Source organism: Suncus etruscus, chromosome 1, assembly GCF_024139225.1.
Source record: "Suncus etruscus isolate mSunEtr1 chromosome 1, mSunEtr1.pri.cur, whole genome shotgun sequence".
Taxonomy (NCBI): Eukaryota; Metazoa; Chordata; class Mammalia; order Eulipotyphla; family Soricidae; genus Suncus; species Suncus etruscus.
Window position 1 is genome coordinate 159,761 of NC_064848.1, and position 72,089 is coordinate 231,849.

Below are 72,089 nucleotides of genomic sequence, written 5' to 3' on the forward strand. Positions count from 1 at the left end.
TCCAGAGTGCAGATCCAGTGTCAGGGGAAGAACCAGAAATCTCTGTGATTTACCAAGTTTCCATAGATCTCTAAGTTTTGGAAGCACTAAGGAAATACAATGTATTTATTTTGAACATGGTTGCCTCAGAACAAAGCAAACTTAAACTACTTAATTACCTCCTTTTCCTTCATCCCCTTTCCTATCCTTATTTCTGGCCTTTTCAACTGCATTTGATGAATTGAAAAGAGCTGAACAAACTACCATCACAGCCATAATTAACCCTCTCAACCTTTTTCATTTAAACCCCTGGCAGCCTGTACCTTATCCTCTGCATGTGCATCTCACTGAGATCTTCTGCCCCAACTCTGCGATCTGCAGCTCCTCAGACCCTCTTGTTTTCTTAATATACATTAAAGAGTCCTACTGTTGGTGTGGGGGATGATGATGCCTTTCTGGGCTTGTCGGGACTCCCACTGCCCCTATGGTCTGGTAGGTCTGAAGGTTGCAGGGTGAGGGTGGAGAGATTCACAAAGCAGTCATATAAAGTTCCAGGAGTCTGTCAATTTTATTTCACAGTCCCTATCGCCATGCACACTCCTCACATGGCCTCTATACTAAGCCTTTCCCTAGCAGCTACCTCTCCACTCCTACTGGGCTTTCTCAGGCCCTGTCTCCCTTTCAGCTGCTGCTTCCAGGCTGACCAACTAACTCCCTCTGGTGATGCCACTGCTGCTGCTTTGATGATGCTCAATTGCTAATGCTGAATCTGATGCTGCATCTCTATCCTCCGTCTACACTCAAACTTCAGTCACTCTACTCTCCCTTTGACTTGGCCCCTCTCTCCCCTTACTGCTGCCTGCCCTATGGCTGGCGTGCTCCCTCATTGCATGGTCTTTCTTGGTACACTCACCACCTGCTTGTTCCCATCCCCTTGTCTGTGCCCAGGAGGCAGAAACTTCACAACTCCAGGAACATCCTTTCAAAAGTTCTGCCTGATCCAAACTGTGCCCATCTTCTCCTGGGCACCACCAAGGACAGAGAGATTGTATTTGCACACGTCTATGGGATCTCTGTTCTTAGTTTACTAAAATGACACTAGTAAGGCCAACTCTGGATGGGCTATTCCAGGACACATTTATTTTTTTTATAAAGGAGTTAAGCAGAAAAACTTGGAAAACCTCAGTATCAAGAGACTATGATTAAAAGAGGTACTAAGAAACAGTTCTCTTTTTCCCCTTTCCCCGAGCCCCCAACCAAGGCCTCCATTTCTTCCTGGTTCAGCCCATCATTGGGGCTTAAAGGTTCTTACACTTCTCCTCCAACCCCCTCTTCAGAGCAATGACTTCTGGGAAGTAGCAACAGTTTAAGCCATTAACAGACAGAATCTGCCCAGATGTTCTGTACTGGCCCTCTCTCAGTTGTGACAGTTGGCTGAAGACAGTGAAAGGGAGAGGCTGTTCAGGATCGGGTTAGAAGTGAGAGAGAGGACCTGGGAATGAAAGAATTCAGCTGGACTTTCATTCTACCCTTGGGAAGAGCCACTCTGGCATGTCTCTCAAGGGGCACCAGCCTGGCCCTGACCGGGGACACAGAGAGAAATCAGACATGGAATATGTCCTCAAGGAGCTAACTGTCTAGTGGCAGAAAGTTTTTTGAAGCTGTAGAGGCAGTTTCCAGTCCAGGGAACTTCAGGAGTGAAGCAGACTGGAGAGTAGGGCAAGCCTGCTTAAGAAGGTTGCATTTGAGCTAGACCTTGGAAGATGAGAGACTGGAGGCATTGTTAGTGGTGCTAGCAAAAGAGATGGACACCTATCTGAGATTTGGATCTGGGGTGGAGGGGATGAATGGTACCTGGAGAAAGGAGAGGAGACCAAGGAGAGTCTGAGCATGTTCTCTATTAAGAGGAATACATTTTATATTTTTGACATTTGACCTATGTTGCCCAGATGAAAACTGAATGTACTGTTTATTGGAGTAACACTTGAAGGTTGAAACTAGGGAATAGATGACAAGTGCTCTCTGAGGGTAGTTAGGCTGCTGCCTCCTTCCCTCCCCATTTTTCTGAGATTCTGTGGAGAAAAACACTAAATTGTTACTCTCATAAACAGTACATCCAGTTTTCATCTGATTCTTCACAGACTGATTCTGTGGGTGAGGGGATGGGCAGGACACATCTTTAGGCCTGGCAGGTTCTCTAGCTCAGGTGACTAGAACACTTAATAGCAGAATGGGAGAAGGGAGGGAGGGAGGGAGAGAGAGGGGAGGGGAGGGAAGGGGAGGGGGAAGGAGGGGAGGGGAGGAGGAAAGGGGGGGAAGGGGAGGGGGTGGGGGAGGGGAGGGGAAGGGGGAGGAGAGGGAGAGAGGAGATAAGGCAAATTACTATACAGAAGTATATGGATGGTCATTCTACCTGTTTATAGTTAGTGGATCTAATGAGAGAAAGTCTACAGCAAGAGAGACAGGTTACAAATGAAGAGTTTGTAGAATGAAAGTTGAATTCTTTATTTTTGTGGTTATGCAGACCCCATTCAGGGGTCAAATACTATGAGTAGGTTGTCCTGAATGAATTTTTTGTTCTTTGGAAAATTATTTTTTCTCTGGGATCTCTAAAGTGATGGAAGTTCTGAGTGCCAGACTGCCTTTCCTCATTCTTTAGGGCCCAGCTTAAATGTCTGCTTTGTTAATCTTTCTTGGGTCTTCCTCCCTTAGAGGGCCCCAACCTTCCTATTCTGAGGTATCCCAGAATGAGTCACAGTAACCCTACCCATACTTTCCCTCACAGCACAGTGTTAAGGTGACTATGCTATGTCTCTGTTGGTCTCTGGACTATTATTTGACATTCCCGATGTGTCCATTTCCAAAGCGATATGACCATTTTGGTGCTCACCAGGAGAAAAGGGGATTGATATGGGGCAAAACAATGGGTTTGATCAAAGATAGAATAGCCACTTGTTCCTGAAAGTGAGCATTATTGGACAAGTAAGAAAGGAGAAGGGAGCAAAAAGTGGAAGTACTTGAAGGAATATGGAAGCTGAAGTATACTGTGGAAGCCTGGATCCTGATCATAGTGAGAAAAGCTCTGTGGGAGGGAATGGGGGGAGGGGGACTGCTATAGCCAGCAGCCAATCCATGCAATTGAAAACGCATTAAACATATGAGGCCAGTCTCCATTGTTATGAGAGAAAATGGTGCTCTATCCTACTTATCATCCAGTACCATAGCATTGCATTCTGGGCCAAGGCTACCCTAGCTTAACTGGAAGCCTGTTAGGAATGAGGAGGTTGCCATAACTGCAAATATAAAATGAGGTAGAGATGGGAGAGAAATAGCTGGCTGGGGAGTTTAGAAGACCAGGCCCTCCTTGCATTTGTCTTGGCTAAACTACAGCTATTGGAAAGTCTTCCTTTGTGTGGACCTCAGAATAATCCAGAGTAGATAATAAGATAAACTAACGTTGCAAGTCTAAAGATCTAGAATCTCAGGAATGCAATGAACTTAGGCCTGTTTGTTTATGTCTCTAGAGGAATAAAAAAGATACCTGGGAGCTGGTTGGGTCAAAAGACTTGGCTTGTGCTCGCTTCAGCAGCACATATACTAAAATTGGAATGACACAGAGAAGATTAGCATGGCCCCTGCATGAGGATGACTCGCAAATTCATGAAGAGTTCCATATAAAAAAAAAAAAAAAAAGAGAGAGAGAGACTTGGTTTACTCACCTCACCCAATGTATCAGGTAGGCCTCAAAGGGAATGATGTATAGGCCTGAGAAGAGGCCAAACTTAGATATGTCTTTTCTCAGGTACCCAAAAACATTACTTGTGGTATAGAAATAGTTTTGAAACAATGATTCCCACACATTGTTTTATAGACAGGAATAAAACCTAAATGTGGGTATGGTGGTATGTAAGAAAACTCATGGGAAACAGTTTAAAAAAAAAAGTTAAGGGGCTGGAGAGATAGCATACAGGTAAGGCATTTTTGCCTTGCATGCAGAAGGATGGTGGTTTGAATCCCAGCATCCCATATGGTCCCCCAAGCCTGCTGGGGGCGATTTCTGAGGGTAGAGCCAGGAGGAACCCCTGAGCGCTACTGGGTATGACCCCAAAACAAAACAAAAACAAAAAGGTTAAAACCTAAATTGGCATCTACTACCACTGCTTCCTGTTGAACAAAGAATGTTGCAATACCTTAGTATAAAGAACAGCACATCACATTGAATTGATGAGGGGAAGCGCCCCCTTGTCAAAAGTTGCCCATGAAAAGACAATATCCCATGGAATGGACTCTGGAAATGGAAGTTGAGGTGATAGTGTCATGTGATGGGCTATGGATCCACACAATGGTCAGTGTTAGAGACAAATTCATACCTCACAGCAGCTACTGTGGAAAGCTCCATTCTTGTGGCGTTTTGGACCTGGGAAGGAAGAGAATGCAAGAAAAGTATGTCTAATTTACCTTCCTCTTTTTACTTTTCCTCTGCTCTTCAGAATCCTTCTCTGAAGCCTCTTCTACCACAATCCCTGACCCAGAGGGTTACTGATACAAAACCGAACTCTAGGTGCTCCATCATCCCATTCCAGCCCCCAAGCTGAAGGAAACCCCCTGTCCTATGGCTCCAGCCATGTGTGATCTAGTTGGTCTTCCTTTCTCCGCTCTCCAGCTGCACCTCATCTTCCTGCCAACTAACATCTAGGCTCCTCTCTGGAAAAACAAAAAAACAAAACAGAAAAGTAAAGAAACAAACTTTCTGGAAACTCAGTGGTCCTCTTTTTGGTTTGTTCTCAAGCTCAGCCTTTCATTGCTCATTGATGTACTTGAAACATTCTTTCACTGGGTCTGGGTGGTTTTTTGTCACTTATTTTGGGTCACTTTCCCCCCTTAACTCCTTTTCATAAAAAACTTCTGGTTTCCAAGTATTTTGCCTTTGATACTCTTAGGGGTCGTTCTTAGAGGTAGACAGAAAGGCCCGTGACTGACCTTTTGTACTTCCTGCGTCTTTCCAGAAAAATAGAAACATGGGAGAGGAGATGACCATTATATTATGTCTGAAGCATGAGGAAGGCCCTGACTTTTAAATTTGGACTTGGGCTTTTCCTTTCTTGACCAATTGCCCCTCACTGAGAGCTCTATTATTGTGGAGAACATGATTGTGTGTCCAGTGAAGGTAGGTTTGAAGACAGAGAAGTCCTGAGACAGACTACCCCATGAATCCTCAGCTAAGTGGGGCCCTGGGAAAGGCTGGTGGGTTGGTGAGGTGTGTGGACGGACTTGCTCTCTTACTCTGAGACTCTGAGAAATAGGCAGCAGCTGTTTTCAGCGGAATAGAACTAGAGGAAAGATATCTGATGGGACCCCTGAGAAAAGTGATGTGAAGGAAGCTCAACTGAACTTTGCCTGAAGTATTGGCTAATGCTTCCCCGAGTCCTCTGAAGTCACCCAGGAGCCATCAACAGAAAACAACTCAGATCTCTCGGAGTAAAAAGCCTTTAAAAAACATTTCTCTCTTTGTCTCTGTCTCTGCCTTTCTCTCATACCCACATTCTATTGTCATTATCAAGTCTCATCTCAAAATTAAAGAGAGAAGTCATCAGCTCAAAACATTACTCCGAATTAACAACATTAATTTACTCTGAGCCCACTCAGAGGCTGAAGAATTCAGAGCATTCTGCTAAGAGAGCTTTGTAAGAATAAGTTACTTATTCTTAGTTTCATTATACAATATATCAGACATTCTTTGGCATCAGGAATTAAGGCACATTTTCTCAGCAAGTGGCAGTAATATTGGATGTGAAGTCATCTCCTACACAAGTGTTTCTTGACTAAAAGTAGTACTATTTTATTTCTTAAAAGACTTTTTTTCCTTTTTCCTAACACAATTTGACCCACTTGTATTCCAGGCTCATTCAATGAGGGTTTAACTCAGATTTATAATTTCTTTTTATAAAATGGATCAAGAATTTCCTCAGTTGACCCTATTTTGTACCAGGCATTGCACCCTTTCAGGCTTGTACCTGAAACTCCAAGGGTCATCTGGGCTCTTTATCTCTGAGGCAGCCAATGGGAAACCTTCAGATGTGGACCTGACCTTTTTCACTAAAACTCTGATGGTGAGGAATGAAGGTACCCTTTAGACCTGGAGTTTTCTCCAGAGTGTCTTTTGTGTGGAATCAGTCTGAGGAAAGGTACTGCTCTTCTCCACCCTCACAAAAGGACCCCAGTCATATTTCCACCCTTGGTGGTGGGCTGTACCCCCACCTCCACCCACTGCTCTCTAGTCTCTTGTGTGCAATTTAGAAAAAGGTGCCTCATCTTAATAGACAGACACAAAGAGTTGGCTGGGAAGTCCAGGTCAAATTTTGGCTATTCCTGTGCATGTTATCAGTCATTTTCCTTCCTGGATTGCCCCTCCTTTCCCTCTGCCTGTGTCAAAGACTGAAGAACTGAGAAGTGGAGGAACAGAGATGGTGACTTTGCCAGGTGATGGAAACCTGCAGCGAAACTTGTATAAATTTTACATCATTCATGAGGTCCTGAACCAGGGTGGCCATTGCTCTGAGTCTACATCCCTGTAGAGGAACTACACATGGCTCTGGTACTTTCGTGTGTGCATGTGTCTCTCTGTGTGTAGTGTGTATAAACTTTTCATTGCAGGCTCCTTCATAAGACAGCGAGAGCACAGCATTCCTGCTAGCTGCAAGGGGCGAGGTAGGAACTATACTGCTTAAAAATTGTTGCAACAACAGACCAAAGTCTGTCCAATAAATGATCATCTTAGGATGACTGAATTTGCCAGGAGTATGCTGTTTTGGTTCTTTGGCCCCATCCCTGCTTTTTCAGTTTCCTCCTTTCTTTACTGCCAACTTTCTTGAAAGAAGAGTCCACATGTGCTATCCCAAGTGCCCAATAGACCTCAGGCTCCATAGGCCCCTATTTCTGCACAAGCTAAGTTGTTGAAGCCCCGCTGGCCTTTTCCTTTGTAGAGAGTTTTGAGCTAATAACTTCTCTTCCCTATTTTTGTTGTCCTGGTCTGTAGTAAAATGACCATCTCTTGATTTTCCCTCTACTTCATGGTTTCTTTTCACTCTATTAGTTTCTCAGTCCGGATCATGAGAGTCTAAGGCAATCCATTGCCTGGGCTTCTTTCAGAACTCTGTCTCTTGTCTTGGGAGATTTGGTATATTCCCAGTGTCTCCATCTTAACTATTTTCTATCTTCTGGCCCACTTTTCTGACTGTGGTCCCATCAGTCCCTTGGTGTCCTGTGCCAAGTCCTGTTTGTCTCCCTTATTCCATTTCTTTTCACTGAAAAGTTACTCAGCAGGGACTGCAGACATTTGTGAATCTGCACCAGTTTGGAATCCTGATCCTCATTTTCTGAAGTAGCCTTTGAAACTGAGTATTTTTCCCTTTGCCATGCTGCCACCACCACTGTGTTCTGTGAGTGCTACCAATATGCATTCTGCTCCTAGCATACCTCCCATGTGGGTTAACCCTCCCTCACACCATTTCTTAGCAGCACAAACATATCCCTTGTAGAGCAGGCGGGCTTCAGCTCTAGGTAATTTCTGGGAAATTCAAGAGGAAGCCCCAAATAGAAAGACTGAGGCGTTTGGAGCCTCACAGGGGATCGAGGCTACAACCCTTTGGAAGACAGTTCTTGTGGTCTTTTAGCTGCTCAATGTCATGATGTACTTGTCCTGCTCTGCTCTTCCACAAATCCACGAACCAGCTATCTCATTACTCTCCTCCTCTACTTTCCTGGTTCATGCAACGAGTCTGCCATCAGCTCTTCCTAACATCACTCTTGTCTGCCTATGCAACCCAATTCCCATATCTTGATTTTTTTTTTTTTTGGTTTTTGGCCACACACAACGGTGCTCAGGGGTTACTCCTGGTTGTCTGCTCAGAAATAGCTCCTGGCAGGCACGGGGGACCATATGGGACACCGGGATTCGAACCAACCACCTTTGGTCCTGGATCAGCTGCTTGCAAGGCAAACACCGCTGTGCTATCTCTCTGGGCCCCATATCTTGATTTTGAAGGTGGTATTTTAAGTCAATCTTTCTATGACCTTTATACTGGCTCAGTCATGCTAGGACCACAATAAAACAGAATGGAGGAAGCTCCCTCTCATGCAAATGGAGGGGAGTTAGAGTATCCTGTTCCAATCTGAAAGTTGGGGTGACACTTTGGAGCACTGGTGGTTCTCAACTATCTTTTTTAGTTTTGGGGCCAAACACAGTGATTCTTAGCGCTGACCCCTGGTCCTGTGTCCAGGGATTTTTTCTGAAGATTAGGGGTTCTATATGAAATGCCAGGGATGTAGCCAGGTTGGCTGCATACAGAGAAAGTACCCTACATGTTGTAACATCTCTCTGCCCTTGGCCTTGGTTACTTATTCTTAAAAGTGAATCCAGATACTGGGGGGAAGGTCAGAGAGAGGAAGAACAGGGAATGCTAAGAAGAGCATTGGCTCTCTTGTGGTGGAAGCATCTGGAAATAGAAATAGATGCAGGAAAAGAGAAACTGTTGGAAATTCAGAATCTCAGAAAATGAAGACAACTTTTGGTTTTATATGTGGAGAATACTAGCCATGGCAATACTAAGGCTAATACTAGCCCTTCTCTGGGTGTAAAGGAGGAGGGCAATATGAAAGCTGGTTAAAATAATCAACATAAGGGAGGTGGGAATGGAGTGGTGAGGTAATGCTATAGTCCTGCACACAAGTCTAGAGAATTCACTTTGGCTTGCAAAAAGAAGGCTCCATGGGGGCTGGAGAGTTAGCATGGAGGTAAGGCATTTGCTTTGCACCCAGAAGGTCGGTGATTTGAATCCCAGCATCCCCAAACCTGCCAGAAGTGATTTCTGAACGTGGAGTCAGGAGTAACCCCTGAGCACTGCCCGATGAGACCCAAAAACCAAAAACAAAAAGAAGGCCCCATGGCTTTATGTGAGACTTTGGCAAAACATTACTTGCTGGATGGGTCATCCAGACTTCTTCACCTGCCAGAAAAGGTGCTGACTCCCATGTGCTTTACCACATCTGCTGACCAGCTGCGATGCACATAGCCCAGGACAGATGTGGGGCAGTGTCGAGGATCTAGATGGGCCTCCAGCTTTGATAGAGCAGGATCTAGATTTCTAGCCAGTGTTTGGGTGAATTTTTTTCCAACTCTTCTGGGAGGTATGAGGAAATAATAAAGGAGTCTGCCATCACCATCTGACAAAAGATCTTCTTGAACATTTTAAAGCACAATTACTTGCTTCAGTTTAGAAACTTTTAAATGGAGGGTGTGCTGAGAGTCAGAGATGCTGAGGATTGGGGCTACCATAGTCTGATCAGGTGTACATGTGTCCCTGGGTTCCCCTGCCAGGCTTTTCTTATTAATAGCTAACACTGAGTGCTTACTGTGAGCCAGGCACTGTGCCCTGGGGAACTTGTGCCAAGAGGGTTCCTGGGAAACTGAGTAGGAAAGTGAAGTAAATTGATTCAAGAATATTTCCATGACTCTGAGGACTTCAAGGGAAACTTCTCCTGTGCCTGAATGTGGTTCTGAATACCTGAAGGTCTCCTCAGAGGCCTAGGGAGCGCACCCCCAAAATAACTGTCAACTAGAGGCAGCAGAAGAGCGTGGCTGCTCCGCTTCATGGCCGTGCACTATTTCTAACCAATGAACCCCACCACAACACGCAGGAAAAACCACACTACAAGCGTGACAATGGGGAAAGCTTGCAGGCAAACACCATGCACAGAGAATGAAGACGAAAGCTCGGATGACCTAATAAATTCCAACCACCTGATTAACCTCTCGAATAAGGATCTTAAAATAGCAATATGGAAGAAGTTTGTAGAACTCAAAGAAAGCATAGATCGATCTGAACAGAACACAAAGACACAAATCAGAAAACTCCAAACTGAAATAACAGATCTGAAAAACATGGTAGCTCAACTGAAAATCTCAATGGATGGCCTCGCCAGCAGGGTAACAGCAGCTGAGGAGAGAATCAGAGTACTGGAAGATGTGATGCAGAAAAACTCAACACAACAGAAGAAATTAGAAACGAACCTTAAGACAAACGAACAGGCAATAGAAAAAGTACTCAAGGAATGCGAACAGATGAAAATAGAAGTCTTTGATAAACTCAACAGAAACAACATAAGAATCATTGGAGTCCCAGAGACCCAGGTAGGAGAGATCTCCAGGAAGAATCTACTGTCAAAGACATCATCAAAGAGATACTCCCAGAGTTAAAGACTACATGCAATCAAATCCTGCATGCCCGAAGAGTACCAGCTAAAAGAGACACAAAGAAAAACACCCCAAGACACATCCTCGTTACAATGACAAATGCCACAGATAGAGATAGAATACTGAAAGCAGCAAGATCAAAAAGAGAAATTACATTCCAAGGAGCATCCCTAAGACTTACAGCAGACATGTCACAAGAAACTCTTAAGGCCAGAAGACAGTGGTGGAATATTGTGACAAGACTGAATGAAATGAATGCCTCATCGAGAATACTGCACCCAGCCCGACTCACATTCAGGTTTGAAGGAAGAATACATAGCTTCATGAATAAACAACAGCTCAGAAACTTCACAGATGATAAACCAGCCTTAAAGGAAAAACTGACAGGTCTACTCTAAGACAAGAGAGGCCAACAAACACAGCAAACTTATCTACAAAGATGACATTAAATCCTATGACAATCATCTCCCTCAATGTCAATGGACTAAATTCACCAATTAAAAGACACAGAGTGGCAAAATGGGTCAAAAAGATGAATCCAACCTTCTTCTGTCTACAAGAAACACATCTGAATAGTCAGAACAAACATAGACTCAAAATCAAAGGCTGGAGGAAAATCATCCAAGCAAACAACACCCTCAAAAAAGCTGGGGTGGCCATATTAATATCTGATGACACCAACTTTATACTCAGAAAAGTGGTAAGGGACAAAGATGGACACTATGTACAAATCAAGGGATATGTGCAACAGGAAGAAATTAGATTATTAAACATATATGCACCCAAAGAGAGACCAGCAAATTATCTTTTTTTTTTCTGTTTTTTGGGCCACACCCGGCAGTGCTCAGGGGTTACACCTGGCTGTCTGCTCAGAAATAGCTCCTGGCAGGCACGGGGGACCATATGGGACACCGGGATTCGAACCAACCACCTTTGGTCCTGGATTGGCTGCTTGCAAGGCAAACACCACTGTGCTATCTCTCCGGGCCCACCAGCAAACTATCTAATACAATTAATGACAAATCTGAAAGAAGAAATCAATAATAACACAATAATTGTGGGAGACCTCAACACGGCCCTATCAACACTTGATAGGTCAACCAGACTAAAACCCAACAGAAACATACTAGCCCTAAAAAGAGTAATGGAAGAAAGAGGACTAGTGTGTATATATATATATATATATATATATATATATATATATATATATATACACACACACACATACATGTAGCATATGAAAAAGTTTACATAAGATGATTCTTGGAATTGTATTTAAAAGTGTTTCCTTAGGATTGTTCTGTGACTTTTGCCCCACCTAACCCTTCCAGGTGGGGCGCTGTGGAGTTGGCAATAAATAGCTTGAGGGACAGGAGTGAGGGGTCCTTCTGTGAAAAGCTGCTGGCTGCAGGAGGATTCTCTGGCTCTCCTTGCCCGATCTTTTAAACCCTATCGTTCTTGTCTGTGTGGATTATTACTTGCTGCGGATAAATATTACCAAGGCCTTCCCCCGAAAGGGGACAAGGGGATGGGAAGTAATTTCTCATTCTGGGGACTGTTCTTGGATTCACAAATACCCAGCCAAGATAACGGCGAAGATATCTTGCAGATGGCGCCGGGAACAGGTGGACCTGGACCCTCAATAACTGTAAGTGAAACGCTTTATTGGAAATTGCCTCTGGAGATCCTTGGATGGCTTCTATGGTCAGCCGTGTTGATTGTGCCACCTTGTTACAAATTCTTTGGTTTGGCGTTTGTCAAGTGGATATTTCCATACTATTTCAAACAAATAGGCTGGATGATAGGTAAAATCATTGCTTTTGGATGGTTGTGGTCTATAGTTCAAATGACAATTGATACTCAAATATTTGCCTCGCCTGTGTTGGCTCCATTAGCCATAGTTTGTGGAATCTCTGTGGTTGCTAATATTGTTATGGCGTGCATAGGTATTGGCTGGTATTTCGGAAGGAAAAAGTGTGGGAAAAGTGAGGATAAGACCAGCCTGGAAAATAAGGAGATCTATCCAATGAAACTCCAGGCCAAAGTGCAGGCTGATGAAGCTAGCACCAACATCAAAAATATAGGCATTTTTCCCAACAAAAAATCTACTCGGAAACATAATTTAGAAACTCAGGACCCAAATCAAAATATTAACACTGATGACCAACCCCCGGTGCTAAGTCCACAAGTGAGTCCGGATTCTGTACACAGAATGGAATCACAAAATAGTGCCGGCTCAGATGACGAATCACAGGCTAGTGCTCCATATGTCAGGGCTCAGAGCCTGGTGCAAAGTACTTCTGCTAATCCGGCCTCAGTTCCGTTACAAACAGTATATAGAACCATTTACGAACCCCTTGAAATAGAAGACATGGAACGGTTTAAGAAAACATGTAAGGAATTTGGGCCAACCTCTCCATACTGTGTGGAAACGCTAAGACTTTGGTGTCGAAAATCACTTTGGACACTGCATGAATTTCAAAAACTAGCTGAAATATGCTTGCCATCTAAACAGCGAACGGAATGGGAGATGTTCTATGCGGAGGGTGTGAAATCCAAATTATATAGCCCAGATGGAACAAAAAAACAAGTGGCAGGGGTCACTCTATCGTATGAATTATTAATGGCAGAAAATCAATATGCAGATATTCAGGCACAAGCTGCTTTACCTAAGGAAATCTTAAACATAATTAAAGATATTGCAGTATCCGCATGGGAAAAACTTGATATGAACAGCACAGGTGCAGGAACCTTTTTAAGAATTACCCAAGGTCCCCATGAGCCATATATCGACTTTGTAGCTAAACTCAAAGATGCCTTGAAAATACAAGTCAAAGATAAGCAGGTTAGAAAATATTTAGAAAAAAGTTTGGCTTATCATAATGCGAATTCAGCCTGCAAATTGATATTGGCCCCTTTGCAGGACAAGGCTGACTTAAATGAGTTTTTATATGCCTGCAGAAATGTTTATGATTCTTCAGCAAACCTGGATCCAGTGCAAACTTTTGCGGTTAGTAAGGGAACAAAGTCTTTCTACCCCCGGGGAAGAAGCGCCGCCCCAAAGCCTGGTCTCTGCCCAAAATGCAAGAGAGGTCGCCACTGGGCAAAAGATTGCAGATCTGGAAATCTCCCTAATAATAACACAGGGAATGGTTTTAACACCACACCCAGGAGGCAATTCCTCTGTTACCATTGTGGAAAACAGGGCCATATCAGAAGAAATTGTCGTCTTTTGTTAAATCAAGCTCCTCAGGGACACACATTTCCAATGCAGGGAAACGCCTACCGGGCCAACCCCCAGGCCCGTGCAAATCAGGGGCAAAGTCCACAAACCATACTTCTTCCGAGCCCAGCCCAAGATTGCTCACAATTAGCGAATTAATTCATGCGACTGCGGGGAGCGCTGGGCTCGACATAACTTGCCCAGAGGACATTACAATTTACCCAGGAGCATGCCCCTTCATGCTAAAGACTGGCATTGTAGGCCCGCCACCCCCAGATACAATGGGGTTGATTCTGGGCAGAAGTTCCCTCAATGTAAAGGGTATATCAGTAACCACAGGTGTCATTGACTCAGATTCAAAGGGAGAAATTGTTGTAGTAATTACGGTACCGGATACTTGGACATTCAAAAAGGGGGAGGCAATTGCCCAGATAGTAATAGTGCCGTATGTCAAACTTGGGACTTCAGATAAGACTCGAATTGGAGGTTTTGGAAGCACAGATCCAGGGGCCGCCCATAACCCAATTATCGCTTTGGTTACTAAATTTAAAGAGGAAAATCCGATGATTAAACTTCACTTTCAGGGGCGACCCTTTAATGGAATGATAGACACCGGGGCGCAAATCACAGTAATTTCTGATAAGGAATGGCCAGAAAATTGGCCTCTACAAGAAATTCCATACTCGCTAGAAGGAGTGGGAGGTTTAAGTTCCTGTCTATTAAGTAAAAGGACTATGGTAGTTCACGGCCCAGAAAATCAAAAGGCCATAATTAGACCTCATGTGGGCCCATTCTCACCTTCTCTATGGGGTCGCGACCTACATAAGCAGTGGAAAGCTGAATTCCACATCCCATTAGCTCCAGAAGAGTCTGGAACTTCTCCTGAAATGAAAACTCAGAATTTTTGGTAGGGGCCACTGACAGAAAGAACCCAGCACCGATAAAAATAAAATGGAAATCTGATGAACCAATTTGGATAGGTCAGTGGCCCCTTAAAATTGATAGATTAAAGGTGCTAACAGAATTAGTGGAAGAACAGCTAAAATTAGGACATATTGAGCCTTCATTTTCTCAATGGAATTCGCCTATATTTACCATACAAAAGAAGTCCGGAAAATGGAGACTGTTGATGGATCTGAGAGCAGTAAACATATCTATGGTACCCATGGGAAAATTGCAAACAGGTTTACCATCACCTGTAGTTATCCCAAAGGAATGGCCACTAGTCATAATTGACTTGAAAGACTGTTTTTACCATATTCCTATTCACCCGGATGATAAACACCGGTTCGCATTCTCAGTTCCTTCTATAAACAACACCCATCCCTGCCGGAGGTTCCAATGGACTGTCCTCCCCCAGGGCATGCTGAATTCCCCAACAATGTGTCAATTTTTTGTAGATAAGATTTTGAGCCCTGCTCGAGAAAGATTTCCTCAAGCCATGATCTTTCATTATACTGATGATATTCTTATCACAATGAACAATGAAACAGATCTACAGGACGTATATTCTTTTGTTATTGACTGTTTGCAAACAGCAGGACTGAAAATAGCTTTAGAAAAGATACAGACTATGCCACCATATCAATACTTGGGTTTTATTTTGGACCGAACGTCTATACGTCCACAAAAAATCTCCATCAAAAAAGAAAACCTCAAAACACTTAATGATTTTCAGAGACTTTTAGGTGACGTGAATTGGCTCCGGCCTGCGCTAGGAATCCCAAATACAGAACTGTCTAATTTGTTTAAAACGTTGGAGGGTGATTCTGCCCTAGACAGCCCGAGAAATTTAACTATAGAGGCCAAAAATGAATTGGACTTCTTCTTGAACAGGTTGCAACAATCATTTCTCTCAAGATTCATTCCGGGAGAGAAGGTTTCTTTATTAATTTTCCCTACAAAAGAAACCCCTACGGGGGCATTGATGCAACAGGCAGGTCCCCTGGAATGGGTATATTTACATAACAAACAGCCTCGGTCTGTGATATCTTATTTGGATTTAATTTCAGAACTCATTATCAAAGCAAGACTCAGATCTATATCTTTACTAGGATTTGACCCTGATATATTAGTATTGCCAATACCAAAAAAGGAAATTGAGTCAATATTGCCTCTTAATGAGCCCAGCCAAGCCGATTCCAGCCGATATCCCAGCCGAGCCGAGCTGCTTGGAGCTTGCCGCTTGGAGCTTTTTGCCGCAGGGGCTTCACCGCTGCCTTTTTTCCCCTCTGGGAGCACTTTGGATGTTCAGAGTTCCAAGTGATTTAAACTAAAAGTTCAGTTCGAAATTTCCAAAGTCGAAATCCAAATTCAAGCCAAAGGTCATTTTTAGAAAATTAGTCCATTTTCAATACAGTCTTTTTTCTCCTCCGTTTCCAATTTAGACTTTTAATAAGTCTTTGAAGAGGCCCAGGTTTTTGTTTCTTGTAACAAAGTTTCAGTTTTGGGCCTGGGCCTGGGCTGGAGGTGATGCAAGCTTCCACCTCTTTTGTTTTAATTGCCCTTGTTTCCCTAGAAGGGGTCACGGCCATGTTTGAACATGGCTGCACGTGGCCCAGTGTTTTGGGCTTAGTGCACCCGAAAAGAGCCAAAATTAAACTGAAAAGCAGAAATATTACCATTGTTGCTGGTTTCTTGGGTCCAGGATTCAGGTCAAAGTTCGGAGCGCCAGATGTTGAATTAATTAATTAACGATGGGGCTGGATGGTGGAGGATACCATCCAGCCCACATGGCTCTGCAACCTCCATGCAGCCGGCGAGTTCCAGGCCCAGGTGAAATCACTCACACGCAGGCTTCAGGAAGAATCATCTTTATTCATGCCCTAGCCACCACAGGTGTGTGGCCTATGTCAACCTTTCAAGCACAGCATTATTTTGCTAGCCCTGCATCTTATCTCCTGTTAGCCATCTTCCCTTTGGGCTCCATGCAGCCCAAAGATCCAAAAGCCAGGAAGCCAAGCCGGGCCAAGAGAGAAACGGCAAAAGGGGCAAAGAGCCAAAAGGGCCGAATTCCCTTGGTCCCAGCCTTATCTACCTTTTTCCAAACCCCTCCCAGGAATGGGAGGGGCTTGCAGGTAAAGTTACACCTACTATCCGGTTCAGACCCCTCCCAGAAATGGGTGGGTCTTAGGGTACACCACACATACATACACAGGACACTCCATCCCAAAAAACCTGGATACACATTCTTCTCCAATGTACATGGGTCATTCTTCAGGATAGACTACAAGCTGACACATAAAACATACCTCCATAAAATCAAAAGGATAGAAATCTTGCAGGCTACCTTTGCTGACCACAAGGCTCTGAAATTAGATGTGAACTACAAAGCCACACAGAAGAAAAACTTTAACAATTGGAAATTAAACACCCTGCTACTGAACAACCAGTGGGTCCGAGATGAAATAAAAAAGGAAATCAAAACTTTCCTGGAGACAAATGATAATGAAGACACAAACTGCCAGAATCTATGGGACATAGCAAAAGCGGTTCTGAGAGGAAAATTTATAGCTCTATAAGCACACATCAGGAAGGAAGAAGGGGCATACCTGAATAACTTAATGATGCAGCTCAAAAAATTAGAAAATAACCAACAAAAGGAACCAAAAATAGGGAGACAAAAGGAAATAACAAAGCTGAAAGCAGAAACCAATGAAGTTGAAAACCAAAAAACAATCCGAAAGATCAACGAAAGCAGAAGTTGGTTCTTTGAAAAAATAAACAAGATTGATAGACCATTGGCGAAATTCACAAAGAAAGAGAGAGAAACCTGATAACCCATATTAGAAATGAAAAGGGGAAGATCACGACAGATATTGCAGAGATCCAAAGGGTAATCAGAGACTACTTTGAGAAACTTTATGCTACTAAACATGAGAACCTAGAAGAAATGGAAAAATTCTTGGACACTTATAACCTTCCACATTTAAGTAAGGAGGATGTAGCATATCTAAACACCCCCATCACTACTGAGGAAATTGAAACTGTAATCAAACATCTGCCCAAAAAGAAAAGCCCAGGCCCATATGGATTTCCTAATGAATTTTTTCAAATCTTTCAAGAGGAGCTACTACCAATCCTAGCCAGGCTCTTCCATTAAATTGAAAAAAACAGGAACACTCCCAAACAGCTTTTATGAAGCCAACATCATCTTGATACAAAACCATACAGAGATGCTGCCAAAAAAGAAAATTACAGACCAATATCCCTGATGAATGCTGATACAAAGATCTTCAACAAAATCCTGGCAAATAGGATCCAATGCATCATTAAGAAGATCATACACTACGACCAAGTAGGTTTCATCCCAGGAATGCAAGGATGGTTTAACATCCGTAAATCTATCAACATCATACACAACATCAACAACAAGAAAAATAAAAATCACATGATCATATCAATAGATGCAGAGAAAGCATTTGATAAGGTCCAACACCCATTCTTGATCAAAACTCTCAGCAAGATGGGAATGGAAGGAACCTTTCTCAATCTAGTTGAAGCCATCTACCACAAGTTAATGGCAAATATTATCCTCAATGGAGAAAAACTAAAAGCCTTTCCTCTAAATTCTGGTACAAGACAAGGCTGTCCTCTCTTACCACTCCTCTTCAACATAGTACTGAAAGTTCTTGCTATAGTGATCAGGCAAGAAAAAAATATCAAGGGAATCCAGATAGGAAAGGAAGAAGTCAAGCTCTTATTGTTTGCAGATGACATGATACTCTACTTAGAAAACCCTAAAGACTCTACCAAAAAGCTTCTAGAAACAATAGACTCATATAGCAAGGTGGCAGGCTACAAAATTTACACACATAAATCAATATCCTTTTTATACACCAATAATGATATGGAAGAGATGGAAGTCAAGAAGGCAATCCCATTCACATTAATGCCACACAAACTCAAATATCTTGGAGTCAACTTGACCAAAGACGTGAAGGACCTATACAAAGAAAACTATAAAGCCCTGCTCCAAGAAATAAGAGAGGACACACGGAAATGGAAACACATACCCTGCTCATGGATTGGCAGGATTAACATTATTAAAATGGCAATACTCCCCAAAGCATTATACAGATTTAATGCGATCCCCTTAAAAATACCCATGACATTCTTCAAAGAAGTGGATCAAACACTTACGAAGTTCATCTGGAACAATAAACACCCTCAAATAGCTAAAGCACTCCTAGGGAAAAGGAAAATGGGAGGCATTACTTTCCCCAACTTTAAACTGTACTACAAAGCAATAGTTATCAAAACAGCATGGTATTAGAATGAAGACAGACCCTCAGATCAGTGGAATAGGCTTGAGTTCTCAGATATTGTTCCCCAGACATACAATTACCTAGTTTTTGACAAAGGAGCAAGAAATCCTAAGTGGAGCAGGAAAAACCTCTTCAACAGGTGGTACTGGCAGAACTGGTTAGCCACTTGCAAAAAAGCAAACATAGACCCCCAGTTAACATCATGTACGAAGGTAAAATCCAAATGGATTAAAGACCTCGATATCAGACCCGAAACCATTAGATATATAGAACAACACGTCTGTAAAAAAAACTCCATGACATTGAAACTAAAGGCATCTTCAAGGAGGAAACTGCACTTTCCAAACAAGTGGAATCAGAGATCAACAGATGGGAATACATTAAGCTGAGAAGCTTCTGCACCTCAAAAGAAATAGTGTCCAGGATACAAGAGACCCCCACTGAGTCAGAGAAACTATTCACCCAACACCCATCAGTTAAGGGGCTAACATCCAAAATATACAGGGCACTGACAGAACTTTACAAGGAAAAAACATCTAATCCCATCAAAAAAAATGGGGAGAATAAATGAACAGACACTTTGATAAAGAAATGCAAATGGCCAAAAGGCACATGAAAAAAATGCTCCTTGTCACTAATCATCAGGGAGATGCAAATCAAAACAACAATGAGATACCACCTCACACCACAGAGATTGGCATACATCACGAAGAATGAGAATAATCAGTGCTGGCGGGGATGTGGAGAGAAAGGAACTCTTATTCACTGTTGGTGGGAATGCTGTCTAGTCCAACCTCTATGGAAAGCAATATGGAGATTCCTCCAAAATCTGGAAATTGAGCTCCCATTCGACCCAGCTATTCCACTTTTAGGGATATACCCTAAGAATACAAGAATACAATACAAAAACCCCTTCCTTACACCTATATTTATTGCAGCACTATTCACAATAACCAGGCTCTGGAAACAACCAAGATGCCCTTCAACAGATGAATGGCTAAAGAAACTGTGGTACATATACACAATGGAATATTATGCAGCTGTCAGGAGAGATGAAGTCATGAAATTTTCCTATACATGGATGTATATGTAATCTATCATGCTGAGTGAAATAAGTCAGAGGAAGAGAGAGAGAGAGAGAGAGAGAGAGAGAGAGAGAGAGAGAGAGAGAGAGAGAGAGAGAGAGAGAGAGAGAGACGCAGAATAGTCTCACTCATCTATGGGTTTTAAGAAAAATAAAAGTCATTTTTGCAACAATCCTCAGAGACAATGAGAGGAGGGCTGGAACTTCCAGCTCACTTCATGAAGCTCACCACAAAGAGTGGTGAGTGCAATTATAGAAATAACTACACAGAGAACTACCATAATCATGTGAATGAATGAGGGAACTGGAAAGCCTGTCTGGAGTACAGGTGGGGGTGGGTGGGATGAAGGGAGATTTGGGACATTGGTGGTCGGAATGTTGCACTGGTGAAGGGGTGTTCTTTATATGACTGAAACCTAGTCACAATCATATATGTAATCAAGATGTTTAAATAAAAAAATAAAAAGAATATTTCCATTTGGAGTGTGAGGTGCTCAAGCAACAAGGGATAATGTCAGCATTCAAAACTGGACATGCATCTCTGTCTCAGAATTATAACTATTAGTGTTGTACATCCTCATAAAAAAGCTACCAGTGTGGGAGGGCAGGGATGGGGATATGGAGAAATGGGTCCCCATGCTGGATTCTTCCCCAGCATCCTCTGGTGTTGTGTAAGATATTGGGGTGCTAGAAGATAGATTCTTTTTCAGTACTTTTAATGTTATTTGTGCCTGAACCCGCCAGGACTTAGTTTGCAAGCAGTCTCATTTGTGTCTTGATTCCTTAGAAAAAGACTCCAAAACTGAAATATCAAGGAGGAGACTTGGGGTGGGATTCATATCCATCCCGTTTACCAAAAGAAATAGAAGTATGCTCGCAAGGGGTATGGGAAGAAGGAAGCTGGGAGGCACTGTCTGTATGAAGGAGAGTGGAGTGCAAAGTGGGCAGAGTCTGCAGGCAAAGTTTGGAAGAATCTTGAATGGTCTCCCTAGAGTCCCTATGCTCCCAGATCAGGCAGCCAAGTTCAAAATCCCCAGGGGCAAATGCTTGGCTCTGGGCACATGCTACTTAAAGTCGCAGGTCTGGGGAAAGATGATCCTGGCCCAGGTCTGTATGGCTTTATGTCTTCGTAGGGAGCCCATAACACTTGTCTCCAGGGGCTTCCTTTCCCATATTCACTCCCTAAGAAAGAATTGTTTGAAAATTCTTTGATAAACGATACAATTTGGTCTCCCAAAGCATGTGAAATGAAAGGTGTGCAGGGGAAAGCACTGAGCTCAGGACCCTCACTGAAAGCCTCTTAACCACTCTACTACCCTTGACCCTTTTTTTCCTATGAAGAGTAGAAGGATCATTAAACCCCAGTTCTGAGACCCTTCTTCTCTCCTACTGCTTAATTCACCTTGCTCTTGTTGCCTTTCAGGTAGTTGTAACTCACACTGTGTGTCAAGGTGCTGGCAGGGTTTGGGACCTGGAGACAACATATATACATATACATATATCCCGTCATTGTGTTGTGCAAAGACTGGAAGACTGCAGGGCATACCCAGAGACTGTGGCTGCTTGTTCTGGGCCTTCAGGGATGAAGGCAAAGAAAGCTGGTGAATTCACACACATTTTCAGATAGGGTCCCTGCAGAATCAGAATCAGGAATGAGGCAAACTCATAAGCCAGATAGTAGTGGTCTTCTCACTGGCCCTAAGGTTCCAATCTGGGTTTCTTTGTCCAGGCTGAGTGGGGATAGTGGTAAGGGTTAGGGAATAGAAATAAAGGGGCAAGATAAGTGGAGATGAGCAGATTGCCTTGGTGGTGGCTCCAGGATCCCAAGGGCTTACTCAGAGCAGAGGAGGAGGCTGCCTGGGAGGGCAAGCACTGGACTCGAATCATATATGATATGATGGTGGGAGCCTGTGAGTCAGAGATAAATCCATAGAGCCACCAGGATAAAGACTGAGGATGGGCAGAGATGGGTGTGTGTGTGGTTCTGTTGTCATCCTGGACAAAAAGATACAATGCCAGGGCTGTCTGAACAATGGTTTCCACCTGGGGATGTGGTTGATGTGGGCACATGGCCACATGGAGGCAGGGAGGGAAACACTGAATGTGATCAGTTCCAGTCAGTCAGTCAGTTGAGAATTCCAGGTCACGATGGTGAGATGCTGTCATAGATGTGTTTTCCCCACATCACAGCCTTCATGATGCTGGTGAAGTTGTCATTGATTGATGTCTGATGCCTCCTTTGCTACATCTGTGCCGTGATGCCCATGGCAAAGCTGACATCTGTTTTCTTCAGTGCTGGACCATCATTTGTGCCATATCCCATGACAACCACCACCTGCTGCTGCTCCCCTGTGGTACTGTCAATAATGCCTTTCACCAGTGTGTGCTTGTACGTGGGGGAGGATCGTTCCAGTACCCAAAGCTGAGGCCAGACTTTTCAGCTTTGTCCAGCTTTTCATGTTCCACCTTGCCCTGCTCGTTGAGGATGAGCTGATTGAATTCTTTGCCTTCCAAGCACAGGAACTCCTTGCCAGGGCCCATGATGGCCCAGGCTGTGTTGATGTTGGTAGTGATGGCCCAGGCCACGTTGATGTTGTTCCTGTCACCATTCGAACAGTAATGCCATTCCTTTGCATTTGGCAATGGCATCTGGTACTTCGGGGCACACAGGATCCTCTATGCTGACCACAACAATGCAGGTGAGCTCCATGAGGATCTTGGGCTCATTGTTTCATATGGGCTCAGCGCTGAAGTCACAGTAGGCTATGCAGATGATCCCTAGCCCCTCGCATGCCATGGGCTCGACGACACTCTGAACCATCTTGTCAATTTCCTTGCTCTTGAAGGGCCTGACATCCCCTTTCTGATTCAGGATCTGGTTACACTTGTGGAGGATGATGTCTGAGGTGCCCTTGCTCTACATGCAAAGCACCGTCTGGCTTCTGATGACAGTGCCCATGGACTTGTGTGCCGAGTTGAATGTGTAGACTTTGTAGAACTTCTGCTCAGGCACCTTGCTATGCACAGCATTGTAGTTGTAGTCCTGCTTCAAGACTGTGACGAGGCCCAATAAGGTGCACTCGGTCTTGTTGCCCACCTGCAGTGGCAGGCCCCCTCTTCTGGAGGCAGGATCTTGCAGGTATGGGCACTTTTGATAGCGATGCCATTGATTAGCAGCTCCAGGGTTTTGGGCTTTCCTGATCTGAATGGCAAGGTGAGTCAGCTTGCTCTGTAGCACAGACTTCTTCTTGGGCATCTTGGCCTCCTCCTTCTCCCTTTCCTCTAGGTCAGCACTCTCCTGGCTGTTGAGGGGCTGGATCTCCAGGGTCATTCCATCATGACTTGAGTCTTTGCTTTGTTGCGATTTTTGATGACTCCTTGTTTTTACCTTTCTTCTTTTCTCCACTTCTCTCTCATTGGCCCCTAAGAGGTAAAGATAATTCCAGTTTGGGAGTTGATACCTGTGGGGTCCTGTTTACTTCCTTTATTGGTTATTTGTGTATCCTCAAAGAGCTCCCAGAATGAGATATTGACTCCCATCCCCTTATCCCCTTTAGGGGGGAGATCTTGGTAATATTTATCCGCAGCAAATAATCCACACAGACAGGAGGGTAAAGGAGTAAAAAGGTTGGGAGCAGAGAGTCCTTTGTCAGCCTGTTGCTAGCTCCAAAAAACACCTGGAACCAGCCAGCAAACTCTGCCAAAAGACCCCCCCCCACCCCCGCCCAACACCTTGCTCCCAAACTATTTATTTGGCTCTCAACAGCGCCCCCACTTGGAAAGTCAAGGTGGAACAACAGGCAAAGAATATACAATACCCATAGCTGTCATGACCATCCAGCCAGACCCTTCCATGACATTCATTACTAAAAGCAACATGGAGCCATTCTCCAGAGATTTCTTGACGTGTTCTGACTCCCCAGTGATAGACCTCTCGTCAATCTTGAGATTATTCCCTTATATCAGGACACTGGCAGCTGGCAGCAGGTCATGTTATTTAATCTGGGCAATATCTCCCACCACAGTCTCAACCACAGGGAGTTGGATGATGTGGCCATTTCTGATAACAGAGAATTTTCAATACAGTTCTGCAAGCCAGCAAAACTATATTAGTAGCTGCTGTTAAACAAAATAGGCAAGAGCGAGAAGCAATATTTATATATGTTCTGTTTTGTTTTTGTTTTGGGGTCACACCTGGCAATGCTCAGGGGTTACTCCTGGCTCTATGCTCAGAAATCACCCCTGGCAGGCTCAGGGGAATCCATATGGGATGTCAGTATTCAAACCACTATTGGTCCTGGGCAGGCCACTTGCAAGGCAAGTGCCCTACCGCTGTGCTATCTCTCCAGCCCCTACAAGCAGTATTTCTAGTTTGAGAGTCTATCAGGTGCAGTTACAATGCATTTGGTCTCAGCTGTGGGCTCTGATGTCATCTGTTTCCAGGTGGTTTTCAGTAGTCAGCTATCAGTGGGAGTTTTCAGGATGGTCTGCATTCTGTTCTGGGGGTTGAGTGAACTGAATCTGCAGGCAGTCCTTTCTTTTTCTGTCTAGGAAGGGGACTTCGTCTAGGTGATCAGGCGGTTCCTGCATTTTATTTTTCCTGCAAACCTGAAAACTTAGGTAGCTGTTAGTATTGTTGCTTACTCTTAACTGGTTTCAAGAGAAAATTTCTCTAGACCTGTATTAATTTTAATACCTTAAGCATTTCAGAGGAAGCTATAAGCTTCCCTTCTAGTTTTATATACTAGAGATTCCTATTATCTTAGAAATATTACAAAGGGAGTGTGGGCAAAGGTCCATCCTCTGTCTTCTTCAGGGTGGAAAAGGGCTGTAGTTTCTATAAGAAAGGATAAATTGTATGCTATCTTGATGCCAAACGATGCAATCCACTGGTTTGGTTCTGCAGTTATAATTTCTGAAAAAAATCAGATCAATTAAACAGTGAAATATTACTTGAACAAAAAAAAAAAGAATTCCAGGTCACCACCATTGCTTCTAGGTGTCAGTCTAGGGACAGGAAATGAATAAGACATGGTTCTTACTCTTTATAGGTTCTTGGATTTTCAGGGGAGAACACCTGGGAACAGGGGGTTGGGAGAACCAGAGACCCAGTGAGTGCCTGTAGGTGCTCTATCAAATGCATAGAGCTTTGAAAGGATCAGGTAGTGCTCACTTGTGAGACCACTTGTAGTTTCTCTTCTGCAGAGCAGATGTAAATGCCTATGGACTGTGCTACTAAGGCACTGAACTTGTTGCTGTTCCACCTTGAATCTATCCCAGGATGTACAGAGACTTTCCTGTGGTAGCTGATAGCCGCAGAAAGCAGGATTATTAGGAGCAGAAGGATGAGTGAGGAGGGGAGAGATTCATGTTTCATTTAGTTTCAGCCCTGAACCACTGAAAAAAATCAGGAGTCTCACTTAGTAAAGGGCTTGGAGAGGGAGATAGAAGGGGTGGTTCTTAACAGAAGGACTGAAGTGTCAGGGTAGGGATACGCCAGGGAGAGTTAGGGGTTAGAGTTGGAGTCCAGGAGGCATGCTTGTGAGCAGGCACCCCACTTCCCAATGTCTGAGCTGTAGTAGCCTGTGAGCCCGAACAGGTTCAAGGAAGAGGTACTGGGAGAACCTTGTTAAAGTGGTCCGAGTATCTAGGGTTCTGCAAATACCACATCAGCACCCAGGCTCTGTGGCTTCACCAGGGTCTTTTAGTGTAATCCTCTGATTGCTATCAGATTATTTCTCTCTGCAAAGGTGCTTCAATGGTATTTTCTTTAAGACCGGTTTTTCATGTTTTTCTGGGGGCAGTTCTCAGGACCTGGGAAGGATAGAACAGACAATGCAAGCAAATAAAACTGATTTGTTTTCTAGTTCATGCCCATTTTTGTCTAGAGCAGGCATCAGGTTGGGGAGGGGGTATGACTTATGAGCAGGAGAAACAAGTAGTGAGAAGGCCCCTCTCCCTTTAAAAAATATCAGCCCTTTTGTATATACTTTTCTTAGTATTGTTCTGTACAGGCAGGTTTTCCCAAGAGACATGTGACTTCGAGAAATACATTTCCCTTATTCTCTAAGAACCTTCTTCTGCGCTGGCTTATTTACTTGCAAAATCAAATTACTTACCCGCCGACCTCTAGACTGGGAATAGTTGACTCGATGCCCCTTAAAAACTGCCAGTCGTAAGGACCTCTATGGTGTTAGGATCCACTTGATGCTTTTTTTTTTCTTTTTGTTTTTTCGAGCCACATCCATTTGATGCTCAGGGGTTACTCCTGGCTAAGCACTCAGAAATCGCCCCTGGCTTGGGGGAACCATATGGGACTCCGGGGGATTGAACCTCGGTCCTTCCTAGGCTAGCGCTTGCAAGGCAGACACCTTACCTCTAGCGCCACCTCTCCAACCCCCCACTTGATGTTTATCACACAGTGAACTATTATCATTGCCACCATTATTATTACTCCCTCTGGGATGGGTTGAAGTTTGTTTTTATTTTGGGGGGCTACACCCGGTGACGCTCAGGGGATTACTCCTGGCTATGCACTCAGAAATTGGTCCTGGCTTGGGGGACCATATGGGATGCTGGGGAATTGAACCTGGTCCATCCTAGGTAGAGAGCGCAAGGCAAATGCCCTACTGCTTGTGCACCTCTCTGGCCCCAGGTTTATCTATTTTTTTTTTTAAATGAAGTCCATTGGTTTACATCATTGTATGTTTCAGGAGTGCTTTTGATTTTTTTAACCCCTTTCACACTGCACTCACCCCAAAAGTACTAGGAATCCCCTCTCCTATCATTTTGAAGCCCTTCCCCACTTTGTGCTCCCTATTCCCTCTCTCCCAACCTCAGTTCTAAATCCAAAAGTAAATTTTGGATTGGTTTCCTCTGCTCCATGAGCCCCAGAGTCCTGGCTCCATCCTGCCCTCTACTGATGCGTTGTTGTATTCAACCAAGGAAGTGTGAGTTAGGATAAATGAGGTGTGGTCTTGTTTTGGTGTGTTTGTTTTTGTTTTTGCTGCTGCTGTTGGAATCCTCCTTAGCGCTAACTTGAAGCAAGCAGTCTACCACTCCTCTCAAAGGCCCATTAATAAAAAAAATTTTGCTTCAAGAAAGGTTTCACTGTGTTAAACAGAATCAGAATGCCCAATGGGCACAAGACACTTGGAGTTCAGTTCCTTTCAGGGACTTCTCATCAATGGTCCCCTGGTTTGCCTGCTCCATGTTTACACACTGACAAGTCTACAGAATGACAGAGTTGTGAAACACTTAATGGGGAAGAGGCGATGGTGCCTTGAAAGAAATCACCAGAAAAACAATTTAACTTTAATCATCCTCAAAATGCCAGTGCCCCCCAATATAGTGTGCATGTGGAGAAAGTGAAACTCCAGACATGAGTGGGGGTTCATATCCCACTTGGTTTCCAAACATGATAACTGAGTGAAATTAGAAGTTCTTTATGCAAACTTGTGGGCAAAACCTGGGCTTTTCAGATTGGGATCAGCTTTCAGGGGTAAAAAACCTAAGTGCCTAAAGACGTATGTGTTGACATAAGCTCCTTGGCCTTCATTTGAGCCCACTCATTTAGAGGTCTGTGTGTCCCAGATTTGAGGCATGCTATGCAAAGGAGGGGGGTGAAAAGAAGGATGTGACCTACAGAAGAAAAGGGGGACTGCAGAGTGAAGATTAGAGGAGCCGGGGCCAAGAGAAGGAAGGAGGTAGAAGAAAGTTGGGTCTGGAAAAGACAGGACAATAGAGGTTGGTTCAATTTATGAGAAATTGACTCTGTGCAATTCTGTTGAGACTGTGTTGGAGTCATGTATTTTGATTGGCTATGCTCCCCAATTACCTCCTGAGGATTAAAGGATCTTCATGTTAGTTGATGACAGAATGAATGTGCTCCATGTGCATACTGATGAATAGTCTCCATGTCCTAGAGGCCCATGAAAAGTTCAAAAGTGAGGGGAATACTTGGCTTCTACTTGTTTCAATGCCCACCACCTTGCCCTCCACCCTCCATGAACAGCATGTTCATGCCTCCCATCTTTATCCCCTAGGCTTCTCTTACCTGGTAAGATACTGAACAGATGGGCATGATTGATAAATACCTGAAGATAGTCACAGGCACTAGCTTGGGGTAAATTAGCAGCTGTGTGGAGGAGGGTAAAGCAGAGCCAGACAATCTAGGAGAGAAGAACATCATGGTTCTTTCTCCAAGAAAAGCAGGGAAATTGAACTGTGTGGTGGTGCTTATTAGGCTGATACCTTGTTGTTAGGTTAATTATCATGCAATTTACTGTCCACAGCCATTGCCTTTGAATGTCTGGAAACAATTCAGTGGGGATGGAGATGGGTGCTGGCCACATTTGCTCATCCCAGTGCTCTGCACTGTGGCAGCTGGATTATTAACTGTGTCTACAAGTCAGAGCAAGAAGTGTAATTCCAGAGGCCCCCTTAGAATGGGATCAAAGTCCCTTCCCCAGAGGCAAGAGATGACCAAATGTCAGGGAAGGACCTCATGTCCAGAGGCAGATGCTATGGACCCCTCACCCCAAAGCCCATGACTACAGGGCAAGGGAAAGTCCAATGGGAGGCAGAAGAGCCTAGACATGGTTCTGACAGGAAAGGATGGAGATGGCTTTGCTTTCAGAAGCTGGTGAGCAGAGTAGCTTCATGCCTATCCTGATTGCATTCAAATTGGTTCTACAGTCCACAGAGAATGACACAAATACACAAGGTTTGTGCTCCCTTAGTAGCCATGAGTAAACTTACAGGCTGGCCTTTCAACAGAATATTGCTCCCCAACCCTGGTTCCCAGCACATAAGTGATTATTTGTTGACATATATGTTAAGCACAGTTAGTAAACACATCAAAATTTAACAGTAAGAGTTAAAGGCTAGTATGCCTCATATAGCCAGCGAGCCAGCACCCTTAAACTAACCATTCTAATAATTTCCTGTCCTATTCTGACCTGCTTACATGTTTGCTGTCTTCTTTACCTGAAAAACCCCTAGAGTGTCTTATTTTACACTTACTGGGCACACATTTGCTGTTCTTTAGTCTAAATGCATCTTACCCAGGGGACTTTCCTGGTCATTGGATTTCTTTCTTTTTTAATTAAAGAAAATGTATCACATAGTTGACATAACTGATCATAATACCTGGTCACTGAATTTCTATTAGACATTTTCCCACATGCCTATAAAATCGTTGTTTCCAATTTCTCCTCCCCTTGACTTTTAATAAAAATCCATATGGTTGCATTCTTAGGACAAAATTCATATATAACATCATTGAAATGGAAGAAATGAGGTGGCTTTTGCCTCAGGAACATACAGCTAAGTTGAACAAACTTCATTATATTTAATACAAACTGCCAAATTCAAGCAAGTTATTCTTTTGACTATACAAACAGGTCACTAAAGAAAAGCCTTTGGAGTAATACAAGAGGAATAATATTTATGTAAAGAGAAGAATGTTTTTTATATTTAGTTTTATATATTTAGTTAATCTTGAACAGAATTATGTTTCTTGGTTTTATAAATGTACTAGAAAATACTCTGGGTGGAGGCTAGAATTTAAGCTTAAGAAAAATTGAATATATCTATATTTTATATATTAATAAAGTATTGTAATAAGTTTTTACTACTCTTCAACCCACAGTCCCTAAACCAGAAATATAATCTTTTTATTTGTTTTGTCAACTATAACTGTCTGTGGTTTTTCAAGTTGGTAAAATTTGACCCATAAATTCTAATTTTGATTATTGCTTAAATGATTCATATAGTTTTGAATGATTATTTAATTTCTCTGTGTATGTATACCTCATAGCATGCAATGTAAACTAAGACATATTCACTCACTTTTAGAAATGGATAATTACAGTGGAGTTCTTGACTTTGCCCCTTTCTTTTCTTCAGTTAGCATTAGGTACTTACCATGTACTCAGAAATGTCTTTCTGGGCCCAAAGAGATAGCTCAGCGGTGTTTGCCTTGCAAGCAGCCGATCCAGGACCAAAGGTGGTTGGTTCGAATCCCGGTATCCCATATGGTCCCCCGTGCCTGCCAGGAGCTATTTCTGAGCAGACAGCCAGGAGTAACCCCTGAGCACTGCCAGGTGTGACCCAAAAACCAAAACAAATAAACAAACAAACAAAAAAACCAGAAATGTCTTTCTCTTGCTTCTTTTCCCCCTCTACTTCCTCTCTGCTAGATTCCTTCCTTTTCTGATGCCAATTCTCTGTCAAACCAAAGAAATCATCAAAGAGAAATTTGGAGGTGGGGAGTGGATAATACAGGAAGGGTTTATTAAGGGAAAAATACAGAATGGGTGGGTCAACTGGAATTTCTTCTGTGACACTCACATGCCTCTGTCCATGTCAGTTATTGGGGCTGAGAAAAGTCACTCATTTCTCCATGCAATGAATGTGAGATTCACTGCAAGTAAAGAAATCTTTAATGCCATTTTAGTATGCAAGTAATTAAACCGTTGAGTTTTTACAAAGCTCCCTCCTGTTTGTGCAGACTGCCTGTTTGTGTGTTTTACTGCCAGCCAATTTTAAGAAGAAAAAAATTAATAGTCCCAAAGGATTATTGTGAGGCTTTTAGGAAACTACTTTGTAAAATGAGTGGTGGTGGGACCATGCCAATCTGCCAGTGAACAGAGGACTTCTCCCTCTAGACTCAAGCTAGACTCATCCCACCCCAATACAGTGAGCGCATCTATCTCCAGGTACTCCCAGTTCAACCAAGCTAGGGAGGAGGATGACTAATAAATAAAGGCTTCATCACTGAAGCCTATTGAAGCGTGGTGGTGCAAGGTGGGGAAGAGAGGTGAGGTTTTCTCTTGTTTTTGCCCCTCTGTTTCATTTTAAACTCTACATCTTTGAACTCTTAATTTGTTTTGTCTGTTCCTTACTCAAGATATAGGACAAGAGATTCACTGAAAGTGGAGAGAGGGGAAGAAGCTGGGAGCCAGGGTGACCCTGGGGTAAAGGAGGTGTATTGGGTAGTAGGTATAGAGGAGTTTTGTCCTCACCATCTTTCAATCTATTAAGCTAAGAATTCCTCTTGAAGAGCCTTCCACACACTAAAATAAATTATTAAATTGCAAATGTCCCATCCTGGGTGATGGGAGGAGGGGTGCAGGGTCAGGGATGTCTTCAATTGCAGAATCTCCACAACAAGGAAACGAAAGACCAACTGATACTAAAGGCAAATCTTCCCTAATTACCTGAAATATTCTCCTCCCCTCTTCTCTCCCTGGCTTGACATTCCTTGCATGTGAGTAACTAGGAGTTAAAGAGCATAGGATCAGACACCCCCAGGCTCCCAAGAACAAACACACACACACACACACACACACACACACACACACACACCTGCACCTAAAGTAGTGATAACCGCTCACACATGAAAACATCTGGATGTCAACTGAGATCACTGCAAAGTTCCCACTTAAATTTCCCCAAGTGCGGCATTTTCCTTTAGAAAAGACTTAAGTTTCATCACCATCCTCTTGTCTCTGTCCTCTAAAACTGTGTTCAGGTTTGTAGGGAATAGGTGATATGAAATGCCTGGGATGGGGGACGTGTGCAGCAGCCCCCCCCCCCACAGGAGTCCCCAACTTTCTGGAGAGCCTGGCGGCGCTCTGACCCCTCCTGAGGAACCTGTGGTGTTACTGTCTGTCCATGGGAGTGTACGAACAGATCTTTCTCCTCTTTATGGTCCGTTTTTCTCTTTGTGATTAGTAATTGGGTTCTCTTAGTACGGCGCGATCTACCGTGGCAGCTGAGCGTTCAGAGGGCGAGCTGAGATGAAAAAAATTTGGTTATAATTTACGTTGGCCCCTGACATATATATTTTTTTAAATGATTTGGTCTCTAAGCAACTGATCTCTTAGCAACAAGAAGCACCTTTATAAAAGATGGCACACAAAGAGTGATTGCCAGAAAAACCGCCCGGCTCTTAAACAGCAGCGCATCATTAGCAAAACTCCGCGCCACCTTCAAGAGCACCTCACTACAAGTGACCAGCCAAAGCAGGTAACTGTGATTGTTATTTGCACCTTTTTTCCTGACCAAATGAGAGCGAGAAAAATCTCATGCAACTAATAAAGAGGGAAAAGTCTTTGAAATAGGTTCTTTTGGGGGGGAGGTATTATTAGTTGGTTTTTGGCTAACTTATGGTAGAATGTATTATATTAAATTACTACTGCTTGATGGTTTTCTGTTATCGGTTGTTCTTTTTTGTCTTTAAAAACTTCGATATAAATTTTGTGATGGGAGAAACAAGTTACTCAAAATAATTTATTGATTTGAGAATTAAGAGGGAAACCATCTTTTTTTTCTTTTTCAGACTTTATTTGTGTTTTCATCTGAGATTAAAAAAATAAAAAGCAACATAACGAAAAAACCTAAGAAAAGCAAAAAGTGCTAAATTGGAATTTGTTGCCATCTGAGGGATGGGCACTGCTAGGGGGACGCCAATGCTATTTTTTAGTACATATTATAATGGACAAAATATTAAACTTCAGCCTCCAGTATCTAGGGGTCCAGTTATGGTGGTCTTTTGTTGCAAATATTGAAGTGTTGTCTTATCCTCTTTCATAGCACAAAAGCATTTTCTGTAAACAAAATGTATTCAAAAACGAAAAAGAAGAAATTCTTTTAGTCATCCTTTTTTCAGGTATCCAGGAGTCAAAGACAAATTTATCTTTCTAGAAATTTGGAGTTAAGAGATGAGGAACAATTGTTATTGAATCTGTGCCCCTTCAAATGAGACTGTAATTATAAATCCATGGGGAGTAATAAAAGTGTGTTTAAAATATTTTACAAAAGCAAAGTGAGAACTTCTTTAATTGGGATTGGTGATAATCTTGTCTAGAGATAACACAGATCAAAGCAAACAGATTTTAGGGGAAAAATGCAGTTTTAATAGACAAGTTGGGACTATGATGTTGACTTATTTTTAGTAAGAAGTGTTTGTGCCACTTAAACTATATGCTGACATTTTCTCGGAACCAGAAAATGGTCTACTTTGTCTAATTAGAAGAGTGGCTATGGGTCAAGGTATTTCAAATAAGGACAAGAGTAGAAAAGCTAGGACTTAGATTTGCTCTGCTAAGTAAGAAAAAAGCTCCAGTAATTAATGTGATATACCAGACTTGATTTTATAAGCTGCTTGTGACATCAGTTTCTGTTAAAGCTACCAATTCTAGACAAAACAAACAGAATTCCTTTTCTTTGTTTGCTCAGAAGTTAGTAATAATGCAGATTTTGAGATGAATTTTTTCCATGCATATGAAAGTACCAACAAAATCTGATTCTCCTTTAGAACTCAAGATGTTATGCACTTGTATTGCAATGCAGTCTTAGTGATGGTGGACACTTGCTTGTGGCTTTAAGGTATTTATTTGGGTGAAACAGATGTTTTAGCTGTGGCTAGAAGTGTTTCCAGTTTGAAGGATCCCATATGTCGGAGAATTAAAATAAGTCAATAATGAGAAAAAATAAAAGAAACATCATATGCCTGAAACCCCAAAAGGAAGAAAGAAAAAGAAAGAAACCAAAGAAAGAAAAGAAAGAGAGAGAGAAAGAAACAAAGAAAGATAGAAAAAGAAAGAGAAAGAGAGAGAGGCAAAGAAGATTTATATTTCAAAGAGCAGCTATTTGTTGTTGTTGTTGTTGTTGTAGTTGGGTTTGGGTTTTTTTTTTCCCAGTGGTTCCTTTGTATTATTCCAATCCTGTCACTCTGTCTTCTGAGGTTGTCGCTTCTGTTTTGTCTACTCATGGAGAATAAGCAAAAGCCAAGTACACTGTAGAGCTTTTCACTGTGGCTGTCTTAATGTGCCACCTTCAAAAGATGGACAAAGCAGTACAAGATTGGAAGCACATAGGAAATTCTCTTAAAAGGCAAGACCAGGGCCCGGAGAGATAGCGCAGCGGCGTTTGCCTTGCAAGCAGCCGATCCAGGACCAAAGGTGATTGGTTCGAATCCCGGTGTCCCATAGGGTCCCCCGTGCCTGCCAGGAGCTACTTCTGAGCAGACAGCCAGGAGTAACCCCTGAGCACCGCCGGGTGTGCCCCCCTCCCCAAAAAGACAAGACCAGTGCCCACTGCCCAATTCTTTATGCTGCACAGGGTTTAGTTACTTTGGAGACAGAAACGAGTGCACGGTAGAAGTCCTAAACTAGCTGAAGAGATAGCATGGAGGTAAAGTATTTGCCTTGCATGCAGAAGGTCGTTGGTTCAAATCCTGGCATTCCATATGGTCCTCTAAGCCTGCCAGGAGCGACTTCTGAGCATAGAGCCAGGAGTAACCCCTGAGTGCGGCCAGGTGTGGGCCCCCCCTCCCCCAAAAAAAGACACACACAAAAAAACAAAAAACAAAAAAGAAGTCCTAAACTGTACAAAACAAAAAAAAGCCCCTATCTCCATGCAAACTTCCTGGGAAAAGGCATACTTTTAGTTGGATGATGATGAGAGTCAGAATCCTTACTGGTATCTTAGAAATCCTAATGGAAATTGGTGACTCAGGCTGGGATTGGGGGATGGGGGTTTGGGAGGGTGGGGTGAGCTGGGATGGTATGCTAGTGACAAGACAATCTTGCTGCAATGATTGGTTGAGTGCCTCCCCATGACAAAGGCAACCCATTTGCTTTAAACATAGTCCTTATTACCTGAATCAAAAGGTTCAGGCAAGAACCTGATCAAATGCATTTTAATCTAAAAATCTGAAAGCTTCCTAAATGCACCATCCTTGGAAGATTTGGTCTTTCTTTCTCTGAGGAGGGAAATGGGGATGTCAAGGTGGGGGGCATCAATTAAAAAGTCCACTGGAGTCACCACAACAATATATCGGACTCTGAAGGACTATCTTATCCTCTTCATAGCATCAAAGGGACGTAGATCTTTTTAATCTTAATAACAACTGCACAAAGGCCCCAGCATCTTGCTTGTACATGAGTGTAGCTCAGAACTGGAAATTTTCTGGGAAAGTTCCCTAAGTGGGAAATGGTCAAGTGGCCTAGAGGTGTGAATGGAAAAGGGGCTGAATACACACCCCTGAGCTGGGTGGAAAGGCCGCAGAGGGAGCTTCGGTTCACTATTTCTTGCAGTGATGCACGTTCTGAGTGAAGTGCTGGGGGTGAGGTGGACTCCTTTGAGAGTCCCCTTCTATGGACAGTGCGAGGGGCACCCCAGATCACAAGAGTTTGGGACTCTTGGGCTAGGAATAAGTCCAGTGACGGAGAGGTAGGGGTGTGTAGTGCTGTACTATGGAAGTTGTTTTAGAGAGCTGGGAGGGGAATTGATGCTGCAGGAGGAGGAACCCTAAGGTTGATAGGTGACTGGGTATATGCAGTTGTCCCAATATCTTCGATAAAAGGGGCCTTTCTTGAGTGATTTGAAGAAAAGCTTCTTCAAACAGTGTTTAGTAGAAGATTTGTAGAGGCTGAGGATCCTGGCTTCTGGGCGGCTCACTTCAGAACAAACTCCTCTCCTTACCCCCACTCCCACCCCTACCTTGCAGTAATCAACTTCAAGACACAAACGTGTTTTTACCCCCAACCTGCAGACAGAATGTAGGTCTTTTGACTGAAAACCCTGTAGTTGTTTCCTACAGCTGTAAAATGTTGATAGTACATGTATATCAACAAGTTTTAAAGAACGAAATGGATGTAGAATGGTTGCAGGTTAGAGGCGACTTGCCTTGAACTTGGCCTATCAAGTGAATCCCAGGAATAGCTCATTTGCCTGATAGAATACTGTTTCATCTGGAAAGGGATGGTCAACTCTCCAAGAAGGTAGGAGGAAGATCATGTTTCATTTTATTTGGCCAATCCCTCTCTGCTACGGTGTTTCTGAAAAATCTCAGTAGATGTCAATCAGAGGACTGGCGAGTCCAGGCAGCTTAGTAACTCTGGGAAGAATGCATGGGCTCTATTATAAAAAAAAATACTCTACTTTACACAAAATTATCCCATGTATCTACTTCCCTAGGGTTCTTGTCTCCAATCAGACATACCCACCCTCTTTCCTGACTGGGGAAATGGGGTCCCAGTACTATCTTACTAACCATGGACAGTGCAGACCCAAACCCCTCTCTTGTGAGTGCACAGAAAGTCTCCCCTCTTCATAGGATGTCACATCATTCTGAATGTGAGGATCCAATTCAGTGATTTCTTAATTGAGACTTCTCATTCTGATGTGAGGAAATGGAATTGAAATGATTTGGGGGGAGGGTAATAGTGTCTTATAACTCCCAACTCCCATGTTTGAATCTGGCATTTCCTCCTTAAGAGGATCTTACAACACAACAGCCTAAAGTGGAAGAGCAATAATAGGAAAGCTATGATTCTGATAATGATTCTAAAAATGGAACTAGAGAATCTGAAATACTAAGCACTGAGCTGTGTCCTAAGTTCTGTGCAAGGAGTTTTACAGAAAGACTCACTTTGAGCTCAAATGCTCAATTTCCCTGGGGTCAGTATCCCGAGAAGTTGTCCAGATGAGGAAACTAAAACTCCTCTGCATTTACGGAGCTTAAACTCCAAAAAGTGGTGCTTTTTTAACATATCTGCTTGCATGCCATGTATATCTAGCATTGGGTCATCTATTGGTAGCCTGAAGTTAAAGAAGAAACTCTCTTTATCTTTGAAAAGTTCTCATAGACTAAAACTAATTCTAGTTTAGGGTCAGTGTGGGAATTTGTTTAATGCCAAATAGCAAAGAAGACAATGATCAAGTAGATATTTCCTTAAAGAGAGAAAGAGAAGCACTCTAGGCACATATATCATGAAGGCTAAAAAGATATTTTAAAAAATAACTACAGAGAAACTAAGAGGAGGCAAGTTGAAGATTGACTGAAATTGGTGCTCATGGTATACAGATGTTTATGGGTAAAGAACTGGAGCAGAGAATGGGTCAATGATACAAAAGAACTCTCAGAATTTGAGTTTCTCTCTTGACTAAAGAAAGTTCCACAATGAGACATAATAATGAACCTGGACAGTAATGCAGATCACAGGGAGAAAACTGGAGGCAGGCCCAAATGAAAGAGTTAAATATGTAGTTACTAGATGACTGAAAGACTAGCAGAAGCACTGTTCTAATAAAAAGATGAGTACCTCTGAGTGAGCCAATGGCCCTGAGTGACCGACACTTGTATATCAAAGAACCACTGAATCACATCACATCCCCATATAGGTGAGGAGGAGGGCACCCAAAGGAGGCCTGACCTGGGGAGTGTACTGCCTAGAAAAGAGTCCAACCTATGACCCACTTAAAGCAAACTACATGCTAGGCTTGTGATGAGATGGGAGGAGGGAAGGAGGAATGAACTAAACGATGATGGATAAAAGGAATTTAAGAATTTGCTACACATTTGAGTAGAATTAGCAGATAATTGACTTCTATAGTGTAAATTGAGGCAGGAAGGTGGGGGAAACACCGAAAGTATAAATGTTCCCTAAAGTATAAATCAAGGCAAGGGGAAAAGGCTGGGGTGCAGCTGTGGGAAGGGAAGAGTAGTATAAAGGATTTGTTCTCAGGAGTAGAGGAATGATGTGGGGAGGATTGAGAAAAATGTTCTCCAGATGTGAAGTTCAAAAATTCCCCAATTTCATGGGTGTCAGGAGGGGCTACCCTGATAAATACAGAAAACTTGTAGGCCAGGTCAAGCACTTCAAGGGGAGAAATTGATGAAAGGGCATCTTCACTCTCCAAGAATGAATGTGGAGATGAGAGCCCTCAGAATGCTAGGTTGGTGCTAGATGTGTGCTGAGTGAGGATTTGGGAGTCAAAGGAGCCAGAAAAGGGAACCAGAGACTTGAAAAGAAAATCAAAAGTAGTAACTGGGTCATGTAACTTGTTATATGATACACTTGCTAAGGATGTTTTCAGAAAAACTGGTAGCAGAATAGTATAACATGCTTAGGGACTTGCTGACAATTCTTTATAAGTAAAAGTTGTCCAATTTTCAGAGACAAAAGAGAGGAGGGCTAGACGTTACAGCCCACCTCATGAACCACACCACAAAGAATGATGAGTTTAGAGAAATAACTACATTGTGAACTATCCTAACAATGAGAATGTATGAGGAAAATAGAAAGCCTGTCTAGCATACAGGTGGGTGCGGGGAGGGGAGGAGGGATATTTGGGACATTGGTGGTGGGAATGTTGAACTGGTGATGGGGGTTGTCATCTTATATGACTGAAACCCAACCACAATAATGTTTGTAATCAAGGTGCTTAAGTAAAAAATATTAATAAAAAAGTAAAAGTTGTCAAAGGTCACTAAAAGCATCTTATGGGTGAAAGAAGAAGCAAGTAGATGAGAGGCATGACAGGAACTGGACTCCCAGAGGCCAGAGAGACTATCTCCTACCCCAATCTTGCAAATCAGCATGGTAAATGAGTGCCAGACATGCCTGAAGAACTTGAAGGTATCCCTTTCACTCATCCCCTGTCATACTTATTGGTTAGGAAAACCAAAAGCAAAGTGGCTTTCTATAAAAACTTGGTAGTGGGGCCGGAGAGATAGCATGGAGGTAAGGCGTTTGCCTTTCATGCAGGAGGTCATCGGTTCGAATCCCGGCATCCCATATGGTCCCCCGTGCCTGCCAGGAGCAATTTCTAAGCCTTGAGCCAGGAATAACCCCTGAACACTGCCGGGTGTGACCCAAAAACAAACAAACAAACAAAAAAAAACACAAAAAAACAAAAAAAACTTGGTAGTAAATCTATGTAGTGGTGCTGCCAGCTCTGTATCCCACATAATACATGCTATTTGGAGGTTCAAAGAGAGTTCCTCCAGAGCCAACCCACACATATCTGATAAACTTGCCTCATCTTTATATTTCATGAGACCCAAATGGTTTGGTATTGGCAAAAATAATTAAACTAAAACTAAATTAATGAAGCAGAGTCCAGAAAGAGTTTCCACATATAGACAGTTGTTGTGTATGTAAACATTTTAATGGGATTATTATATTACTGACCCTACCCTGATCGGTGATTGTGCCCTCCCTAGGGTGTGACCTGGCATTCTGCTCCCACCATTGGGTGGTACCTGATCCCACCATTGGGTGGTACCTGATTCTGGGGGATAAAAGCAAGGGTCTGTGGAAGGCGAGAGGCTTGTTTCCTGGGGCCTAGTCTTAGGCCTTTTGGCTTTGGCCTCTTCACGGAATAAAGAGCTGTTTTCTTCGGAAGTCTGACTGCCTGTTGGCTTTCTTCCCGCCGCATTCACCTCAGAACCGCCGACTGAACGGGGTAACAGACGTGTGGTCCGAGCTGGAGGAGAAAGGCCTCATCCTCCATCCCTCCATCAGTCAACCTCTTCAGGGGCTGACTTGCAACATTATGGCGCCCGGACAGGCTGAACCTGGACCCTCAATAACTGTAAGTGAAATGCTTCATTGGAAATTTCCTCTGTTGACCATTAAATGGTTTCTGTGGTAGTCATGTGGATTCTGCCATCTTTTTGCTTATGCATTGGTTCTCTATTATACAAGTGGATTATTCCATTTTGTTATAAACTAATTGGTTTTTATCTAAGGACAATCACTGCAGTTGGATGGTTGTGGTCTATATTTCAAATGAAAATTGCATTATCTCCAGCCGTTATAGTTTGTGGAATTTCTGTGTTGGCTCAAGTTGTTACTGTGAGCATAGGTATTGGCTGGTATTTAGGAGATAGAAAGTGTAGAAATGGTGAGACTAAAACCAGTATGGATAATAGGGAAATTTTTCCGACAAAAATTCAGACCAAGGTGCGGGCTGATGAATCCAGCCCCACCATCAACAATATAGGAATTTTTGCTGGAAGAAAAACAACTCGGAAAGTTAAGCCTGATTCTAGTGAATTGCATGACAGTAGTGACTCAGAAAATGATCAACCTCCAGTGCTAACTCCAGAAATGAGGCCTGATTCTATTCACAAAATTGAATCACACAACAGTGCAGATTCAGAAAATGAACCACATGCATGGCTTCAGAGTTCTATTCAGAGTAATTTTGCTAATCTGGCTTCATCCCCTTTACACGGGGTAAATGTTTCTAACTATGTATGTACCCTATCAGATGGAAGAATTAGATAGGTTTAAAAAAGCATGTAAAGAGTATGGTCCAAAATCACCATACAGTGTGGAGTTATTAAAACTTTGGAGTCATAACTCATCTTGGACTTTGTATGATTTTAAAAGAATAGCTGAAATATGCCTGTCATCTAAACAGTGAACTGAATGGGAAATGTACTATTCAGAAGGTGTAAAAGCCAAATTATATAGCCCGGATGGTACGAAAAAAACAAGTGGCAGGTGTTCTTCTATCGTATGAATTATTGATGGCAGAAAATCAATTTTAAAATATTCAGACACAAGCAGCTTTACCTAAAGAAATCTTAAATTTAATTAGGGATATTGCATTGTCATCATGGGAAAAAATTAATTCTAATAGCATTGGTAGAGGAAACATTTTAAAAATTACCCAAGGCCCTTATGAGCCATATGCAGAGTTTGTAGGTAAGATTAAAGATGCTCTGAAGTTCCAAGTCAAAGATGAGGAGATGAGAAACTTTCTAGTAAAATCTTTGGCTTATCATAATACAAACTCAGCCTGTAGATTAGTATTGAATACATTAAATGAAAAGGCAGGTGTGAATGATTTCCTTTATGCCTGTCGGAATGTTTATGGGGAACCTCAACCCCCACACCACTTAAACTCGGTACAAATCTTCCCAGTTACCAAGGGAATCATGCCTTACTCCCCTCGGGAATAGGGCACTTTCCATAAACCAGGTCTTTGCCCAAAATGCAAAATGGGTCGCCACTGGGCGAAAGATTGCAGATCCAGAAACCTCATTGATAACAACCTAAGAAGAGGTTTCAACACAATCCCCAGGAGGCAAATTGTCTGCTACCATTGTGGAAAACAGGCATATCAAAAGGAATTGCTGTCTTCTTATAAATTCAGCTCCTCAAGGGCACACATACAAGATGCAGGGAAATACCCACTGGACCTCCCCCCAGGCCCTTCCAAATCAGGGGCAAAGTTCACAGACAATAATCCTTCCAAGTCCAGCCCAAGAAAATTCATCACTATAAGGGAATTAATTCAAGCCACATCAGGGAGCGCCGGATTAACATATTATGCCCAGAGGACATTACAATTTACCCAGGAGCATGCCCTTACATGTTAGAAACTGGCATTGTGGGCCCGCCACCCCCAGATACTATGGGTTTGATTCTTGGCAGAAGTTCCCTCAACATAAAGGGTATATCAGTAAGCACTGGTGTCATTGACTCAGATTCTATGGGAGATATCATTGTAGTTATTACCGTACCAGTTACATGGACCTCAAAAAAGGAGAAGTGATTGCCCAGATAGTAATAGTGCCTTATGTCAAATTTGGGACTTCAGATAAGACTAGAATTGGAGGTTTTGGAAGCACAGATCCAGGTGCTGCTCAAAACCCAATCATGGCTCTGTTTACTAAATTCAAAGATGAACACCCAATGATCAAACTTCACTTGGAAGGGCATCCCTTTGATGGCATGATAGATATGGGTGCTCAGGTTACCAAAATTTCTGATAAAGAATGGCCAGAAAATTGGCCTCTTCAGGAAATCCCGTATTCGCTAGAAGGAGTAGGAGGCCTGCGCTCCTGTCTGTTGAGTACGAGGATATTTTATGGTCCAGAAAATCAAAAGGTGATAATCAGACCTCACGTGGGCCCATTTTCACCATCCCTGTGGGGCCATGACCTACACATAAAGTGGAAGGCAGAATTTCACATCCCATTAGCTCCAAAAGAGCCCGGACCTTCTCTCAATTTAAAAACTCAAAATTTTTAGTAGGGGCCACTGTCATAAATACCCCAGCACCAATAAAAATAAAATGGAAATCTGATGAACCAATTTGGACAGGTCAGTGGCCCCTTAAACCTGATAAATTAAAGGTGCTGACAGAATTAGTGGAAGAATAGCTAAAATTAGGACATATTGAACCTTCTTTTTCTCAATGGAATTTGCCTATATTTACTATGAAAATCTGGAAAATGGAGACTTTTGATGGATCTTAGAGCTGTAAATCTATCCATGAAACCTATGGGCAAAGTGCAGACTGGTTTACCATCACCTTTAGTTATTCCAAAGGAACAGCCACTAATTATAATTGATCTGAAGGACTGCTTCTACCATATTCCTATCCACCCAGATGACAAAAAACGCTTTGCATTCTCAGTTTCTTCTCTCAATAATACCCATCCCTGCAGACGTTTCCAATGGACTGTTCTCTCCCAAGGCATGCTGAATTCCCCAACAATGTGCCAGTTTTTTGTAGATAAGGTTTTGAGCACTGCTCATGAAAAATTTCCTCAAGCCATGATATACAGATGATATCTTGCTCACAATGAAACAGATTTACAGGACTTATACTCTTATGTTATTGACTGTTTACAAACATCAGGACTGAAAATAGCTTTAGAAAAAATACAGATGATGCCACCGTATCAATATTTGGGTTTTATTTTGAACCGGACATCAATATGTCCACAAAAAATTTCTATCAAAAAAGAAAACCTCAGGACGCTTAATGATTTTCAGAGACTTTTAGGTGACGTAAATTGGCTCTGCCCTGCACTAGGAATCCTGAATGCAGTGTTGTCTAATCTGTTTAAAACGTTGGAGGGTGAACCTGCCTTAGATAGCCCGAGAAACTTAACAACAGCTGCCAATAATGAATTGGACATTTTCTTGGGCATATTACAAAAATCGTTTCTCTTAAGATTCATCCCAGGAGAAAGCGTATTTCTGTTACTCTTCCCAACTATAGAAACCCCCATGGGGGCCTTGATGCAACAGGCAGGATCTTTGGAATGGGTGTATTTACATAACAAACAGCCTCGATCAGTTGTCCCCTACTTGGAACTGATTTCAGAGATTATTATCAAGGCAAGACTCAGATCTATATCTTTACTAGGTTTTGACCCAGATATAATAGTTTTGCCAACACCAAAAAAGAAAATTGAGTCAATATTGCCTCTTAATGAATCTCTACAAAGGGCCCTCTCAGATTTCACAGGAGAAATATTCTCCCATTATCCAGCAGGAAAAACTTGGGACTTTTTAAAGAAAACTCAGTTTCTTATTTCTTCAATTGTTTGGAATTCCCCTATTCCCAATGCCAAGGTTTTTTACATTGATGGATCCCAAAATGGAAAAGGAGGAATAACCGGAGACAACATTAATATGACCATAGATATCAAATATAAATCTGCACAGAAAGTTGAATTAGCAATGTTAATTTACCTGTTAGAAAATGTATCTGAAGCCATGAATATAGTTTCTGATTCTTTGTATGTGGTAAATTTATGTCATATAATAGTCACTGCCTCCCTTAATGCTAATAACCCAATCATACAGAACTTATTTAAATGATTACAGCAGCTTATTCAAAAATGAAGTGAGCCCATCTTCATCACGCATATTAGAGCCCACTCAGGTCTTCCAGGAAATAAAACTGCTGACTTGCTAGCAATGCCTATATTTAAATCACCTGCAGAGGAACATTCAGCCCTACACAAATGCTTGCCATTTACATGTGAATTACCAAATCCCATGGAGGCAAGCTAGAGAAATTGTAGAAAACTGCAGCATATGTGCACTGTTAACAAAAAAAAAAGACTCACATAGCAGGAGCAAACCCAAGAGGCTTACAGTATAACAAACTTTGGCAAATGAATATAACTCAAACAGATTTATTTCCAAGAAAACCTTAACATCATGTTGTGGTAGACACTTATTCTTGGCTTATGTGGGCAATTTTTATATCTTCTCAAAAATTTAAGGTTGTTTGTAGTTTTTTTTTTACAATGTTTTTCTGTGATGGGTATTCCATATTCTCTAAAAACTGATAATGGGCCAGCCTATGTTAGCAAAACTTTTGAAATTTTTTTATAAAAAATGGCAGATAAGACGTCTAAAAGGAATTCCTTACAATTGTAGGGGACAGGCCATTGTAGAAAGGACTCACAGAGCATTAAAAACTCAATTACAAAAAAAAATAGAAAAAGAGGTTTACCACCAACGGATTTGCTATCTTTAACTCTTATCACACTAAATTACTTAAACTTACCCCAACGGGAAAGTTACACTGCAGCAGAAAGACATTTTAAAGAAGATATTCAGAGACAAGAAACAACCCATAAACGTATTTGGATCAAGGAGGATGGAAAATGGGTAGCTGGATATCTTCTCCTGAGAGGAAGGGATTATTCTTATGTTTCTACAAATGACAACCCTCCCAAGAAATTTTGGTTTTCATTACACCTTGTTAGAAATCGGGCTAGCACAAATGATCAGGTTCAGACTATAAACTCCCTTTAGATCAAAAACAGAATACTCAAGACACTAACAACAGTAATATTGCTGAGGTCTCTGGGACAGGGAACAAGGATTTAGCTGTCACACACCATACATTGATTGAGACTGACGGTAGTGATAAACCTTTACACTTCAAGATGCAAAAGGAAAGACAGGAACCTGTCTTAACTGGGCTCCAAAATATAGGAAACTCTTGCTACATGAACTCAATATTGCAATGCTTGTATAATATTTCAGACTTGACTCAGTATTTTCATCAAGATCAATATAAAAAGGATATTAACAAGAAAAATCCAATGGGGCATGAAGGTAAATTAGCCGAAGAATTTGGTCAGCTCATCAAAACCATGGGAAATGGATTTCATAGATACATTAACCCTAAAAGCTTCAAAGTAACAATTGGTTTACTTAATGACCAGTTTGCTGGACAAAATCAGCAGGATCCACATGAACTACTGATGTTTCTAATAGAGGGACTACATCAGGACTTACTTACTGTAAATCTAATGACAGACAAAACTACACATCTTATGGAAAATGAAAATTATGAACAATTTAGTCCAGAACACCAAAAGGCTCTCAAATCTATTATTTATTATCTCTTTCAAGGACAATTCAAATCTATACTACAGTGTCTCACATGCCACCAAAAGTCTGAGGTGTATGAGACATTTGTTCACTTGTCTCTAGCTGTTACATCTACAGATAAATGTAGATTACAGAAATGCCTCTCTGAATTTTTAAAGAAGAAGAATTAAGGGCTGACAACAAAGTTCAGTGCAACAGCTGCAAAACTAGAAGAGATTTTTCAAAGAAAACGTACTTATGGAAACTGCCACCAGTACTTATAATATACTTGAAACGTTTTGCTTTTGATGGCAAACAAATAAAAAATTGCACACTTACGTGGATTTTCCTATAGAAGACCTCAATTTAGTAGAATTCACTTCAGAGAATAAAAGCAAGATTATGAAATACAACTTATCATCAGTGTCAAACCATTATGGTAAAGTTCACTATGAACACTATACTTCATACTGTAAAATTGCTGCAAAACAACACTGGATCAACTTAGAGGACAAGAACATTAAAAAAGTCCCTAGTACATTGGTGAAATCCACAGCAGCATACATCCTGTTTTATAATTCTTAAAGATCTACAATGAACACCCGACAATCATTTCACTTCCTTATTGGTTGCTATTAATGCTCTATGATTCTTTCCACAGGCATGATCAATGAATAGGATTGAAAATCATGGACCCCCAATGTGTTTCCTTGTATGATGGATTTATGTCTTAATTTCATTATTGCTCTAGGTCTCAGTTAATCATGAAATCTTACAATTTAATTTAGTCAAGGTTCACCTGAAAGAAAAATTTCTCATCATATTAATGTTGTTTTTCTTTCTAGGTATACTCATTTAACGACTTTCACTCTTTTTATTTTAACATCATTGCTTTATTTCCCTCAATTTAGATGTTAAGATGCTGACATACGATACTTTTTAGGTGGACTTTCTTCACAGTGCTTCTTGCCTGTTATTGACTCTCATAGAGTTACTGTTATACAATAACTTTGTATATATACTGTTATACACGTATACTAGAGTTTTCCATGTTTGTATTATGCATGAAATTCTTTTCAGGTCTGCTCTGCTCTGCCATAAAAATTTTTTTTTTTGAATTTGAAATGATTCATCTAAACAGTTGCCGGCTATTACATTTTAAAGCGCTTTTAGTTGATTCAGCTGAATTTTTTTCTTTTGCTCTATTTTGGATCCTTTCCAACAAATATTTTTTGGTATGAGTGAGTGTTATGGCCATATTTTTTGTGAAGTCTGTATGTGTATGTCTTGTTTAGTGTCTGTCTGTTCTGCATATTTTGTATATAGTTCCCTTTTTCCTAACTTTATCTTCCCCAATTTAGTCTTCCTTATCCTTCCTTCTCTCTTCCTAGTCCTTAACATTTAATTTTCAGGATTCCCTTCACATGTGCAACTCATCTCCTTCACCCACAACTACAAACCTCTTGATCTCAGCCTGAGGAAGAAATCCGTGACTGTTGGAGTTTTATACCATATTTGCTACAAACTTGTTGGAAATGAAGTCACCTGGAATTTGTGTCACAATGTAACCCCAGAGAAAAGATCCATGGATAAGACCCACAGTCTCTGGATCCCAGTTAAACTGTGCTATCTGAATTTCTGGTTTTCCATCCACATACACAGTGCTATTGTTGACCATTTCTACAATGGCTACCCCAAGATTGCACCAATCCCAAAGGAAATGCAGAAGCCCAACCAGCTCATGATGGTAATGATGTAACGCTTGGGGATGCCCCAACACATGGATGACTGTACTGGCCTTCCTTCTTCATTCAGCTTGATGTTATCTCCTGTACCAGGCTTCAACCCGCTTTTCCAGACCCATCAAGTGTCTTTTGCTGGTCTTTTTGGAGTTCCAGACCCCTCATCTTTACAGATTGGTATTGGACTCTGCAGAAATTTCACCTTTTGTATTTTTCTTATAATTGTAATCCTTTGAATTTATATTTGGTACTACACTTCTTTTGACAATTATAATAATGTTTTTCTATTTTAGTTTTTAATCTTAAGAATTGATATTGTATTACATTAGGGTTTTGCTTTCTTGACTTTAGGTTAGTGGGTTAGATATTGTTGTCTATAATTTTCTAAATGATATTTTTGTCTGTTCTCAGGGTGTTTTTTTTTTTTTTTGCGTGGGCGCATCACAGGCAAAATACTAGGTTTATAGGAGGTTCCATCCATTTTGGATGGGCCCTCAAGTTGTTTATTTACACAGGGAGGGTCTCTGCCTTAAACATTTTGTTTTGGTTTGTGACTTAAGCTCCCATCTATAAATAATTGACCATATTGGTACATCAATTTCAGACATCATATGGACTTCAGCCTGGATTAAGAACTTGGATTAAGTTCAGATACCTATTGATCATCATTGCAGTGGCTCCCCACTGTGCAGGGGATGTATGTGCCTCTTCCTCCAAAATACAGGCCTAGTTCAATGCCCTCAAAGATGGGTTTTCTGGTCTACCTGGATTTGAATGGAAAAGGGGCCGGAGAGATAGCACAGCAGTTAAGGCATCTGCCTTAGACGCAAAAGGCTGGTGGTTCGAATTCCGGCATCCCATATGGTCCCTCGAGCCTGCCAGGAGCGATTTCTGAGCCTGGAGCCAGGGATAACTCCTGAGCGCTGCCAGGTGTGACCCAAAAACCAAATACCAAAAACCAACAACAAAAAATAAAGAAAAGGTGCTTCTTCTCGCCTGCTACATAACCTTTCTGGCGTCTCTTCGAAGGATCTATGTACATCATAGATTTATCTTCTCAGGAGCTTGTAGTTGATTCCTTGATACATGTTTCTGGTTTTAGACACCCTGTGTTTAGGATAGAAGTTTCTATTTACGTTTTCCTGTGATGCACTTATGCAAACAGCCGCTTTTTTATTTGACTAGTTTTTCCTTTAATAGTTGTAGACAATATTGTTTGTTTATGTAAATATTTGTGTATGTAAACATTTTAATGGGATTATTATGTTATTGACCCTACCCTGATCTGTGATTGTGCCCTACCCTAGGGTGTGACCTGGCATTCTGCTCCCACCATTGGGTGATACCTGATTCTGCTCCCACCATTGGGTAGTATCTGATCCCACCATTGGGTGGTATCTGATCCCACCATTGGGTGGTACCTGATTCTGGGGGATAAAAGCAAAGGTCTGTGGAAGGCGAGAGGCTTGTTTCCTGGGGCCTAGTCTTAGGCCTTTGGCTTCAGCCTCTTCACGGAATAAAGAGCTGTTTTCTTCAGAAGTCTGGCTGCCTGTTGGTTTTCTTCCCGCCGCATTCACTTCAGAACCGCCGACTGAACGGGGTAACAGACTGTGGTCTGAGCTGGAGAAGAAAGGCCTCATCCTCCATCCCTCCATCAGCCAACCTCTTCAGGGGCTGACTTGCAACAACAGTGATCATTTCTAATAAAGAAGCCATGAATGGATCTATACAATGAAATAGCACTCCACAATAACAAGGAGGAAACTCTTGATATGAATGAATGAAATGGATGCGTCTCAAACTCAGCCTTGCCAACTTCATTTACCAAAGACAGACTGTGTGATTACACCGTATGATTTCATACAAAGTTTGTGATAGGAAGCTGTTCAGTAACTAGCTCATCTGCAGGGTGGACAGAGGGAGAGGTTGCCAAAGGTGTTATCCTAATAGGGTGATTATTTCACAAATGTCCAATATTTTACTGAAATTTGAGGTACATCAATTACATCTCAATAAAGTAGTTTTTAAAGAGATGAGGGGTCTGTATGTGTGTGTGGGGGGATGTGGTAGCTGGGAAAGCAATAAAATGATTCAGATATAACAAATGCTAACCAGTCTAAACAGTAAAGATTTGGAAACATGCCTGGGGAGAATTGCAGAAAATAAATGAGCTGTCCTGGGCTTTGCTATTTGCAGCTTTATACAATGGAGGGCTAGGGGTAGGGTGAGGGAATCAATGGAGGAGTGTTGTGCCAGTGTTCACATTTAAGCTCCTTCCTGCTCAACTTGCCTACTGGGCCACTGGGGATTGGGGGGAGGGGCCTGTGTCAGCACTCTGGTCTGCAGGGAAACTATACCGAACCACTCCACCAGTGTTGTCTGGTCTTTTCTGGGCCTGGCAGGGAGGGGCAGGGGCATGCAGTTGATTTCTCCCTTCTGCCGTCTCTGGGCCGCACATCTCTGCAGAGAGCAGAGGCTGGTAGGCTGACTGACTGGGTCTTAGGCACTTTTGCTGGAGAAAAGTAACTTAGGGGGAGCCTGAGATTTGGCTTTGCTCAGGAGGTTCTGACTAGATTTATTCAAATGGGTCATTTTTTTTCTCTAAGCTGTGGCCTCACAGCACATACCACTTTAGGCATCTTGGGACTGAGGCTAGCTAATTCTACAGCCCCCACTTCCTGCTTGAAACTTTCTGCCTCTACTTCTCTGTCAAAGAAAGGAGTGAGAAGCCTCTTCTTGCACCTCCATTGCACACACAAACCCTCCCCCCCTCAATGGAACCCCCGTGGAGCCTGGATTTTGAAACTCAAAAACCAGGAAAATATTTTCCCCTCTGCATTCTGCTTCCCCGAGGCTGACTTGCTGGGGCAGGGGGTAGGGGTGGAAGGGAGGGAAATACCAAAGATGGGCAGGGGACATGCTACTCGCTACTCTGCTACTTGATAACCAACCTTCCACCTTCTCTTAGGGGACACCAATGCTCCCAGAGTTAGAGTTAAGATTAGCTTCCTTTAGCTGGTTGATCAGGGGTCAGGCCCCTCTGGAAATTCACTACCAATGAGCATCATTTGACCAGCTCAGACATCTGGCTGTCTATGAGCTGGTAAGCAGCCCTTACACAGGTACTGTGTCACTGATCACCTGTGCATTTTCAAGTACCCTAAAAGAACTTTCAGGGGACCCCAGAAATGTTCCTGGAAGCATCTCCCCTCCCACTAGGACCAACCTTACCTCACTGTCTAGAGTTGATACCCCTAGAAAATACCATTTGGTCACCTGGCAGTCACAAAGAGGAACCCTACAGATGTCACCAAGTATTCTTGCAATTTCAGAAATAGCTTTTGACCAGGTCTCACACCCAAAGTGTCCAGGCTATCCCAGAGTCTTCTTTCCCTTCTTAAGTAAGATTCTTCTTACTCCTTCTTCACAGTGCTGAGTAGATACCAGGGATATCCTACATTTCCCATCTGCTACTGCCCTTAAGGATGTGTTTTCAGTTTTGAAAGTCCATCATGTCTCTCCTCTCTCTCACCCCCACACACAATGTCAGTTGTAGAATTTGAAGCTGGACATGTATGTAACAGAAATCCCTGCAGCTCATACCCTCTTACCTACCCCATGTCTTGTCTTCTCAGCCATCCTGCTTAGCAGCTAAAGGCCTTGGTGACAGACCCAAGTACCATCCTGAATGCATACGCTGCTCCTGGACATTCTCTAGCTCATTCTCGAAATCTCTTCCACTATTTTTCCTCTTCCTGTATTGAATTTTAAGGCCATGGTGCTCCCCTCTAGATGCTCTGAGTATGATACTTAAACTGTGCCACCCCTCCCGAGTTCCCTTACTTGGCAAGCTAATTGGACTCAGTGCACTGGGACTATGGAGTGGAGGACCCAGAGGGCTTTTGGGCACTCACTGAGTACCAGACCTGTCTTCCTGGGGACCTAAGCCTGCAGATTCCCTCTTATTCAACTATTAGCTCTGGTCACTTTACCTTCACAATGTCTTTCCCTCAGAGTATTATGTTTTATTTCTTCCCCAGAGTAGCAGTTTGACAGAGAAAATGAATAAGCTGCATTGAATGCCCAGTGTGGTCTGACAAGGGAGCACCTCTCACCTTCCCAGGGTCATTGCTTTTAATCTGTTTTGCTTGCTCATACCTTCCGTCAGCAGGGAGAACCAGGGAGCAACTCAAGCCTGCTCTCAGATCTGCCCGCCAGTCCAGTTACCTACATTGTCTCCTCTGTGCCTTTCCTCTTCTTCCCTCAACGGTCTCCTCTACCACCACTTTGCAGAAACTGCAGCATGGCCAGGGTCTGGCAGAGCTGTTCAATTTCCTGCTAGATCCTTCTTGCACTTTGTCTTCCTCTGATGGGACCACTTGGTGGTCCTTGGTTGCAGTCAACCATATATTCCTTTAGACTCTGGGTGTGCCTGGACCATCAGCTAGACTGCTCTTCCTTGGGATATTTTGCCTGTTGCTCACAACTTGGAAGATCTAGCACTGGACAATAGTTCCCCTGGGAGCACATCTCTTCCTGCATTCTCCCTAGGCGATTTCAGGATTTCCCTGGCTTCCATGACAGGCAGACATCACATGGGCCTTGTTATTTCTGAAAGCTTTTCAACAATATGACTGCATTATCATCCTCTGCTCCTTGCCTTCTCCCCACTGGGCAGTGTTGCCTCTTTGACGGGTACCAGTGCATCTCTTTCACTCTTCTCTTAGCCCAAGAGTTCCTCTGTGTGCCCAATGATGCCAGACAGATGGTCTTTCCCAGCCCCACTGTAACTGCCTTTGCTCCTGTCCTTTACTGGGAGAGAATTCCGGCCAGCAGCTTTCTCTCAACCAGGACAGAAGGCAGAAGACAACTACAAATAATTCGCGAGTGTTAAGCTCTTTTGTGAACACCTAAAAAATTAAGCTGTAGAAGTTAGTAAAACGCTCAAGGTGACATTGCCAGTCAAGAGGTTTATTGAGGGGAGAGCAGGGTTTTTATGCCCTGCTCCAGTGGGAGGAGTAGTAACATAGGATTGAAACATAAACCAATCAGATTTGTACAAGTACAACAATTTTAACCAATGGGAGCACATTTTGATGGCGGGAAGGATAAGGAGGAACCTGGCAGGATGAGGGGAGGGGAAGCAAATTTTTAAACAAATAGCTAATTGATATTTACGCAAATACAATTTTTTGTTTAGCCTATTTTCCATTTAAATCTTTCTTTTGTGTAAGCAATAAGGATCATAATTTACAAAAACATATCTGCTTGAGAGCAGACACAAAAACAGGTTCCATGGAAAGGTTAAGGAATCTGGTTAAGCCAGATTCTTTGTGCTGAGCTAAATTTATTTGCAGAGTTTTCTGTTGGTTCGGGGCTATGCAAACTTTTGTGGCTTGAATCAGGCAGGCGGTGGAAAATTCATTCAGAGTTCCTTTGATATGTGGGGTGCTCGGTCTCCCACACCCCACTCCTGCCCATCAAAAGAAAGTGAAATTCTATGTCTGAAAGGAGCTGTGAAATAGGTCTTGTGCCCTAGTCTCTCTTCAGACAGACTCTAACATGCTACTTTCCTTGATTGCAAAGCAAGTCCTGGCACTTCTTTTACCAAAACATACCTGCAGGATTGAGGTAGGGGATGTCCTGGGGATGGAAGATGAATCCTGTATTAAAGGTGTGATCCTGGAGGCCCTGAGCACTGCCTGGTATGGCACTAAAACAAACCAAACAAAAGTACAATTAGAAATACGCTACAAATGTGCAGGTGGTGAGTACAGTCAGTGAGGGGGAATCCAGAGCTGCACTGTTCTTGTCACTTGGTGCTATCACACACTGTCTCTACTGCCTACCAGGCACTTCCTCATCCCCTGAACCCCATTTGGCCTGACCTCTGGCAGAGCATCTGGCCTTACCCCCGGGGAAAACAATTCTTCCTCCTCCATCACACTTGGCTCACGTGGCATTTCTACTGCCATTTGAATTCCACTGTCACAGTGTACCCATACAGTGGACAGTGGCTCTTCAAGGTACTGGACATCAGTGATGGATCACAATTTCACTTCTCAAAGACAGAGACAACATACCTGGCTTCCAATGAGCTTACCAGAAAAAAAAATGGTGTTGCTTTTTTCTAGCTGGGTTCTGAAATATGCGTGGTAATCATGCTTATTACTACTCTATTTTTTTCTGGTAAAGATATAAAGGTCTTGATTGATCTTGACAAGCTTCTTTCTTTGGTTTCAGGATTCTCTTAGCTGCAAAAAGCCAGAGCCATCTCCTCTGAGCTTCTCTTGATGGCTCTCACACCCTAAACAACCTCCCACCCCAGCCAGCTCAACGGATGGATCTCTCTTAATTCTTCCCAGATCTGCTGTGTAGAGAAAAGAGCCTGGAGGGCTTGTAGGGTTTACCTTATTTGTGTTCTGGGTTAGCTTATAAAATAAAGCTTCTTCTCTTGGCTGTTTCTCCTGTTACTTCCCAAGAATAAACAAGTTGAGATCTTTACAATTAAACATTTCTGTGAAAGTATTCAAAATGTGTCCAAATCTATGTCTGAAGCTATCACCAAGTATATCTTAGTCTTACAGTACATTGCTGAAGCACCTTAGCTGCCATAAAAGTTGTCTGGCCCTTTATCATACCTCTGAATTGCTTGCCATAAATTCTAAGAGGATTACTAGGCACGTGTTCTAATCTAAGCTGTATATGAGTGCTACCAGTGGGTCTGTAGAAGCTGCTGGGGTGGTGAGGCCAAATCCTTCGATCCTTGGGTGATCGGCCAGAAGAAGCAAGAGTTGTGCAATGCACTCTCCCTTGTTAAATGTCCGAATAGTAAGAACCATTATCACGATTATCAGTTCTCCCTTATAGTGTGGGTCTATTATACCTACATGGACATTAATGTCCTTGATTGTTAAGCCACTTCTTCCACCAGCAGACCTGTACCTGGCAGTATCAGTCCCTTTACACCTGCTTGTAATTTATATGGGCATCAGGGTTATATCATACAGGCAAAATTTTATCTAGGGCAGCACTTCCTGTGCAGCGGGCTGTAATGAGCTTATGGGTTATAGGTCTGCATGACTTGGGGCCCCAGATTTTGTGGGGCCTGGGTTGACCCCCTGCTCAATTTCCCAAAATTTGTTGATTAGTAAGGCAGTCTCTTGCCCAATGATTCCCTATATTGCATAGTGGACCTGGTCCAGGTGGTGGTCTCCAGAGGGTGGAGCTAAGGAAAGCCCTGCAGTCCCTCATCTAGTGTCCGAATTTACCGCAGTTAAAATATTTACCCCAGGCTTATGAGGTTTGGGGCTGTCCTCTATTTCGATTCACGTAGAATAGCAGTCTCTTGCTTAGTGATTACCTCTGCCACATTTTGGGCAAGACAGGTGGTGGCCTTAAAAAAATGCATGGTTGGATGGGCTCTATAATCTTTTTGCTGATATCCTGGACTTCTAGCCTGCCTCTGAACTGAGTAGGCCTCAAGTTTTTATTCATGCCTGGTGGGATATGTTCCAGCATACTTTTAGAAAGCTCATTATATCCTCTCTCTCTCTCTCTCTCTCTCTCTCTCTCTCTCTCTCTCTCTCTCTCTCTCTCTCTCTCTCTCTCTCTCTCTCATTAGTGTCAGGATGGACTGACAGTCCTCGTTAGCATTTTCAAATGCCAGTTGTTTAATCAAGTGGTCTTGGACTTCCTTTCCCTTTCCCTGCCTCTGGACAGCGTCAGACAGCTTGCCAATGGACTAGGCAAAGGGTTCTATCACCCTCTCATATATCTTAGTGAAACTGCCCTTACATTTTTTGAGTCAGCATCAATTTTCTCCCACACACCCAAAGTTATCTCTCACACAGGTCAGATTGTGTGAGTTAGAGTAGCCTGCTTTGACTTCATATTCGCCTTCTCCCAAGAGCATGTTTAATGTTATTCTAATCCCAGACTGCCTCCTACTAGATCTTCCAAAATTATGTAATTTAGCCTTTGTCTCATTGCTGTACTACATCTGTAGTGTTACCTGCCATTTAATTCCAGCCAAACTCAGTTGCAAACTTAGTTCCAGAGATAGGATCCAAAGAAAGGGCATCCTTTGGGCCCAACTTCCTCTTCTGTGCTTCTGGATTGATAGTTTGCAAATCCTCCCCCACTTTCTTTTTTGGCCATGGAGCTTATTAAAGTGTCTATTTTCCCACCCCCCAGAAAAAAAAAAGAGAGATAAAAAAGGGGAAAAAAGTGTCTATTTTCATTTGTTTGCATGTCCTCACTAGCTGTTTCATAAGCTCCATGAAGACAGGCAATGCTCTTAGCATCTGTCTCCCTCTGTGCTACACTGCTGACCCTAATTCAGAGTGGAATTTGGAGAGTCCAGTTATCAGAACTTAGTGAATCATACTAGAATCTTTTTATGTGTGGTTTTCTTTGGGGGGGGTGTTTTGGGGCCACACCTAGTGCTTATGAATCACTCCTGGCAGACTATGGAGTTGTCCTCAGCCTCTTCTCCACCTACTACTCCTGGCTACCTAGAGTTTCTCCCTATCTGGTGTTTCCATCTCGAAAGTGCTCTCTAATCAGCTGCAGCTTCAGTACCATTGCTCTATGTCTTTTGACTAATATTTAAAAGCAGCTGAATAAGGTTTGTTGTGCTATCTTTTCCTCTGAGTAAACTTTTGCCCTTGCCTGGTCTGTCCAAACTGCATTACACAGTACCCCCAGCCTGATCTCTTAAGTCGTGGCAACTCTCCAAGATAGCCTTATTGAAGCTTCTTGGCAAAAGAGTCGTCGAACCCCAAAGAAGCTTTGTGCAGAGTCCTGTTCACTCCTTCGGTGGACCTTGAAACTAAGGATTTGAACACTGATTTCAACAGTGTTCAGAGAAACACTGTAGGGTGCTTCTCTGACACTATTTTACCCCTGCATGCATAATCCAAGCATCCCTTCAAGTGGCTGGGGAATGCATCAAACATTTTTCATGCCCCCAATATACTTTTTTTCTCTTAATTTTGGGGATAAAATATCAGATGTTGATGACATCTGAAAACCTAACACTGCCTGGCCAGACCCCCAGGGCAACCTTTGTTTCCTGTGATCCTTGGAGGGTGGGAAGGGACTCAGCATTAGTTCCATTTTACAGATGTTTGACCTGGGGCTGGGAGATCGGAGTCATCATCTCCCTAAATTCTCATGACTTTCAGAGGCATTGATGGGGACAAAGGTTAAGTGTGTGCATGTGGGGGGGGGGGTGGGAGGTGGCAGGAATGACCTTAAAACTGCCTTTCTCAAGCTTGTGTCAAGTTGGTCATGAACAGAGCAGCAGTTGCTGCATCCCCTTTGGGCTCCTTGGACATTTAATCGTCCACTTAAGCTGCCACCCCTCATGTCATTTTTTTAATTTCAATACGTTGTTGTGAAATACATGAGATTTTCATTCGAAAACCCTTAGAATCTTCTTACTTTCTGTCCACTTACCAATTTCAACAGGCAATATTTTCACCTTCCTGATGCCAACAGATAATGTATTAAGTGCCTCCTCCATCGGCCTACTGCTAAACTATGGGAGGCTGAATAAGCGCCCACAATGTGGGGAGATGTGAGATTGGGGTGAAGGGCCTAGAATCTAGCTCAGTCTCTGTAGCAGGGACATCTTCTACCTAGTTTATCTTCCCAGAGGTGAAGGTTTTTCCTCAGCCAAAACTGTGCTATGGAATATGAAGGTGCTACTAGGGTCTTGCTGGGGATAGTGTTTAAGAGTAGGAGGAGCAAATGAGTCTAGCATTGAGTCTAACCTGAGTCATAGACTCAAAAGAACCCAGGCAAGAGTGGACTAAAGTTATGCTGAGAATGACACCCTAATCCGCCTCACATATGTCACATGTGGGCCATCCTGATTCACTGGTACCAAAGGGAAATAAAGGCATATGGTGTGCCAGGACCACTGTGGAGGCTTAGTGAGTCACAGAAACCTACCGAGTGTAAACAGTGATTTAGAACTCAAGCACTCTGAATGAAAATGGGGGACCAGGAACCAAAGGCTCCATGCCTTGGTTGGACTCTGGACTCAGCCCTTTGGCAGGAGGGAGGCATCACATGCCAGTCACACAACACAACACAGGGGAGAGAAAAGTGTGAGGCTGGAGAGAAGAGCACTTTGGAGCCACCTTGCCTGATTTTGAGTCCTGCCCTGCCACATGGGCTTCAAGGCTCTGGACTTGAGCAGTGTCTAACTCCCAGTGGTCTACCAAGTGCTAGGAACAGTGCCTGAAACAGAGTAAGTGCTCAATAAGTTAGTTATTATTATAATCACATGCATTTAACATGCCTGTGTGTACATTTGCTGATTAGTACACACCAAAACGCCTGCTGCAATCCATGAGGTGCAGCATATCAGCATCTGCAGATAGAATGGTACTTGATCCTCAAAAGAGGCCATGGAAGATTATGGAGAAAGGACTAAGCCTTCTTGTGCTGCAGCTGTTTATACAGAGATCAGTAGTCGGTTCGCATTTGGAGGGGAAAAGGATGCAATATGGTCGGAACTCACAACCTAGGGTGCAGGCAGGCTGGAACATGGTAGAAAAAGGCTAGGACTTGACTTTGAATTTGTCTTGTTGAGCACAGTGTGGAGGTGGAGGTCCCAATGGCTCTCAACCCAGGATCTCTGTGTGCTCTTCTTCCCAAGAGTCGCCTTGGCCCTCTTGTGCCAAGGGAATTTCCAGAGTGGCTCTCCTTGCCCTTCCATAATCACCACTGGCTCTACCCTGCCTCAAGTTGAAAGGCTATGAAGACATTGAATCCCCATTGGCAGTAAAGTGGGTCCATCTCCCAACTTTCCAACCCTGTTTGTTCCATGCTCCAGGAAGTGTGAGCTCTGACTCAAATTACTTAAATCTCACCAAGGCATACAGGTTAAGTGGATGTAAGAATAAAATCTCTCTGGGACACACCGGAAGTTAAACTGGAATAAAGAAAAACTTAGTGTTCATTGAATGGATGCCATGATGACTGGCAGGGGAGGGAGAGATGGTTGCTGGAATCCCTTCGAGAATAATGTATAATCAAGGAGGTGACCATAAAATGTACTATCTAAACCAGGGGACTTCTAAGAATAAAAATGCTTAAACAATGAGTATTTGCTTGATGTGTCTTGGCAAAATTAGTCTATTCATTTTCCCAACATATTTGCATTTCTGCTTGAGTCTCTTTCCTCCAATTGAGGCACTAAGCACCACACTCAACTTATTCTTCTGTACCACCATCCCTGTCCCCCACCAAGAATCATCTATCATTGCTAACTCTCAAGTCCAGTTTTATTTATTTATTTTTATATATGTGGTTTTGGGGTCACACCTGGCAGCGCTCAGGGGTTCCTCTTGGCTCTATGCTCAGAAATCGCTCCTGGCAGGCTCGGGGGACCATATGGGATGCCGGGATTTGAACCACCGACCTTCTGCACGCAAGGCAAACACCTTTCCTCCATGCTATTTCTCCTCTTCCTCTCAGGAGAAGATATCCAGCTATCCATTTTTCATCCTCCTTGATCCAAATAGGTTTATGGGTTGTTTCTTGTCTCTGAATATCTTCTTTAAAATGACTTTCTGCTACAGTGCAACTTTCCCGTTGGGGTAAGTTTAAGTAATTTAGTGTGATGGCGGCTCACATTTTGAATTCTTTGGAAACAAAAACCTGACTTGACTTGAGAATCTGAATCACAGAAGAGTTGGGCACTGAGAATTTGCTCATAAAATTAGACTCAGAAGGCTGCACCAGTCGATAAAAGAGACAGGATATAAGAAACATCTGGGGGCGTTGGTGATAGCACAGCAGGTAGGCTATTTGCCTTGCACATGGCCAACCCGGGTTTGATCCCCGAGCCTGCCAGGTCTGATTTCATTTTTCTTTTTCTTGGGGTTGATTTTTTTGGGGGTGGGGTCACACCCAGTGTCACTCTGGGGCTATTCCAGGCTCTGTGCACAGAAATCACTCCTGGCAGACACTGGGGACCATATGGGTTGCCAGGATTCAAATCACCATCTGTCCTGGATTGGCTGCTTGCAAGACAAAAGCCCTACTTCTGTGTTCTTTCTCCTATCCCCCAGGAGTGATTTCTGAGCACAGAGCCTAGATGTAACCCCTGAGCACTGCTGGGTGTGGCCCAGAAAAAGAAAAAGAAACAGCTGGTAAGAATCATGAAGGATAGTCTTCACATCCAAGTTTTCTCTTATTCAGTGACCTGAAGTGGTTGGTGAGACTGGAGAGGAGTCAAGAGTCATAGTGTTAGCTCAGAGTGCCTGGGACGGAGGGGGCCTGCCTGCATTTTTCAGCAGCATGAAAATCATGGGCTTATCTTCATAGTGTGGGGGACAAGCCTCCTCCAACTAGGGAAAGGCTTTGATGGTAAGCCAGTGGAGGGCCACTGGAAGCCAAGTGGATGAAAAAGATGTTTATTCTTGTGGACCATCAACGGTGAGTTGAACCAGACATACCACATGGGAAAGACAATACTGTGGGAAGATTCTATCCCTGCCATTGCCTATGCCCACCCGCCCAAAATGCCAGGAGTGATTCCTGAGTAGTCAGTATGTGGCCCCAAAACAAAGTAGATGAACATTTGAAATACATATACCAGCCATGGTTTCAGAACTGGCCTAACCAAGCCTGCCTGAGCAGGCAGCTGTGTGTGTAGATTTTCTGTTTTCTCTAAATGTCCTTGGTTTTCCTGTGGAGAGAGGACAGGATCAGATGAGAAGCCAAAACTTCTGAAAAAAATGATGAGGGCTGCCTGTGCTGGGTCCTCCCTTCACACCCCCAATCTCAGGCTCCCCAGGAGCCAGACTGGCAGTGGTTCTGGTTGGCTTAGTTTTCACTGCTCTCACCCACCTTAGGTCACTAGCCCTTTGGATGCTTCATAAACTTCTGCTTCCCCATCCTCATCTCACTTCCACCTTGGAAGACTTCCCCTCAAACTTGTCTCCACACAAAGGCAGCATGTCCTCAAGGCCATGCTTCTTGCTTCCTCTCTCCCCTACACTACATGCTGCTACAAAGCTGAGAGGAGGAGACCAGTCCTCTTGTCCATGCACACCACAGCATGTTCCTGGCAGCTGCTAGTAGCAAAAAGTCCCTTGGGAGGAAGAACAGTCTAGAGGAGTCACCCTGGACACTTTTGGTGAGACCATGAAGATGGGGTGACACAGGAAATGCAGCATGGGAAGAAAGGAACAGGGGAGACATGTGGCAACTGTTCCATATTTGGACTCAGGTCACCTCAGCACTCTCACCTCATCCATCTGTGATCACCCTGGGTTGAAAGGCCCCACAGATGTCTTTAGAATCCCATGAAAGTTCAGACTTCCATATTGCCTATTTCTAAGTGATCATCCTCCAAAGCACAGGATTCTGCTCCAGTGGAAGGTGGGAGGCATTCAGATTCTCCCTCAGGATCTGTGGTCTCAGGGGAGTAAGTAATTGGACATATGGAGGAGCTCTGGGGCAATCATGGGACTTGGACTGCCCTAGCCTGTTTTAACTCATTCCCTAGTTTCCAAGAAACATGCTGTTTGCCCCATTTTTCTGATGAGAAAAGAGAACTGAGGCAAAGCCGTAGCAGTGAGCACAAAGTGATAAGGAGTCATTCTGAAGCCAGGGAAGGAGGGACATCCCTGCCTGTCACCCTGGGTTGGGGGATTGTCATCATGCTTCCTGCTGGTCCAGTCATCCCTCCTCCCTCTATCAGCTGCAGCTCCTTCCTTTCTGCCCACACTATGCTCACCAGAGGAAATGTTGCTGACTGGCCACTTAAATGTGGCTTTTGTTCATAGTAAGGGAGGGGCTGTATTTCTGGTCTAGGGTGCTCTTTGGTGAGCTTAGGGCTGCATTTTGTTCATTGCTATGTTCCTATAGCCAAGACTAGTGGTCAGAATGTATGGTATAAGACAGTTCAGTAAGGGAAAAGGAGATTCCTTTTAAACATGGGATCCACACCAGACGGGGCCTGTGGCACAGCCAAAGTCCCCAATGCTAGGCTAAAGCACCTCCCCAATAGGACCCTGGTGAAAGAGGATCACAGTGGTGATGGGGAGGGAAGAGGAAGATGTTTTGGAGGCTCAGATGTGCTCCAATGATCTTCCCCTGCCCTTTCTGATGGTTCCCATTTGGTGGTTGGCTTCCCACCTTTAGGATCCAGCCTATGATGGAGTGTTGGGGTCTAGGACAAATGTTTAAAATGTGTCCCAAGCAAATTCCCATCTTCATAAAAAATGAAAATTGCATTCTACTGGTTGGAGGTAGTGGCTCAGGTGGGCTGGAGGCAGAAAGTGGAGAAAGGACCCAGATCCAGAGGGTGGATCACTGGAGGTTTCGGCTCTGGGCTGGGGTAAGGGGACCTAGAGCCCAGGGGTGCACTCAGAGTCCAGATGTTGATTCTTGAGTATTAAGTCTCTAGTGTGGATCCTCCCACCTCCCTTAGCTACTGGTACAGAGGTCTGTGGCTCTCCAAGAATGGGAAAAGCCCTAGAAGTTGACCTTGACTGGCAAGTGGCCCCTCATTTTTTGATGCCCCAGATCAGTCCAGGGACCTGTTCCACAGGGCACTGATGGTCAAGACAGTAGCAGGAAAATGAAAGATGAGGAGGGTGGTGGGGACAAGATAAAAAGCAAGAATGCCAGGCAGACCCTGAGCAGGGAAGGGGTCGTGTGGCTCAGTTTCCACCACCCACTTTCACAGATAAGGAGATGAAGGCGCAAAGAGGTTAAGTAAACCCAGCACTTGGGGTCAAACTAGCAACTCCGCTTCTGGAGATTGGCCCAGCTCTAGGCCATCTCTGAGCCTCTAGCAGTCTTTTTCATTAAACAACAGATAACTCACCAGGAAAGAGTGCCATGATGATAATGCTATCAAAATGTTTGGGTGGTGGCTGGGGGCTACTGGCTGGCTGGAATGGGTCAATTTGAAATGATAGATAAGGGCATTTTGGGGCATGTGGGAAGGCCATTAGGAGCCACCAGTTTATTCATTCACTTCACTAACATGCACTGTGCACTTAATAGGTACAAGCAAGGTTCCTTGCAGTCCCTCCCTCCCCCAAGGGAGGTGACAGTGAGGTGGGAGAGTGGAAAGGGTAGATGACATCTTGCTGTGTTAATGATGAAAGGAACCAACCCCTATCACCCCCACCAACCCTTGATGGTTCAGGAGGTGGGTTTTTCATTCAACCCCCAGCCCCCAAAAAGAGCTAGTCTTGCGAGGCTGCAGGCCACCATGTGGTGAATCTTGGAAACTAAGACTCAGGTCTAGCTTTGGAGTGTGCCCCCACTCCTGCAAGGAATTGCGGCTGAGCAGCTCCTTTGGCCTCTAGTTTCAGGGACCTGCCTCCCACAGAGGTAACTGAGGCTTCAGTTGAGTCCTTTATGCTGAGGTAGAATTCACTTCTAGTGCCTGAGCAGGAAGTAGAGGGGTAGGCATGGAAAAAAGAGCCTGGTTACAGCAGCTGCTTCACCCCAGAGCTGAGACTCTAAAACCCAGATTATCACCCTCAAAATCTGGCTCTTCTGGTGCCCTTTTCTTTCCTCACTAAAAATTGAAAAGGGGATAAGACCGGACAGTTACATGTCCTTTATACCCCCCTCCCATCACCTATCAAGGCTTGGTAAATTGAGTTAGGGAGAGGACAGGACTGTGCTAGATGGGGTAAGGGTTCATGAACTTTTTCCAGGAGGAAATGTATGTTTGGATTGTTGGGGTGATCTCAGCCCTGGTCCTTGCCCACTATTTTGGAAATAAGTTTAAGGAGAAGCTGTGGGAACAGGTATTAAGAATTCGACTGACAGGTGCCTTTGCAAGGGCCCAGTTGAAAGCTGAAGTAACTTTCTGGAAGCTGCTATTTGGTCCTTGGAAGTCTCTCCCTCTTCCTCGATGATCACTGCAACCAATAAGACCATTATTGATGCCATAAAAAAAAAAAAGCCAACAAATCCTAAGGTCTGAGAACCTGCAGACCCATGGGGACTGGCCTGGAAGCTCTGGCAAAGTAGGGGGAATCTGACTGCATAAAGGTACAGAAGCAGCCCCTCTCTGCCACCACCCTAAGCTCTCCCATCTCCATCGTGGGCATTTTGACCTTGGACTGAAATGCAATATGTGTTTGGGAGGTCTGGTGAGAGGAGGCAGAGAAAAGCATGCCTTTCCCACACTGCACTATGCTGATCTCTCCTCCTGGTCCCTGTTTCAAATGTGGTGGCCTTGGGGGACTCTGTGTGTGTGTGTGTGTGTGTGTGTGTGTGTGTGTGTGTGTGTGTGTGTGTGTGTGTGTGTGTGTGTGTGTGTGTGTGTGTGTGTGTGCAGGAAAAAACATGAAAATCTTGCTGGGGAAGAGCCTCAGATCCCCTTTCCCACTGTAACCTCAGACTTTCCTTGGGGTCATGAAAGAGAATTGTAGAATTCGATGCCATTGGCAGCTCCGCTGCCTGTGTTTCCATGAGGTTGAAATTCCTGGACTACTCACTATCGCAGACACCTGTAGTCGACATTCATACTCCATCTTCACATCTTGCCTTACACCTCTTATCTCTGTGGCACCTTGCTAAGATGGAGTGCTTAAAGGGATGCTTAATGTTACATGGAACCTTCTATACAGTTTAGCACAGGGGTCTCAAACTCAATTTACCTGGGGGCCACAGGAGGCAAAGTCGGGGTGATACAGGGCCGCATAAGGGATTTCACACACAAAAAAATAAGCGAATAATCGCGAATACTGCGATATTTAAAGGCCGGCCTCGGGCCACAAAATGTTGTATGGAGGGCCACAAACAGCCCGCGGGCCGCGAGTTTGAGACCCTTGGTTTAGCAATTAAAAGCATGTAGCAGAATCCTGGTCCTAGGGAAATGGGGAGGGTTGCAACAGACAGCTTGAGGGAAGAGGAGAAACATGTATCAGGAGGTTAGGGCAGGGGTATGCACATTGTCTATGGAGAGGTGGGTTTTCAAAATGAACACACCATCTTAAACAAGAGGTTTCAAAAAAGCAAATACATTCCCAGGAGAAAGTTTTTGTTCTTGATTTTTAAATCTACTTTTAAATATTTTTCGATCAAATATATTTTGTTTTATAGATAAGTAATTGTTTTTCCTTGGGCATACCCATTAGTACTTGGGGGTCTGCAGAAAGGAGTGAGTACTGTGCACCATGGAGTGTCGAGATGCAAGGAATACACTCCAGACCTTTGACCCATCTCCTGCTTGGAGAGTCATGGCTGCATTTGGGATCCTGCAGTGCGAGGCCTGAAAATCAGGCCCTCACCTGCAAGGCGACCTCTCTCACTGAGCTACATCCCTGGCCCAGACTGGTTTTATATACTCAGGTCAACCTAAAGCTTGACACTTAAGCACCCCTAGGCAAAGGCAGTTAAAGAAAAAATAGGGTGTGGCCCAAGCATGCAGTTCCTTGAAGGTCAGGCATTTACTACAAATTCCAAGGAAAGGTTGCCAATGGGAGTTGACGCTGATCCACAGACAGGCTACAGGCCTGGAACGGTATGTCTCCTCTAGTCTGTCTTCAGCATATCCCTGAGAATGGCTGCAGAGCTTGAGACTGTGCTGGGTAATGGAGGGGACCCCAGAAGTCCTGAGGGGACTTCTTTCACAACAGTTGAAAACTGCTAAAATTGGAATTTCAGGTCATATTGGCTAAGAATCTAGAAGGCAGATGAATTTTCCCCCAACATATGAGAGCTGATAATCAACTCTGATAACAGAGTGGAGGGCAGAGAAATGGGACAGAAGGTAGAGCAAGTTCAAAGAAATAATTTTAAGGTCCTAATTTAATATATGGGCCAGATAAAGGGAAGAGCAGGAAAGTAACTAACTTTAAGCACAAGACATTTTTAGAACCAAAATTTGTGCCTGGTCGTATGTAAAAGAAGAGGGGAGAATGATGGGGGAGGAGCAGTGTTTTGCTTCTTCTCTTAGTGTGGAAGCTTCTCTTACATTTACTTCCACATCAGTGTGGAGTGAGGTTGAGACAGTCATGCAGGTGACTTCAAAGATGGGGAGAGGACATCAGGGCCCCCCAAAAATGGCAGTATGGACCCACATCGTGGAGGTAGTTGTAGGCACCAGACAGAGGGATTCTAAAGCAGAGTGTGCTTGCCACAGGTTCCGGGGGACCAACAGTTCCCTATCCTTAAACCTTCCCCCATGACTGCTGCAAGAGTGACTGAGATTTTTCTTATCTTTCTTTTGGTTTTTGGACTATACATGGTAATGCTCAGGGTTACTCCTTGCTCTGTGCTCAGGAATTTCTCCTGGCAACCTCGGGGGACCATGTGGAATACCGGGATTTAATTCGGATTGGTTGTGTGCAAAGGCAAATACCCTGCCCACTGTACTATTGCTCTGGCCACTGAAAGTGACTGAGATTTTTCAAAGGACAAAAATGTTAAACCTTGCTCTCAAAACCTCTGCTGATTCCTTGTGGGACAAAGCCAACCTTCTCCAAAGCTCCTCAACAGCTTCTCTGCTGGCACCTATCTCCATCTCTAGGCCCCAGCACCCTTGTTTCTCCCTCTCCCAGTGTCCTTCTCTTCCTCCACCCCAACATTTATTTCTGTTTGCATTTGGGCTCACCTTCCCATACATGCACATTCCTAAACACCTCATCCCACCCAGAAGGCCCTGCCTATCTTAGACTGGAAATTCCTCCTCAATTTAAGGGAACCATTCTGTAAAGATCAGTATCTCTTCACCTCGCATACTTTCTGCTAGCATCCTGGAACTGGGATCACACCTGCTCTATTGTTGCCACAGCTGCTGGAGAGAGCTCCTTCCCACACTGATTCTGTGTGATCCTAGATGAGAGCACAGCAGAAAGAGCCCAGCTCGTGACTAGATATCTACACAGGAGGGGTGTAGGTATGAAAAGACACTCAAGGAATGCAGGAGAGAATGAGGGTGAGGCAAGCTTGATACCAGACCTCAGACACTGTCATCTCTCTGCTGGGGATTAGCCAGGCTGAGCTGCACAGAGCTTGGTCCTGTCTCTCCATTCAGGGCAGTGCTGGGTACTCTTGCAAATCTCTCTTGGTGATATGGAGTCCTGAGTGTGCTCTACTGTGTCCTGTCGGGCCTCTGCTCTCCAGGTGGGATGCCACAGTGAGTGGAGACCACTGCAGACAGCTAACCCAAGGGACCCAGTTTGGGAAATGATGCTTGATCGCTTGGGCCTTGTGGGGCCACATGTGCATATACACAAAGGCACAGAGACAGGGGACACAGAGGAACACCATGATAGTTTCTGGCTTTCAGGCATTCCTGAGCATTAAAATTAATGGCCTCATTTCACCTGCTTGTGTAGTCCATCAGCACATCCCCCTGGAAGTGGGAAACCAGCATCCCAGGAAGAGAGATTTTGGGACAGTGGCAGTTTTCACAGGTCTGAAAAGACCAGGCCTGGTTCATGGCTTTGTGGCAGAGTGCACATATATGTGTGTGTGTGATGCTTAGGATTTCATCCCCTGGCACTCCAAGAGCCAAACAGGGGTCTGCAAAGCATATGCCTCTGAAGAAAAAATGGAAAATTCCTAAATGCAGGGGCAAAATGAACTCCATTAAGACAGGAAAATGACCTGACATTGAGGCTTGGGTTCCAACCCTTGGGTAAGTCTCTGGCACCTCAGTTTCCCCATCTTTCATCAGACTCACACATTTTTTCACTCTATAAGAATGAAAGGTTTGGGGCCTGGAAGGTGGCGCTAGAGGTAAGGTGTCTGCCTTGTAAGCGCTAGTGTAGGACAGACTGTGGTTCGATCCCCTGGAGTCCCAAATGGTCACCCCAAGCCAGGGGCGATTTCTGAGCGCATAGTCAGGAGTAACGTCAAATGGGTGTGGCTCAAAAACCAAAAAAAAAATAGAATGAAAGGTTTAATAAGGTGTCTGGGATAATGGCTGACTTTTTCTTTTATTAACACTTTTAAGTGTTAATACTTAAAATAAAATCTTCAGGAAAAAATCTAGCATAGGAGATTAGATGTTTGCTATGCATAGGGTAACCTGGCTTCATTCCTCAGCACCCTATATGATTTCCTCAAAAACCCATCAGGAGTAAGCCTTGAGCACCACCAGGCATACCCTGAAAACCAAAACCAAACCAATTTCTTGTAACCAGTGAGATGTCAGGCTCCTTTAAAACAAAGATTTTGTGGCAGTCTCACAAAACCTTGGACTCTACTTCTTCCTTTTTGTCACAATGACTCTCCTCTATTCAGGCTTCCAACTCTGGTTTATCATTAGCAGACACCATGAGAGTCCTGGTTTCCAGAAGGCTGTAGGGTGCTTCGGCAAGAGCAATATAAAATTTGGGGCCAGAGAGATAGTAGAGCAGTACGGTGTTTGATTGGCATGTCCAGGTTAATCCACAGAACGTCACATGGTTCTCTGAGATCAACACTAGCAATGCCTGAATGCAAAGGCAGGAGTTATCCATGAGTGCCATTGGATGTGACCTGAAAGCAAAAACAAAACAAAACAAAACTATGATGTAAAATTCTTAGCAGTGAAAATCCTGAAAAATTCAATTGTTTGAATCAGGGGCAACTCACTAAGCAAAGAACTAGAATAAGATTATTCAGCCTCAGCATATATATTTTTAAATTGTAAATATTTCAGCTCTTAGATTAGGGAAGAATATCATGATATCATCTTTAAGAATCTGACAGAAATGATAGTTTCTTCTCCACCCCCCATTCCTTCTTGCCCACTAAAAAAAAATTACAGATGAACAGAGACAACATTTTATGAAACATTCCAGGGAGTTCAAAGAGACCCTGAAATCCAATTAGAATCTCTGGTAAAAAAAAAAAAATCCAGAGCTTTATTACCAGCTAAAAACCAGCTGACATCTGTTCCTAAGAAGCCATTATAAGTTTTAGAAACCTAGTACTCTTTGAGTGGGGTCAGGGGTTGGTGTAAGGGGATCCTGGGAATTGTCACCTGCTCGTTATGATGTGATGATAGGGAAAGGGGGACCCCTAAAATGGTTATAGGTTGACCATGATCTCCGTCTCTTCCACAAATGGCCCTCTCTGGAGCTCACTACCCAGCCTAAGATATTATAAAAACATTACCAATTAGCCAATCTTTTTATTTGTTTGTTTTTGTTTTTTGGGGGGAGCACACCTGTTTGACGCTCAGGCATTACTCCTGGCTATGTGCTCAGAAATCAGATTTGGGAGGACCATATGGGATGCATGAGGATCAAACTGTGGTCCGTTCTAGGCTAGCGCTTGCAAGGCAGACGCCTTACCTCTAGTGCCACCTCTCCAGCCCCACAATAAGCCAATCTTAATGCTATATGGTCTGGGGGGGGGGAAACAAAAAGAGCAGAACCAGCTCAGATGACACTGAAATTATCTCATACAAGACAGGGTGATGCAGAGGCCGGAGAGATAGCACAGTGGTAAGGCATTTGCCTTAGACACAGAAGGACTGTGATTCTAATCCCGGCATCCCATATGGTTCCGAGCCTGCCAGGAGCGATTCTGAGCACAGAACTAGGAGTAACCTCTGACGCAGCCGGGTGTGACCCCCCACCTCCCCCCAAAACATGGGTGATGCTTTTGTTATTCTAGGCCCTGGACCAGTGGCTGCTGGTGTTTGATTCTTTGTGCCTTTGCCTTGCCCCTTCCTTTTCTTTCTTTTTTCCCTACATCCTTTCAATCTTCTGTGGTAGGTCAAAGAAGCTGTGCCTCATTTCCTTTTCACTTAATGCTTAATTTGGCTGGAGGAGAGAAGGATTTAGAGCCTCATTCCAGCCGTGAAGAAATAGACCTGAGTCATGGACTCATGGGAAGCTCTGGAATGATGCTAGAGAAGCATACTATAGGGGAGAAGGAACTGTATGAGAGGAGGCAGATGAGGAAGCCTTTCAATTTCGGCAACCTTTTTTTTTTTTTCAACTGAGCCAAATCTTGCCAAAACCACGATTGAAATTTATTTTGAAAGCCACACAGGGCGCGCACTGTCAGAGGCTCCTATAGGAGCAGAGTCCTGACTCCTGGAGCGGCCGCCCGGCACACAGAAGAGCCAAATTAAAAGTGTAAAGAGCCACCTGTGGCTCGCGAGCCTCAGGTTGCCGGCCACTGCTGGGACTAAACCAATGTGTTGATTGTTGACCCAGTCGGCCAGCGATGAAAAAAAAACTTTCTTTTTTTTTTTTTTGGTTTCCGGTTTTTGGGTCACACCCTGCAGCTACTCCTATACTCAGAAATCGCCCACGGCAGGCTCGGGGGACCTTATGGGATGCCGGATTTGAACCACCGTCCTTCTGCATGCAAGGCAAATGCCTTAACTCAATGCTATCTCTCCGGCCCCAATGGTCAGCTTTCATCCCCTCAGTGGTTTCAGAACAAGTCTTTCTCCTCAAATGATGACTGAGAAAGAACCGGTCCCAGGCTGATGGCTGGAGAAACTTTATTTCCTCCCAGTGTTTATGTAGGGCAAGAGGAACTAGGATGCAAGCAGGGTGACAGGCCATTGACAGCCAGGAGATCACTAGGAGCCAGGGAGAAGTTAAAGATAAACATTGGGGATTAGAAATATCTAGGGAGCATCACTATGGGTGATAATAATGGCCTCAATGTCAATAGTAATCCCATTAACCAGAGCTCTCTGTGAGGGAGGAGGGATGGCCTGGAATCAAGAGCGAAAACACATCATGGGGAGACTGCACCTTTTTGTGCTGTCCTTCCCTATCAGTCCTTCCCTCTGGAGTGGTGCCTCCCAAGCATTCTCGCCTCGGGGGCAATCCCTGAAACAGTGGTCTATGGCGTCTCATTCGCCAGGCAGTTCAGGAGCAGGGTCAAAGAGGTTCCAATATTTCCCCATTTTTTGTTTGCAAAATGCAAGAAATTAAGATAGTGATAACAGCCACATTCTCTGTATAGACTTTTTTTTTCTTCAGGAGATAGGATCTCAGAATCAGTAGCATACCAGGGCTGCCTGGTGGGTATAGCATGGGCAAGGCTTTGCCACCATGATCTCAAATAGAGATCCTACACTGCAACTACAACCCCACTGGGCTAAATTCTCATAATACCTACCTAAACGTTTCTCTTGTAGCTCTAACAACTATGTGGTGCTGTCGATCATAACCACCTGGTAGAGGTGGGGACTTCCTAATTTTTTTTGTTTTTGTTTTTGGTCTATACCTGGTTGCACTCAGGGGTTACCTCCCTGGCAGGTTCGGGGGACCATATGGAATGCTGGGGATAGAATCCGGGCTCATCCTGATTCAGCTACATGCAAGGCAAACATCCTACTGCTGTGCTATCACTCTGGCCCCATGGCTGCCTTGCCAGCCTTACATTACAACAATTTTTGGTTATATAAAAGGTGCTGATTTTCTCATGCTACTCCTGTGAAAGGGGGGCATCATCTAGAGCCCACTGAAGTGAAGGAGTCTTCAGAAGAGAAATGCATGGAGGTCTGATACCATGCTTCAGTTGCCCGCATCTGTTATTCTACATTCATCACCACCTATATTGTGAAGGCCTCAGCCTGGAGGAAAAAAATTTTGATAAGAAGATTATGAGCGGGGCTGGAATGATTGCACAACTAGTAGGGTGTTTGCCTCGCACATATATGGCCGGCTTGGGACCAACCCTAGTTCCATCTTTAGCATCCCATATAGTCCCTGGAGCCTGCAAGGAACTATTTCTCTGCTCAGAGCCAGGAGCAACTCCAGAGTGCTGCTGGGTGTGGCCCAAAATTAAAAAAAAAAATAAGTTGGGCCCGGCGGTGGCGCTAAAGGTAAGGTGCCTGCCTTGCCTGCACTAGCTTTGGACGGACCGCGGTTCGATCCCCCGGTGTCCCATATGGTCCCCCAAGCCAGGAGCAACTTCTGAGCACATAGCCAGGAGTAACCCCTGAAGGTTACCGGATGTGGCCCAAAAACCAAAAAAAAAATAAGTTATAAGGCAGGCCCTGTCAAATTATGAGAGGGAACCAAGGGAATGAGAAGGGCAGAATGAGCCCAAATGAAATATTTTACATGAAAGCCACTCCTGAGATTCCTGGATTCCTGTTCCCTAAACTGGAAGCGTTTTTTGTAGGCTAAAATTTTATTTAGATTTATCTAGACTTATTCACAAAAAAGCAATGTTTCCTTTCCAAACAGTACATGCAGGATGGGCTGAAGCAACCTCATGTCTAGGGGATGAGAGAAAAATTTAGAGGTTGAAGGCTTAGCTAAGGCTAAGATTTAAGAACCCAGTAGACTGTTTTGTTTTTTTTTTGTTTTTTGTTTTTTTTTGTTTGTTTTTAGAAAACACAGCCAATAAAATCAGGAAGATTATCTTCTGATTACCAGAAGATAATCATTTAAGAGGGTCTGGGTTATCCAGGTTGTTAGATCTCACCTAGGTCAACCTTCTGAAATCTCATACTGATGACCCTGTGTCATCCTTGTGACATCTCATACTGTTATCATAAATGGTCCTTTCCATAGGGCCATTTTTTTTAAATCTAGCACCACCTGTTACTTTTTCATGTTGCTTAGGGCAAAGGTATGGGTTTCTCTTTATTAGGGACAAGAAAAGATAGAGATACACAGAGACTGAAGATTATTAGAAGTTATTCTTACCTTTTTGAGAGAAGTTCTTTCTGATAAAGCAATTTCAAATTAGCAAGACTCCAATTAAAATACTTTGAACAGAACCTAAGTTCCTAGAGCCAATGCTATTTTGTGCTTTAAAAGGGTATGGTTGATTTTTACATTGAATTGTAAGTGGAGGTTTTATTATCCCTCTATGGGCCCATGTCCCTAAAATAAAGCATGACTTTCTCTCTTCCTATACAATTAACATAACAAATTGTCTTTAGTGAAAGTGGCTGTTATTTTGTATAGGTGTAGTAAGTACTGGGATAGTAGATAACTTTTAACCTTATATTTTATTAAATTAGAGAAAGGTGGCCTTTCCGAAGAAGCATTTGATCATAGTTTTCAACTACAAGTCTCAGACCAGTCTTTTAATTTGCCTAACCCCCGAGGGTCTTTCTAGGTCTTAGAGGAGATAGAGGCTCCATTTCCCCCATTTTATTCTGGTTAGTAACTTTCACTTTAAGATATCAACCTTGTGGGCCTGGAGAGATAACACAGCGGCGTTTGCCTTGCAAGCAGCCGATCCAGGACCAAAGGTGGTTGGTTCGAATCCCGGTGCCCCATATGGTCCCCCGTGCCTGCCAGGAGCTATTTCTGAGCAGACAGCCAGGAGTAACCCCTGAGCACCGCCGGGTGTGGCCCCCCCACAAAAAAAAGATATCAACCTTGTGGGGCCAGAGAGATAGCATGGAGGTAAGGCGTTTGCCTTTCATGCAGAAGGTCGGTGGTTTAAATCCTGGCATCCCAGATGGTCCCCTAAGCCTGCCAGGAGCGATTTCTGAGCAATGAGCCAGGAGTAACCCCTGAGCGCTGCCGGGTGTGACCCCCCCTTCAAAAAAAAAGATATCAACCTTGTAACCAATGTAGTTGAGCTTTTGGGCTTTCCCATGTCATAGTTCATCTGAGACCCTTGATGGAACCCACATTTAGGAATGTTAGGATTTAAGAACAATCTCAAGG

The 72,089-nt window shown here is 43.5% G+C and overlaps 1 non-coding gene and 1 pseudogene across 1 annotated transcript; one reads left to right on the top strand and one right to left on the bottom strand.

Moving 5' to 3' along the window:
* The first annotated feature begins 3,552 nt into the window (after nucleotides 1-3,552).
* LOC126027106 (U6 spliceosomal RNA) lies at nucleotides 3,553-3,659 on the top strand. The gene has a single exon (XR_007502201.1). It is a non-coding gene; the product is annotated as a U6 spliceosomal RNA (small nuclear RNA).
* An 18,289-nt stretch (nucleotides 3,660-21,948) lies between these two features.
* On the bottom strand, nucleotides 21,949-23,876 carry LOC126014113 (plasma membrane calcium-transporting ATPase 4-like; annotated as a pseudogene).
* Between the last annotated feature and the right edge of the window lie 48,213 nt (nucleotides 23,877-72,089).